Source organism: Numida meleagris, chromosome 4 (genome assembly GCF_002078875.1).
Source record: "Numida meleagris isolate 19003 breed g44 Domestic line chromosome 4, NumMel1.0, whole genome shotgun sequence".
Taxonomy (NCBI): domain Eukaryota; kingdom Metazoa; phylum Chordata; class Aves; order Galliformes; family Numididae; genus Numida; species Numida meleagris.
Window position 1 is genome coordinate 80,292,234 of NC_034412.1, and position 72,089 is coordinate 80,364,322.

Consider the following 72,089-nt stretch of genomic DNA (forward strand, 5'->3'; position numbering starts at 1 on the left):
TAGCTTCAGTGCAGTGAGTCAGAGCATTTCACAGTGTGATTTCAGTGTAGCATATCCTTCTGCAGCTTACATTTCCATGCTCTTTTAAAACAGTGTGTCTAACTTTACAAAAGATGCTTTATATATACAAACAATTCTGTAGTGTTGAAACTCTGTCTGGCTCCCAAGAAAGCAGTTTTTGTTAAATCAGACATTAGAAGGCCACCGCAGGTCCTAAACTATGTTGCAAAACATAAAATTATTGTCTTTCCAAAAGGTTTTTGTATACAAACAAGGAATGAGGTAAGAACATAAAAGCATTTGATTTCATTTCGAGGTTTTATAAGCAAATAAACTGCAACTCTGATCTAATAGCGTCCAAAGAACATGTCAGCATGCAGTTCTTTTTACTGATTAGGCACAAAGATCTTGGTTTTGCTTTTGTTTTTATAAGGTAAACTTTGCATTGTGAGCCTTACAGTGTAGCATTACACAAAGAACCAAGTTTACTTTGGGGCATTCTACTCCTAAAGAAATATTCTCGCATGTTTGGCAGCAGATAATTTTGTGACATCTGGGTAGCATTGTGTTGGTTACCGCTCAGGAAGTCAGTGCAGGCTGTTAAACAGTTACATTCACAAATAAGTAGATCCCATGTGGCTAAATGATGTTGACAGAGCATTGCAGATCATTTTTCATTTCTTCTTTTAAAATAGTTCCTTGTGGATCTCTTTTCTTTACAAATTTGATGTATTTCAATCCATGTGTTTGGAAGTTAGACAATCTGTGAAAATTAGGAATGAAGAAATTGAGAAGATGTGGAAAATGTAAATTGGTTTAGATTCACAACATTTATTAACTTTTGTAATTTACTTTTACTCCCAAGAATGAGCAATATGTTGTGTACAAGAAACATCAGTTATGGCAGGGAATGAGGGAGTTTTGGGGAGAAAAGTAGTTTTATCAGAATGAAAGTTCTGTGCAAATGCTGAAGAAAAGCAGAGATGATGCTGCATGGCAGAATTCATCTGTTCCAGCAAGTATATATGCTGTAGATGGAGCAGCAGCTGAATTGCTGTAGAAATTAATTTGCCCCACACAAAATAAGTTGAATAATTTACTAGAGTAAACATGCAGCGCCATGATGGGAAGCCATCTATTCAGTGTATATATAAGGAGAGAAAAATGAAAGTAATCTTGTAACTTGCTCCTTGCAAGCAGAGAGAGAGAAGACACAAAAAGATTTCATGGGCTGCGGGTATGACGGGATGGAGAAGCAGTGCGGAGAGAAGCCACTCTGCATGCCACATCTTGATGAGCAAATACTGATAATGCACTCGGTGCTTGCACCTGAAAATACAAAGGAGAAGTCTTTGACATTGGCCTTCATATTGATGCATGTTTCTTTCCCCTGGAGGAGGGAAGGAAAGGAATTGTAAAATTCCAGGTTGAGGGAGGTGATCCTCCCCCTCTACTATGTGCTGGTGAGGCCACATCTGGAGTACTGTGTCCAGTTCTGGGCTCTTCAGTTCAGGAAAGACAGGGAACTCTGAGATAGAGTCCAGTGGAGGGTGACAAAGATGGCTGAGGGCCTGGAGCATCTCTATTGAGAGGAAAGACTGAGAGATCTGAGACTGTTCAACTGGGAGAAGAGGAGGCTGAGGGGAGATCTTATCAATGCTTATATGTACCTAATGGGGGAAGAGTCAAGTGGATGGGGCCAGGCTCCTTTTAGTCGTGTGCTGTGACAGGACAAGGGGCAGTGGCCACAGACTGGAACACAGGAAGTTCATTATGAACATGAGAAAAATCTTTTTTACTTTGAGAGTGACAGAGCACTGGATCAGGGTGCCTAGAGAGGTTGTAGAGTTGCCTTCTCTGGAGATATTCAAAACTCACTTGGACACTTCCTTGTATAACTTGCTGTAGGGACCCTGCTTTAGCAGTGGGTTGGACTAGGGGATTTCCAGAGGTCCCTCCCAACCTTTGCGGTTCTGTGGTTCTGTTCCTGGGGCAGTGCAGCTGTGTATCCAGACACAGGACCTGTGATGATAGCACTTGAGTTCAGAGCTTCTATGGCTGCTATCAATATAAAGTGATTAGGTTTAATGATAAAGTAGTTAAAAATAATTTACAAAGGAAAAAAATGTATGTTTTGTTTTCCTTCACAGTAAAGTAATAAGATGTCCCAGGTCTCCAGCAGGTGAAACATGGCAGAGAGGAAGCGAACTCCTTGGCTATGTGATATGAAGGAGGCCTATACCTGCTGCCCTGACCAGAACAGGGTGCTGTATTCCCAGTGCAGCCACAGCATACCCATGTCAGCTTGCTGGGGAACAGCAGGTGTCTGTTTTGGTTAGCTGGAGCAGGGGAAGTGTGAGGAGGCCAGAGAGGCAGGGATGTTTTGGTTTTTATTGTGTTTTCTCCCACCTTCCTTCTGAGGAGGAGGAGGAAGAGTGTCATGGTGGTGCTGAGCTGCCCATTGGCGTTAAATCACTATAGGAGAGTTGCAGGTCTTTAGCAGTTAAGCAAGGCACTAGCCGAAATAGGCAAGATATGTTTAAGTAAAACCTTGTTGTTTCTTGGAGCACCTGGGAAATGTCAGCCTTGATACTAAATCTGAGTTTTTTTAATAAGTAAGATTTAATCAGAAGAAAGCTATTTAATCCTCCTTTATACGTGAGAAGGAAGCAAAGAGAGGTACAAATCCACCATTTGCTTTTCTGCTGTTTGCTTTTTCTCATCCACTTTTGTCTCTGGCTCCCCTTCGCTTTTGTTTAGAAGAGAAAAAACTCTTTTCATTTGGTCCCTATCAGAAGATGTTTGTGTCTTTAACACAACCTAGAATTTTTTCCGGTGAGACCAATTGAATCCATACTTGGTTTAGGAGACTTTCTGATGTCTTTTGCTAGAACCTCATGTCACATAGGTAAGCACATGTGCAGCTGTCCCCTATTCTCTCGAAACGTTATGCAAGTGCTGTATTGGGTTTGGCTTTGTGTGTAAAACATACCCAGTAAGAGGAGAAACTTCTGTGTTCCTGTAGAGCTTTTCAGGCAGGTGGATTTGGTGAAATTGATGACTTGAGGTGGATTGCCTTTTAGGCACTGTTAACCCATAGTCTGTGCAGTTGTTTGGACTCTGTTAGTAGCCTAAAGAAAGAGAGATGTGTCTGTGGGATGACTGGCCCTCAACCAGCAGTTGAATTTTAATGCACTTGTTTAAATACATCGCTTCTCGATGGGTGAGGGGAACGTAAATCTCATCTTTGTTGTGGATTAGCAAGTGGCTTGGTCAGAGTGAATGGCTGAACTGGGAAGTGCTGCAGCAGATGAGTGTGTTTACCCTAAGATGCACAACTGGTGTATTACAGATGAAGGCCAGACCTGCTGCATGCTGGCAGTGCTGGCAGGAACACTCTAAAGTCACAGAAAGGTCTTCATTAATGGCCACAGTCTGGTTTACTGACTTCATAGTGTTTCCTGCTATACCAAGTCTTTTGGAGCATGGACTTGCATATGGGCAGGTTAAGTAGTGTGTGGTAACTTGGCAAAAGGGATGCTGTGGTAGCCAGGCCCTCAAATGTTTTGAGTTCAGGAATGGAGCTGTGTACCATTCTCCTTCTGCTTGCTTTGCTATTGAAAGAGGAGCAGCCAGATTTTTCTGCTGCTGATGCCTATAAAATTTTGACTCGCAGAACTGCTTTTCTAACCACTGCTGGGAAATGAGGTCAGTGGGGTGGTTGATGGAGCAGCTGCTCCCTGTGCCTTGCCCAGCTGAGAAGATTATTCTGTTGTCAGTCAATTTGCCTTTCCTGCCCACCTGAAGTTCTTCTGCTGTCCTCACTTGGATCATCTGGTGAATTTGCAAAACCTTATACCTTGAATCCATCAGTGAACCAGACTTCCTCGTGCACATATAATTCATTGTGCTCTCATGAGAACAGTTCTGTGCTACCCAAAGCGTATGATTAGTCTGGTTTTGGAAGGCTGATTCAGCAGACATATCTCCTGTTGCAGTCTCAAGTGCAGCAAGTATTATGCATATCTGCCGTATCACATTCCATGGAGCTTGTGGGTGGTTTAGAAATAATGTAGGCTAAGCAGTTTTTGAGCACAGCTTGTTTCTATGAAGAAACTATAGCTTCTACGAAGTGCAGCTTTTTAATTTTTCTGTTCTTATGTTAGACTAAGGCTTAGAAGTGGGAAGCTTTGGTGAGAACTACTTTTTCCTTATATCTTGGGTGATGTGAGAGAACTCTGTTCATAGTGTTCAGGAATTTTTGGAAAATGTGTGAGTAGGAGATCATAAAGCTTCCTTTGTGGGAGCAGTAACAGCACAGGTTCCTTCATGTGGGACTCATGACAAGCACTGTCAGCATCAGGAAGGGTGCAGCTGACAAAGGTATGGCAGGGCTGTTCTGCAGCTTCCCTGCGATCTGAATGCATAGAGATGTAGTGCAGTTTTTTCCTGATCTTGAAAGCCCATTAGCTCTGTAGCTGCTGCATGCAAGGCGTCCTTTTGCAGGAGGACTGAAGGCATGGCATTGCCTGGATGGTGTTCCCAAAGATGAGGGCATGCTGTCAGTGCTCAGTTGGACACAGATCTCTCTGTTGTTTTGTTGTTAAATGCACTCGTTTGCATGGACTGCTTTTGCTCCCTGAGAGAATTGTGCTAAAGGACTCTGAAGAATTCCACACGTTACCTGTGTGTCCATCAGCCTTTCTGCTAAAAAAACACAGAACCTAGAGGTAGTGGAGAGGAGAATTGCAAGCTGCTTTATTTTATAACCCAGTTGGCTTGTATGCTTCTCTGTAACCGGCTGATGTGTTTTCTTTGAGAAAGAAAATATTCCACTGGTGTTTGACTTTTCCTGGTGCTGATCCTGACATTACCCCGACCCTGTTTCCTGACTGCATGCCTTTGGTGCTCTTAGGAAAAACCACTGAAATGATTCTAGTACACATCATTTTGTGTGAATCTGACATCTCTTTTTTTTTTTTTCCCCCAGGTATGACTGAGAAGAGGCTGTTCTTTTAGCACAGGGGATACAAATTCAGAGGAATGGAAATTGCAGTGACGTAAATGTGTTGATGGGCAGTTATTAGGAGCAGCAGGGCTAACTCTCAGGTAGAAGAACAGGTGATAAAACTGGTGTTAAAGAGCAAGAATATAGCCTCATAGGCTGAGAAAGGCAGAAGTTGCCTGGTTATAAGGGATAAGCATTGTAATCTGTCAGTAGGACATGTCACATGTAGGCACAGGACCGTGCACTCTGACCATGTGCCTTCATTGTAAAGTTAATTGCCTCCTTGAAGGCCAAAGGAGAATATGGTGGCAGAAGTGATTATTTTAGTGTAAGTAACAGAGGCACCTCTATAGGGTTATGAAGAGAATTATTTGATGCAGATGGCTGACCCACCAGAGCAGCAGTCAGCAAGACAGTCCAGGAAAGGCTGAAGCTTATGTCTGTTTGAAGGAGAGACAGAGAGACAGGTATTATGCAGCAGTCAAAACAGCTCAATGTATTCTTAGGCGTTAGAGGCAGAAGGAAAAAAAACAAAACAAGTCTTTGTAAACTAAACAAAGAAGTGCTTGGCAGTAGCATTATATCTGCATGGACATCAAGTCTTTGTAGTGGTGTTAGCAGTATAGCTACCCTGAGTACTTCTGAATATGTTCAGTCTTTTGTTTTTGCTTTCTGTTTTGCTGAGAAAAGATCTCAATTTCTTAAGCATCTTCTGCTTTGTAGAGGAAGTTCTTTCTGAGCCAAGCAAAGTGCCCTGGCTGAGCCTTACTGCTGTGTTTGGAGATGATGGCCATTTCCACGTGCTGATTAGTCAAAGCTGGGTGATGTGAAGTAGCCTAGCCCAAGTGCGTCAGTTATCCAGATGTCAGAGCCAGTCACTCAGGTTTGATGTGAAAATACAAGTCTTCAAGCACTAGGGCACTGTTAATACTCACAGCACATAAATCTTTTCCTGCATTGGCAGATAAATGAACTTGGTGACCTGCTGCTTCTCTTCCATCACTCTCACACACTGTCCGTGTTGAAGCCCTTGAGCATCACTGTTGTTGCCTCCTTCAGAGCCAGCTGGCCTCAGGGAAGGAATCTGTCTGTCAGTGACTGGGAGAGCTCTCCAAATGGCTGTGACTTGTGTGCTGGCTCCGAGAACTCCTCCTTCATGCTTTTATAGCCTGCAGAAATGGGCCTCTCTATTATCTGAATCCGTGATTGTTTGGAGATTGCTGGGCTCTGCCATGACCCAGGGATAATAGCCTTGTGCTTTATAGCATTCTGCTGCCCTTTAAATTTGAAGTGTAGTGAGAGCAAAGTGTGGCAGTTCTTGAAGCAGCATGGAAAAGGAAGCAGCGTCGGGCTTTGAAGGGATCTAAAGCAAGCAGGGTGCAGCCAGTTCCACTGCCCTGCTGCTGGCCCTTCGCAGCTGCTGCTTCCCGGTGCCTCGCTCTGAACTACCGCACTCTGCCCTGCTGCTGGGAAAGGGGGGGCATAACTGTGGAGTTAGAGCTGGCATCCTGACTGTGGGATGGGGCTGCGCGTGGCATGAGGCTGTCAGGCAGCAGGAGCACGCGTGCCATGGCATCCCTGCAGTGGGGTTAAGGTATGCTTCCAACTCACGAGTTATACGCTGAGTTACCACAGCACCAATCTTGCCCCTTTGCCCTGCTCGTCCCAGCCTACCAATAGCTTCTAGAACACTGCTACAGTGGAGGAAGAAGACTTGGAATCCTAGGTGTCATATTTGCTTCTTGGTACATACGCGGAGTTTTTAGATCCTGAATCATTTCTGATGATTTTCAGAGTTTTATCTGGAGTCTGACGTACTTAGAAAAGCTTTTGTTATCACTTAAACTGTATAATTCTAGGTAATGCAGAAAGCAGTTCTGGAGGCATCCTGTTCATTACCCAAATAGGATGCTGAGGAAAGTGAGAAGGTGCACTGATGGTATAGAGCCAGGTGGAATGCGATGTGCTTTGCTGCTTGCAGATCACAGAAGGCACGGTGTGAGTTTTTGAGTGTTTGTTCATGAAGACATAAGAGGCATGTAGCTGTGCTGAGTCATAGGAAGGTTTACGTGGCCTTGCATGCTGCTACCAGCAGTGGCCTTTGTTGTGGGGCCTGTGAGCTAGGTTCATTCTTACAGATGCTGCCCCAGTGTATTCCCCTGACATCCAACAGATTTCGGCACAAAGATTTTGTGAGCCAATGGTGGTGTTTTTCATCAGAATCCATTTCTTCAGAGTCAGCTTTGATGTGTGAATTAGCTAGATGCTTCTTAAGATATGCATTACAATTGTTTTTATTATACTTTGGTCAGTGTGAGATTTCTCCCATCAGCAGGTCCTCTGAGAATATGCTTCAGTGTCTAGTGAGCAACAAACAGCTGTCTAATATGCCACGATAGTATTACAGTGATATAAAGCGCCTTTGGATGTTAAGTTCCTATTCAAGGAAAACCACGAAGCCAGCCTACATCAGTATATGTGTAGTCTAGGACTGAGTCTTTGAATGGCTAATTCCTATGCACTGCACTCTGCATTACCCTGATATCTGGTGATTAAATAGTGTTCTTTAAAGTGGCACTAATACTGTGCATCTTCTGGCAGAAGTTCTTAAAATCTGCACCGACTGTAGTTGTTCTGTAAAAAGGTAAGTATGCCCCTTAGGAGAGCTAGAAGGGAAAGCAGCTTATCTGCACACACCTGAACCTGGAAGAGACAATTCACTGGAACTTAATTTGCTGCATGCTGGAAAGACTAATGATGATTCTGCATTACACTGGCAAAGAAATGAGGTGATGGCAAAAAAGCTCCTATTACAGTGCCTGGGTAGTAGAAATTTATGAGAAGCCTTTTCTGCTTTTGCAACCTGTGATGTCATTTCAAAGTCTTGCTGTAAGGATTTTAAGGGACAGGGCTGCAATGCTGTAATCTAAAGAATAAAGACACCTGCACTAAATCTGACAGTAACTGAGATTCTGGTCTTAACTGCTGCTAATGTACTGTTGGTGTAGAAGACTATTTTAATCTCATTCACAGTGTTTTCACTGTAAGAGGAGATAGAGTGGGGAAAAAGAAGGAAACAACCCTAGGAAAAGCAGCTGTTTCATATTTTGCCAACAAAGTGCTGACAGGGAGAAAAGAATAAAAATGACTTTTGTCATATCTCTTCTTTACTTTTTCTTCCAGCAGCTCTTCCTGTTCAGTGGGACATAACCATGATGTTGATCAATCAGCAGGTATTAACAGAGTTGATGGGGTTGTTATCTGGATTGCAAGTACTTGGAAGAGACTATCCATTTCTGTCAGTAAGGCACGTAAGGAAGTCCAAAGTTTTTTGTGGCCCGGTGTACTCTTTCAGCTGCTAACCATCAGCAAAGTTCACTGGTGAAAAGACTGTAAGAAATGGGAAACCCTTCCTGGTACTTCACCTGTATGTTCTGATTTCCAGCTATTTGGGAATTCCTTAGCCATAGGTTTTTAAATTAAATAGTACTACATGTTCTCTCTCTCCCCCCTAGCCCCACTTTGTCCAACTCATATTTTAAACCCATGAACACTTGACATAAACCTCATCTTCTTGCAGTGGGTGACATAGTTTGGCTACATTTTGTAGGAAAAATTTTAACTTTGGAGCCTTCTCTCCACTAATTTCATCTTATGATGTCTGTTGCTTTTAGGAGAATTGCTGGAAAATCATTCTGTATTTACTTTCTTCACTTGTGATTTTATAGACCTCCATGGCATTTTATCATAAACTGTCCAGAGACTTTGCCAGGCTGAAGATCCCTCATCTTTTCAGTCATTCTTACATGGCAACTGTTCCATGCTTTCCATCAAGCATGTTTTCCAGTTCTGCTCTCATTCTAGAGAGGAGGAAGCCATACCTGTACAGTGCTCTAGATACAGATGAAACTCTGATTTAAGTTGTAGCATAATGTTTTTCCATGTGTTTTTCTTAAAAATGTTGAAAATTGCATTTCCATATTTGACTAGTACTTAGCACTGAGCTTAGATTTCAGAAAGGTTTCTACTGTAATGCTGAAATTTATGCCTGGAGCTATGTCAGCTATTTCAGATCCCATCCATTCATGTCATGTAGAATTGTTTTAAGCAATTGTGCATTACTTGGTGTGTTAAGAATGGATTTCGTTTGTCGTTTGGTCATGATATTGTTAGTCATCTATAACTCCTGCCAGATAGTTCTTTTTTTTATTTACTTCAGTAACTTGGTGACATCAACAAAGATAGGACGTTCACTTCAAAGGAAGAGTCACTTCACCCTTTTCTTGGATCATTTGGTAATACATTCATTGGTCAGCAGCAGCTATGGATCTGGAGTAGGCCGCTGTAAGACTTCACTGCATCCTTTCTTTGGAGAAACTAACCTCTTATTTTTCTTCTACCTTTTCTTTTGTTCCATTAGGTCACTTCCAATCTTCACCCAGGGCAGTGTCAATGAAGGACTTTTGTTGAATTCAAGTAGACTTTATCACAATGATCTCTCATCCGTGCATGCTCAGTGATTTTTTTTCAGAGAGCTCTCATGTATCCAAAAGGCACAATTTCCTTCTACAAAAGCTGTGTTGATCTGTTTGCAAAAGGAGAGGTCATTCAATTGTTGTCGGTAAGGGGCATTTGAAAGCTGAAAATTCAGTGGTGATTAAAAACTAATCAAAACTTGGTTGTGAAACTGAATTTTTCACTCTGGTTACAGAGCTGTGGCTTTAGTAAACACACTGAATATTGGGGATATCAACTGACTTGACAATATTGAATTTCAAGTAATTTCAGATGGTTATTTTAAAATGGTTTGGTTTGTGATTTAGTGGAAGACATGCTTTGTGTGCGGACCTTATTTGAAAGCCAAATCTGAAATTCCAACACTAAGCTGTTTTCTAGTTATTCATCCTTCTATAGAAGTAGTGGCCACACCAGTTTACACTTTTATAACTTCCATATATGTGAGAGGATTTTTGCCAAGTGGCTGTATTGCCAAAAATGGCATTCTACTGAGGGAATAAAAAGTATTGATAAACAGCCTATCGTATGCTGTAGTAGATTTAAAAGGTTCTATCTTCTCTCATAATTTTATATCTGCAAAAAAACCTACATGATATTATCTTTCGAAATCTACATTCATTCAACAGATGTTAGACAAGTAGCGTTGTGTTTTTTCCATGTTGTCTTTGTTATTTTCGTTCTGCAGGAGTTGTTGTGAGAAATAAAATCTTTATTGAATCCCTGAATTTTCTTTTTCAAAAATCAGGTGTTACCTTCACCATTCTATTTTAAATTCTGACAATGTTCTAAAAAAACAAAACACAAACAGGACCTACAGGTAAATCATATCTACTTAAAAATGACTTCCAGTAGCCTGGCCCTGTGTGTTGAACTACTGACCGGGAGAACAGAGACCGCTGAGAACAGCATCCTTTAAGCTGTCTGTCCTCTGTGGATGGATCAGCTCAAGCTGGTATCAGTGGATGGCATACAACATAGTTTTTTAACTAGAAACTACAGTGTAAAAAAATTCCTATGCAAATGCATACAGTGATAGCAGAGCAGCAATCAACAGTCATGTCTTTCCCCACCAGGAGATGACTAATATTTAGGTTATTGCCAAGCTGTTAATACAAAATAAAAAGCAAGTTCATTCCTAGACACATCTTGTAGTCTCTGATGAGCTTTCTCATTAAATTAATTTTTTTTTTTATATAGAGGAAGCAGTTTTAATTATTTCTGTACCTAGAATCATGAGCAATACTGTCAGATTACTGTAACATTTGGAGTGGAGACATACTCAGCATCTCTGGTGTTCCAATGTATAGCATGTGGCTGGCCATGCTGTGTGCATCAGGGCTATGCTGGAGAATGGGTGGCTGGCTGGGTTGAGGAGTCATTATGCAAGCTAACTTGCTTCTGTGTCATTTTGTCAATAGAGGTGTTAAAAAAATCAGTAGTAAGCTATTTGGGAATTGGGGCTTTGCCAGACTAAAAGAATTAGCAGCTTCTTGAATACCAGTGATAGAAATTAGGTCATTGGAGGATTCAGCCATGTGCTCAGCAATAGATGGTAGATACAGTTGATGTAATGAGAGGGTTTAAGATGATTGTGGGGAAAATAAAGAGTGAGGAAGGCTATTGGAGTGCATATATTTTTTGCAAAAGTACAAGAGGAGTGAGTATATATCTTTTAAGGAAAGAATTGGCTGCTTGCTCTGTTTTGAGCGTAAGAACATTACTTGCTGCCTGAATTGTTCTCTTTTTTTATCTTCCTTGTTTTAGACAATGTGTTTGTCTGATAAATGATCTCTTTCTTTGGGTACATGTGAAATGCCCCATGGGCTTGCTCAGGGTTTGAAGAGGTGTAAGGTCCTGGCTAGTGAAGTTGCTTCTACCTTATAAAGAGAGCAGTATTATGTTCCAAATCGTACTGAACTTGCTATCTTGTTTTAAAAAAAATTAAATGGGAAAGTAATTGATTGTTCCTGAGAGATTCAGCTCACGGGAACAATCCAGAACAAGAAGAAATCATAATGTCTTTTAGTAGAAAAGGACAACATGGTAAGGTATACACGAGTTGTGGTTGGAACTATGGATGCTTTATGTCACGGTGAAGCTGCAACAGGAGATGGTTTTATGTTTGCAGGAGTTTTGAACAAGCTGTTATGTGCACTGAATTCTGTTTGTTAGCAGTCAAAAGCCTTTTTAACTGCCTTGTTACACACACTGGTTGTGTGGTCCAGCAGCTAAAGCGGTGACTCACTCAGATTTTGCTTGCATTTTTCACTATTGACCTGCTCTGCTTTTTGCTGTTGCAGTTTTCTCACCTTAGAACTATTATCATGCTCACCATTGTGAAGTCGTTTGTGATAGCTGGTGGAAAAAAAGACTAAAAAAGAGGAAAAAAAAAAGTTTTTAAACATTGCTGTGTTCTGAAGAAGGACTGATTGATGTAAAAAAACCTAGGAACAGACAAGGGAAATGTTAGAGAAGTTTTAGTGCAAATGTAGGTTGTGTATTTGTACATGTACTTTGCAGACTGTGCCATTCTCTTTGATTATGTTTGAATAGGTAATTCAGTAATTCTGGTGAAGAGGTAGTTAGAAATATCAGTATGAGCTTCAGAAACGTTCATGACCTGTAATCAGTTGCTGAGAAAGGGTCTGTCCTCATAAATTCATAGGCATGCAGAAGCCAGGCTTCTTTCCTTCCAGAAGAAAGGATGAACTTTACACAGCTTCACTGTCTTTCTTTCTTTCAAGAATACGTTTGGCCAGGTTTTAGAAGAACTCAGCTCCCACTTGGGCACCTAAATTAAATGGTTTGCTTTGCAGAAGTGCTCAGCATCCAGCAGCTTCTTTTATTTCCACATACGCACCCAAAAGGGAGATGAGCTGTTTTGACAGTGTGGCCTGTTATTTGTCAAGTTGTGATTAAGGCTCTGAGCATTCCAGGAGCACTTTATTAAAATACTCAGAGAGCAGACAACCTTATGGGGCCAGCTATAAAGCCGTATTGCTGGGCTAATAGAAATGAAATTCAGAAGTTGTGCAATTATATATTGTAAACAAAGAACTACAACCTGCCTTTTTTTCTTAGAAAATTCACCAAACAAGTGACAGGAAATTCTGGTCATTGCCTGCACAAGAAAGAAAACCTTGAGCATCCGCAGCAACAGCCATTAAGATGAGCAAAATTACCAGTCTGTATTGTGCAAGAGAAGAGTATAAATGGAAGGAGTATCCTTCAGAAGCAGGGCACAACATACATTTAAGGTCTTTGTCCTGTTCTTGGTGTCTTGAGTGGAAATCAGAGTTCTGTGGAATCCTGAATCACTCTGTAGCTCTTGCATGACATTATGGCTGGTAGTCTTTCTTGTTCTCTTTTTTCTTTAAGTCTTGAGAAGTCATTTATCCTTGTCACCTTGAGACACTGAAGAACTGCATGAACATCATTTGATTGCTGCTTCGTGCTCAAACTTAGTGTTTCTTGCTCTCCTCAGCATGTACAGGAGCCCTAGAGAGGAGCATTATGCTTGGTGTTGGCCTTCAGCAGTGAGGAGGCAGTGGCTGATGTCAGGACTGGGCTGCTGATGGGCCAGGAGAGCTGGTGATGGAACAGTAATGCTGCTTGGCACCTGTTGACGAGAGCATGTATTTTCTGAACAAGAAGAGCAGAGTGGGCTACAGGTACAGGAACCTGAAGCATTCTTTTTCCTTGTTGACTTGATGCTTGGCCTCTGTTCTTCACCATAGTGTTCTAAGTTTCAAAGTGAAAAGAGAGCTGTCTTTTTACAAAAATTATATTAGTTTATAGAAATGTACTGTTGTTTATTCTCAAAGGTGTGGGTCTTACAGCTGTGAACAGAAATACCAGATGCATGTTGCTGGCAGTGAACTTCTTTCTTGGCACTGAGGATGTTTGGATGTGGTGCCTGGAGGTGGAGAGCACCTGCTGCAGCTGGTGGGGTGTGTCCTCTTCCCCTTCACATCTTCTGTGATCATTGTGCTTGGAGCTAAGGGATGCTGGCTGCAGAGTTAACACTTATCCCCACTTTCTTAAAAGATCTTGTGATTTCTCTTTTTTATGGTGAATCTGCTGTCCCTTGATTTGTACAAGAGGTGAAGGTGTTAAGGGTCTAGCTGGCATCTTAAGGAAACTTTCTATATAGGTCCTACTATGTAAAAACCCATCAAAGTCTCTATTCTCTTCCCTTTCACTCTGTCTTTACAGTGCTACTGAGGCACAGCTGATGGCAATCTGTGGTAATTCTTCAGTTTTTAGAAACTAGCAACAGAATGGTTAAGAAGGCCAGCTATCACAATAAGCAGTTTTGCATGTGGAACTTATGCCCAAAGGTAAAGAAAAGAGCTGAGCCTTTGGTTTTTCTTTGCAAACCACTATGTGGGGTTAGAGAGTTTATGGAGAAGATGTAGAAATGGGTGCTGAGTCCTCTTGATAGGATGCATCTCCATTAAGTTACCGGCTGAGTAGTGAAATAGGAGGGAAAGGGTTTGTGAATTTCATTCTCCTGATGGGAAATGGGCAAAATTGCCATTTGCTGTTTAAATCAACCCCGTGCTTTCCAACTCCTGCAAACCTGTACTTTGACCAACTTACAGTAATTTACCTTTACCTTGCCTTAACTCAAAGTTTGTGCCACTGAGCTTTAGTAGTGATTTTAAAGTCATGGTAGCTGAGCTCCTCCCAGATATCACTGCTTGCCTGTTTTTGATGTGCCTCTTTTACTGGAGAGACCAGATGGTAGAATCATAGAGGTTAGAAGGGGCCTTTGGAGATGATGGCTTTGAAGTGCTCGCTGATGTGTCGTAGCTGGTGCATGGTTCTGGAGGCATTCCGCTTGCATCCATGTGCTGGTGGCACCGGGTGCATTTGTAGGATTTGCAGTTCAGAGTTAGCCTGGTTGTCTCTGCTCAGGTGAGGCTGTGCTAGGACACGACTTTAAGTCTGGCAGAGGCCGGGATTGACTCTGTATGCCTCAGGTTTCAATGTGGTGTTGAGATTAGTGTAATTTTTCCATTATTGTTTTCAGGAGATTCAGTCATGATCGGAGTTCATCCCTATACAGGCACTTCGGTGTTGTTCTGTTATCGTTACAGTCCGTGGAAAGACTCCCATCCTCACACTTCGGTAGAAATGGGTCGGGTTCTTAGCGAAATAAAGCAATCACAGCCTTTCTAAGAGGTTGCAGTTAGGGGTAGGAGCAGAGCTGGGGCAAACAGCAGTGAGGGCAGTGGGATTCTGCAGAGAGGCTAAACAGGTGTTCAGTAATGTGCTAAAGAGCGTGTCCCATGTGAGGATCTAGTGCCTCTCTTGAGGACGTGGGAAGGAAACGTGCCAGCATCTCTACAATGCGAGTTGTGTTAAAGTTATTCTCTTTCAGTTCAGTACTATTAACAACATATGTATTTTTAAGATCATTACAAAGCTGTGCGAGGGGATTAGCTTGGACAGGGAGAAACGAGGTACGCAAGCCAACTTTGTAACAGGTTGAACATTTGTGTGAAGGTTGCGTTACTAACGCCCTAGATATGGAAGTACTGTGAACATAATACCGTACTTAAACTACGGTATATAGTTTTAAGGTCACTACTGGGCCTTATCTGATACTGAATGCCTGAGGAAACTGCATTATTGCTACTAAGAGTTTTTCTTTTGCTTTTGGTTTCCCATTTTATTGAATAGCTGCTGACAGTGCCCTCCAGATTTCTCACAGTTGAGTTACAGTGATTGACAACGGTCAGTTTTATGGCTTTGATATATCTGTAAATGTTTTAGAAGAAAGCATGTATATCCACTGCACCATTGATTTGTACACTGCTAAAAAGTTGAAGCATAATAGGATACTTTGCCTTAAATAGCATCTTATGCTAGTGTTGGACTTCTTTTAAAGTGTCTTAAGATAGAAAGGGGACAGAATAATTTAACTTAGTTTTTAAAATTAATGTTATTTATGACAGTCAATGGTAGTCATATGAAATGTGCATAGTATGAAAAGCTCTATATGAAAATAAAGCTTTTTAAACCTAATTTTTATGTCTTACAGTTACATAACTTTCTTTCCCCTTAAATAGTACAAATTCCATTAATCAGATTCTGATTTTGAAGTTACACATCTCTACAATGTTAAAACTGCAAGCAATATCGTGTGTTGAAATTTGGCTGACTTATTATATATTCTAATTATCTGTGGCAATGTGAAAGGATTACTCACAAAACTGAGATAAGGGAAAAATGGAAGAACATAATGATTTGCTTCCAGATGTGATTTTTTTTTTTCTTCCCCTGAAGGTATAGGCATGAAATGAGAGATATTCAGCTGAATAGTGGATAAAAAGGTCTTAATATTAAAAACAAAATGTGACAGGAAATATACCTTGCAAGCATCGCCTCTTGGATACTCATCCTCAGTTTCATTTGCCACTCTGAATTAATATTTTAACTTCATAAGATGTGCAAGGGAGTTGTGTAGCAATTTTCATTGTCTTCATGTACTTCAGTGCTGCCGTATAAAAGGTATATTAACATTTATAACAGGCAGTTTTATCAAGAACTACTGTATAATATAAATCTGCATTAATTACTGCCCGTGTTTAAAGTGTGACAGTAAAATATCATAAATCTGTCCGTTTGCTCATATATCTGTTAAACACTTGGTTACTATGGCCAAGTTGTTTTGTGTGTGGGAGATAAAAAAACAAAACCGAAAACAACACAAAAAACAACCCAAGTCCAAACACGAATGCTCAGTTTTATTAAGTAAAGGACAGTGGGACACTTAAATGAAGGACAGCATATGAAATGGTTTGCTCCCACTACAAAAGAAAAGCAATTTCATGATGTTTGTCGGTGTGGTCCAGCTATTGTATAATAACCACAGCTACGTAATTATGATACATCTCTCATAATCTCTAAATCATATCATAATACATTTTTCTTCCACAAGAGAAACTAGATGTGTAGTGTTCTGTGGCTCATGATTTTGCCATCTTAAAGAGATGCTGAGTATTTGACTGATGTTTGAATTACCTATTTTTACACTTAAGTACATAATCCCAAGAAGGTTTAAATCAATGCGTTAATTGGTAAGTGATACTGTAATTATATGTATAATCATGGAAATTTTGAATCCAGATTATTTACTTGCTCTCGAGAAATTAATCTACAGAGGTCATATATTAGATTGCTTGTTTATTAAGTGGAACCCCTGTAGTTACAAAGTACTGATTGGCTATAAGCTGAATGAAGCATTCTTATAGCTGTATCCAGCAGGTGTCAACAGTTCAAATCTTTGAGTGCGTATTGATCCAGATTCAAACAGTTCATTAATCTAAGCACACATTATATAGATTTTTCAATGTAATTTTGAAAGAGTTGGAAAATTGTATTGAATGATGAGAGATGATACTCAAATTATGTTTTTATGGCGTATCTCCCTGGGATTTGTGAGCATACTCAGATGGGGTTGGGTGCTAAAATGAACAATATGCCTTGATTTTTATTTTCAGATGTACTTCTCTGGCTTGAGAATAGCTTCAGTTTGTGAAGTACTCTCGCAGGCCAAACCACCTGCTTTTCTAGCTTCAGGTTTGTTGGATATAACCCCTGCTTCCTATACATTTGCTTCCATGGAAGTTTTGTTGGTACCAATTAAGAATCCCAGAAACGTTGAGATATGTCTCATTTTATTTCTTCTCCTTGGTCTTGATTCTGAAATCCTTTGGAATCCTCTGGCAAGGCAGTTCAGCACAGCCTTGAACAGAATAGCTCTAATGACATAATCTGAACAGTTTGAACCTTTGATGTTAAGCATGTGCTTAGCTGCTTTGTTTTTTAGGGAAAAATGCCACGGAGCCTGGTAGGGAAGTAGTCCGAGGTGGTTGCTTGGGTTTTCCCCTCACTCACACTGGTGTACCTGAGAACAGAACTCAGCTGGCTGTTTGGGTCACTCATCAAAGAGTGTTGCAAATTTTGGTGAGATGTATGAATTCTGTGAGACAAATTCTGTTTCTCTTCTGCCATGAATTCTGTTAGTGCTCCATCAGTTGGTGCGTCTGTAAACTGTTAGTTCTGCAGGTCTGTGATCTTACTCTTCTCTGCTAGTTGCTAGTAGAGAAGCTGCTAGCTGAAGTAGAGAACAAAGAAAAGAAAACTAAAGATGCTCCTGCTGTTATTAATGAGACGAAGTGGGAAAGTTTGTTCAATTTTAAGGGAAAAATGCAATATAGAGAAACAGATCAGGGTTTTCAGGAGTTGTTATATTTTCCCCTTATTGTAATGATCAAGTTAAAGATAGACTTGAGTCTCGATGAACACTTTTGATTAGATTACTCTAATACTGAGTACCAGGCATTAAGATAGTAGTGCTTACTTTTAATCATTTACAAATAAGTTTTTCTTGATTTTCTTTCTCTGACCACTTGCCATTTTCAGATTTTTTTGCAGTGTTTGACAAATTGTGGTACCTCTTTGAGACATTTTCTAAAATATGAAATGAATTGCAAAGCTTCAAAGAAGATAACAGTTGTTGAATAGATGGTTGTAGATCTGATACAGCAAAGATACAGAATCTAACCCAAATATCTTGTCTCTTATGCTTCTTTTATCCCAAAAACATTATTTCCTAGTACTAACATCTAACAATATTTCTCAAGCTCTCTGATATCATGAAGTACAACTTGTGTTGTAGAGGTTGCATATTTAAAAAAAAAAAGCAAAATTGCAGTTGCTTTTATTGTAATGTATATAAATTTTTAGGAAGAGTTGACATGCCTGTCAGATGATGCTGATAGAATTTCATACGTCTGCAGTAGGACACAAAATTAACTACCAAAGAATCAGACATTGTCAGTCCTTTTTTATTCAATTACATGATAGCTTCAGTGCTCTGGGAAAGAAAAAATCAAAGTAGGATTTAAAACCATTCTCAAAATGGCAGGTTTTCATCTACAAATGTTAACGTATGCTAAACTTTAATTAAAAGGGCTGTGCATTATATCTTTTTAAATAGCCTTTTTAAATAAAGAGTAATTATGGTACAGATCCTACTGAAAAGTATGTTATTTAATAGAAAGATTTTATTTTAGTGCACAAGATTTGTGGTTTTCAGTAAGTTATTGTCACAGTCTTGTAATTTTGGAGAACCAGGTGTACGCACAACATCCTCAGCCTTCCATGAAGTCCAGGGCTGTAATTCAGTCAAAAAGACCACTGACATTTCCAACAGGAAACACAGATTGAACATTTCATAGAAATACAAAACACCAATGACCCTTTGTAATCTTTCTGGCTTTAAAGATATTGTATCCAGATCATCACTCCATTTTTGGAACATGTGTAAACTCTGCCCGCTTCAGACACCAGTTTTGGCATGCAGGCTGTCCTCGCTATGCCACCTGCGGTTTCTGCGGATACCTGCATGGAGGCAGTGGCTCCTTTATTTCTCAGAGACGAGCTGCGTGGGATGCCACAACAAAAGGTAGATGTTGGGTGCCCACCTGAGCTCTGCCTGCCTGTGGCTGGATGCAGCTGCTGAGCGAAGCGCCAGGTGTCACTGTTCCTCCACAGCCAACTGCTTGCTGGAGCATTTTTTGGGCTAGGAGTGCAAAGTAGCTGTAGGTGGCAAGGGTTTGTAAATTTCCCTTGTCTAGTGCCACTTTACATCATATAGTCATGAACTTTGGGACGAACAGCAGCCAGATGACTAAATGTTTTCTCGTGTTATTTGAACATCAAGCATATAATTCAGAAAGAGGCATCAGCAAGCCATTTATAGCTGGATTGGTGTGAGCCAACTGTGGCTATTTTTGAACTACTGAAACCTTAACACACAGGAAAGAAAGCAGTTTTCTAATCTCCATTTTCTGTATCAGCAAAGAGATGGCATTATTTTTAGCTGGCAACTGGATGAGCACTCTACTAGAACTCCATAGATGAAGACTGGTTAAGCAGTATGTTCTACAAGTTCTCCTTTCAGTCACTTACTAAAGCACTCTCTTTCTTTTTTTTTCTTTCTTATTAACTGAACATAGATTTTAGGGTTATTTAAGCTGAATCTAACAGCGAAATATTAGAGATGCAGCACTGGCAATATGCTTTTATGCATTTATTTGTACCAGAATGTATTTGTGAAGAAGTACCAGTAACAAAGTGGAATACAGATGTTGTCCATTAGCGCTGCACATATTAAATTAATGAGCTTAGAAATATCATCAATAACTTAGAAAATATGTCTTGATATGGTGACTTCTCCCTCTGAATAGTTAGAAAGTGCTTTTTCCTGATGGTTCCTTCCATCAGGAGAGGATTTGGACCAGGAGGAAGTTCTTTAATCTGGAAATGAGGTAGTAGCTGTTAAGATCCAGTGGATAATAGCTGAGGTTAGAAAACTATGTACACCATACTTTTGTATACAAATTTATCAGCAATTCTGGCTATTTCATCTTGTAGTGACTCCTGTGTCAGCTGACATGATTACATCATGACAAAATGTCTTTCCAAAAGGTGCTCTACGAGGAGCTTACAAGGTACAGACTTTGTGCAGGAATTACTAGTTGAATTTTTTGTTATACTATCTAATATGTGAGTCCTAAGACTCGAGTTGGTCTCACAAATCCACCTTCAGGTAATCTTACCAGATTTACTGATGTGTGACCTCTGTACTTTTACTGTGCTTCTGAGCAGAACATCTTGGATTATATCCTGGCAGGATGGAAAAGACTGAAATAATTGATCTAATGTGACTAAAATTTGCGACACATTTTTATAGCATGTCTTTAGAAGAGTATATATACTCTGTAAATAAAATCTGATTTCTTGTTTGTTGTCCCAGTGAGTTGTGTTCAAAAGCTGCTTCATTTACAAGAATATTTTTGTAACATTGAATTTAGCAAATGAAACCTGGGCTTGTTCTTTTTTAAACAATTCTTCCCAGTTAATAACATTATTAAGCAGACAGATCAATGCAACCCATTGTGGGCTTTTGTGGAGGTAACCGATTTTAACTTAGCAAGCAGTTTTGGTGATGACCTGAAAGTTGAAGGGAATTGAATTCACTTAGCTGGGTAGGCTTTTCAGAGCTCAGAGGAGCAAAAGGCAAGCTAAAACATTTCATCTCACAGACGGGACTGAATTGTCACAGGATGTATAATTGTAGTGTTACTCATGTGTAGTAGAAGTTCATTTTTAAGCAATGGGGATAAAGGTGACAAAACTTAGTTAATTAAAAGTACAGGTTATGCAGCTCAGCAGGCCTCCAGTTGACAGTTAATGGATTGCTACAGGGATCCTGTTGTACACTAGAGGGGGGCTGTTTTCCCCATTGGCATTTTTAGAAATAAAAGTACTAAGTTGTATCCAATTAAATTAGGCTGATAGGCCCTCTCTGAGCGTAGCATTTGTGTCTTACTATGTTACAAGAGAGACCACTTCGTTACAGCCTGTTGTGGGGTTGGGTAGGCTGTCCTCCATGCTGCTAATGCATCATGTTAGAAGCGGAAGAGATTCAATACGAAAACTCAGTTCTTCAGTGATGAGAACTCGAGGCTGTGTAGTGCTTGGGCTTCCATCAAGGAGCTGTAGAGAAACTTGATCAGTCATGCATAGTTTAAAATCAAAGGTGGTTGTGTTGTGGCTATTTGTGCCAGTTTCACAGCTAAATCCAGCTACTGCCCTGTGTGATAAGAGGATGTCTACTCTGTGAGCAGCATTAATAAAATCTTCCTTTGGTGGAGATCCATAAAATATCTGTAAGTGGAGCCAGCAAAAGTGGCCTCCCAGGCCTCTCCCATCATCGCCTCCTACCACAGCCAGGCATTTCGGTTGCTCCGTGGCCCTCTCAAAAGCATGCAAGTCCATCCCAGAATCTTTGATAAAAGGCAGATGGTGACTTTTTATCAGCAGCTTCCAAGATACTGTTATTTATTCAGTCATGTTTTATCTGAAAAGGGCTCCATCTGTATCCTTTTCACAGGACGTTACAATTTAGTGGACTGTTCTGGTCTCTCATCCCTCCATGGAGAACCATGGGTATTGGGTGATATTAGAAGGAAAGAATGAAGTTGATAAGAGTAAGCCTTGGACCTCAATTTTTGTCCCTAGCTTCCAAAAGCAGAGCACAGTGTTCTAAGCATGGGGAATAAAATTCTGCTGCTACTTAAGCATTGCAAGAGGGGCTAGGAGCCAGCGAGCTGTGAGATGATAATAATCCAGGGACCAACTTTACACAAACACTTGCATTTTATTTAACATTTATTTAAATAGTGAAACTCTTTGATTGTTAAATTAACATTAAAGTGGGCTGGAAACTGGTTTACAGTTTCTGGAAAGCAGCCACACATCATCAATGTCATAAATTATGTCCTTTTTTACCAAGATATTGGCTACCAGCTGAAAGGTTAGAAATAACTTATTTTATTTTCCAACGCAATTTGCAGTTTATCCACGGAGAGAAATGAGCAAAATGGATGCAGCTGTCTTTTAGATTAACCCCATAAAGTCACCAGGCTTGGAGCTCCCAGAGTAATTGAATGCATTCAACATTATCTCTACAGAACAGGAAATCCCAACTCTTTTTGGCACCTGAGAAGTAGTGGTAGAGACACGTGTGCCTGTATCAGCAGGGAGCCCAGGCTGTCATAATGATAAACTGCTGAAAGAAAGCAATGGAATAACTCCAGGGCATCAGTTCAGCAATGAAGTGATGCAAGCAAAGTCTGATGATGTAAGAGGCCAACTCTGCTAGGGAGTAGGGACGTGACTTTTTTTTAAAGCCTCTTTTACTGCTTGTGGGAAATAGCAAATCCTACTACTCTGGTTAAGATGTGCTATCCTATTTTAGTCTTTGGTGAAATTTCATCTTTTAAAGAAAGGGCATGTTCTTTTTTGGAAACTGTTATGTCTCACCCAAGTGCCAAAGATAATAATATCTGAAGAACTCCAAAGAATGGGAGAGGTTATGGCATTTTTTTCAATTTATTTTGTATTTAGCTTTTTCAGTGCAGTTTGTACATTTCTGCAATTCAGTTTGTCAGGGCAAACTGTAACATAGGAGAGTAAATCTTGAATTAATAGATCCAATGGCTTAGCATTCGTGTCAGGTTACCTAAAGTTATTTTAAAATGATATATAAAATGATTTTTAAAAACACTGAGCCCCCTAGGTTGTTTAATTTTCAAATCCATCACTCAAGCCGAGACGGTTTACAGTGCATGTGACATAGGAGAAGAAGGATTACTGTACGTGTGAAGCATGAGGACAAAGATTATTGAGGAAATACCAGAGTCAGACGTCACTTTGTATGTAGGAGGTAATATTTATTTACAGTATAATTTGCTTTGATATGACAGTGAGACTGGGTCCTACGTTAAGCACACAAGTTAAGTCTACAATATAATCTATGTGTTATAAAAGTATTTATTTTCTTTGTTACACAACTGCATCATTAGAAATCCAGTGTCATTTTATGTGCAGAACTGCAGTGGTTGCTTACGTCTTAAAATACTTTTCTATAGTATGTGCCTTTTTAATGTTCAAAGATTTGTGTTATGTATCCTTTCTTGGTGTCTTGCGATCTGGGAACAGAACTTATTGTGTAAAAACACCAAGTAGAAACTGAAACCTTGCAGTGAGTCCAGTTAGATGAATCGTTTTTTTTTTTCCTGAAGGTCATTCATTGCTATAGATTTTTAAGAGAACATACAAAAGTGTACAATAATTCCCAGAACAATTTTCCCTGCATGTTAATGGTATATTCCTTGCACTCAGGAAATCAGTGTTAGTGATGTAATGGGAGTTTCTACATCATACTGGTATGTCATTTGAACGAAGAGAGCGTCATGAGAGCTGGTGAGATTGATGCCCTCTCTAAGAATAGCACTGATTATAGAACAGATTTTCCCATGTACAGAGCCATTTTTAATTCACTGCCTACTGCAGCTGCCAGCCTGCAGAGATAATTCCTTCTAGCAGAATAGCTCTAGATTATTATAGGGAAATCAAATTTGCATAAAAGCATTTTATCTCTCCCCTTTTTTTCACGTCTAAGTTACCAAACATTCCCTGTCAGTTACTTTTTTTTCTGTGTAGGGAGAACTTTGTTAGAATTACATCTTAAGTAAATTTTGTTACGATCTTTCTGGCTATGTTTTATGTATTTTGGAATGAATGTTGAGCAACGATAAATAATTGTCAGGGAACAAGCAAGCTTAAAAAGAAATGAAAGGGAAAAGAAAATGAACCAGCTCTGAAAGAACTTTCATGCATACCTTGAGGGACACATTACTATCTCTATTCATATCTAGTTGGTCTCTGTACCTTGGCAGAGCTTGCCAGGATGGGTCTATATAGTGGTGTGATGTAGCCAACCACTGGTGAAAGTGTTGTGCAGATCTGAGTAGACATCATCCTTTACTGATGAGAAAACTGAGGCACTAGTAGACTTGCTTCAGGTTGCAAACAGATAGCAGAAGAGTCCATTAGTCTCCTGAATGGCAGGTGGTTGCGTGCATGGTCAGACTGTACTCCATGTCATTATGCCCTGTAGCACTCATTCAAACAGATTTTGAGGTTCAACAGTGAGGGTAAGTATGTTGGATCTTGGGATGATATTTTTAATATACTTCTGTACTTCTCCACAGAAATACTGTTAGCAGTGTTTTAAGGCAGAGAAAGAAATAGTCCACGCGTTTTGAATTCTGAGCTTGAAAATTTTGTTGTCTTTGCTTTAACCATATTCCTGGGTCTCTGAAGAACCATTTAAAAGTGTTTGTGAAATTGGTCTCCTCTGTTAAGATCTCTGTTATGATTTGCAGAATTCGGCAGCAATACTGCAGAATCTACATATTGAAAGGAAACACCAAGTTTCCTGAACTGAGGTGTCTTATGCCATTTGACACAGACTAGGGCAGGCTCCTTGGTATTTTAAGTCTCACTCATATAGAAAAAATCATTTACAAGTCATAGAGTCACAGAATGGTTTGGGCTGGAAAGGACCTTTAAGATCATCTAGTTCCAACACCCCTGCTACAGGCAGGGACACCTCCTACTGCACCATGTTGTTCAAAGCCCCATCCGGCCTGGCCTTCAACTCCTCTAGGGAGGGGGTATCCACAACCTCACTGGGCAATGTGTTCCAGTGTCTCATTACCTTCACAGTCGAGAATTTCTTCCTAATACCTAGTCTAAACCTACCCTCTCCCAGTTTAAAGCTATTTCCCCTTGTCCTGTCACTATGTGCCCTTCTGAAAAGTCCCTCCCCAGCTTTCCTGTAGGCCTCCTTCAGGTACTGGAAGGCTGCTGTAAGGTCCCCATGGAGCCTTCACTTCTCCAGGCTGAATAGCCCCAGCTCTCTCAGCCTGTCCCTGTAAGGGAGGTGCTTCCAGCCCTCTGATTATCTTCATGGCCCTTCTCTGGACCTGCTCCATCTTGTCTGATTTGCTTAGTGTGAGTCCAATCTTTAGAGCGAGTGGAGCCATCTGGAGCTTGAATTTGCCTGGCCTGGCCAAGTGGGACCTTCTGCTAGTTAAGGGCAGCGGATGTTCTGAGGGCTGTAGGGAAGTCCTATGTGCTCCTACAGTGTGTGCTCTGCTGTAGGTCCAGTAGTTCGGGCTGGACTGGCCAGGAATGAAATGAATATTTATGTTGGTAGTTATAAAATCATGAACTATTACACAGAAACAATTAATTAGAGACCTCTATGCCTCTTTTGGCTTCATTGATTTCAGTAGATGGGGCTTGTAGAGGTCTGTCTCAGCTACTCTCTGCACTATCAGCAGTAGAAATTATGGTTTCCCTTAACAGCATGCAGAGTTATATTTTTCCCAGGAACTGTGATAGCCTGCTTAAGTACTGTGCTCCCTCTGCTATCAGCTGCTAACGCAGAGTTTATGGTTGTAACAGGCAAAATGACTTTGGAGGATTGTGCTGTAACCTGATAGTTTTTCCCCTACCCTCAGCGTTATAACATGATTTGGTCTTGCCTGTGGACGGAAGTAAATCATATTTTACCTTCAGTGCTAAATTGTATTATGGCCCTGACCTTTACAGGTGAGACAAAACTGCATTATAATGTGGTTATAGGACTGCTGTGTTATACAGGGAAAACATGGTTATCTGAGGGTCCCATGGATGTGTCCTAAACCAGAGGGTAATTAGGAGTTTGAATAAACCAGGAATTCAGCCTTGCAGATGTGTCGAGCTAAATCAGAGCTTCCCTGCTGCAGCTGGGGAGCTACACAAGTCTGGTAAATAGACATTCAAACATAACGTAATAGTCACTGTGATCTAATGGAGTGGAGCAGGCCCTCAGCTGCTGTGTGTCGTCATGGCACTGAAGTGAAGCTATGACAACTAACGCTATGTGGGATCTTCCTGTCTTCCCCGGCTGGCCCTTCAGTGTATGCTGTTATTTTTTTCCAGAAAAATTATAAAAGGCAAGACAGTAGGCATTGTAAAATCTCACTAGATGAAAAACTGGAGGTAAACACATCCTGTGTTGTGCTGGCACATGGTTGTAGTATGTTAGTGGAAACTGCTGGTTTTGTGTGCTGTGGTTTCAGGCAGAAATGTGTGCCATGCAAACTGAGGCTGTGGGTAAAAGTCTGCTGCTGGTTTTCCCTGAAGGTCATAGCTGATCCTGGCATGCCTCTGACTGCCCTGTTATATGTGGATCCCATCAGAGAGGACAGCGACAGGTCCCTTCTGTGGATTCCATTAGTGACAGGTCCCTTGCAGAGACCTCAGCTGGCTCTCTGTTGTGCCACAGTGCAGGAACTGACTCCTGTGCTTCTCTGGGCAGCCTCAGAGAGGGGCCTGGGCCTGCAGCCAGGGGCAATCGCGTGACCATAGCGTGCGGCTCCAGACCCTGGTAATTCACAGCTAAGGATCGGTCAACTTCAGCATTCCTTGTACCTCCCATTGGAGGGTGAGTATCTGCGTTATGTAGTGTGGAGCTGTGTGAAGCGCTTTGCAGGACGTTGCGATGATTGCTTGCCCAATGTTTTCAACTTACTAAATGAAGTCTAAAATGAATTGGAATGCTCACAGCATCTTCAGGGGTGGGGGTTTAACAGCGTGCAGACCTTAAATTTCAGATACTAGTCTAATAAACTTTATGTCAAGTAATGCTCTTGCTTGGCCCTCTCCACTGTGACCGTCTCTTATTTCTGCTGTGTTGTACTTCCCCTTCATGGGAGCTGAGTGTTCAAGTGCATGAAGAGGTGGTTTTGCAGGCCCACAAAGAACATGTATTTCATTTTTAGTGTAGGCTGAAGATTGGACTGTGGTATCCTGTTCTGGCATTTTCCTTCGCAGCAAAGATGGGTGGAAGCATTTTGCTAATACCGAAGTTTAGTTTCTGGGGAACCTTGGTAGTATGTAAGAAGACAGCAGAATTCTTGGGCAGTGTTTTTTGCAGATATGAAAGAGGATACCTGAGGTTACAGAGGATCCAGCTCTGTAAATCCATGTAACTTATGATTTGCTACATTGAGTGATTTCTGTTGCTTCAACTTCTAAGTCATAGGAAATACTGGTATGTGTGTATATTTATTTACATTTGTTGTAACATTTGATGCCCAAAATACAAACTCATCTATCACTTAGAAACTATACTAGGCAGGCTACTGTATGATTGAAATGTGAAATACTGTCACGTTCTCAGAATGTGCTTCTTATGGACCAGCTAGCTCCCTCTTCATGCTGTCTTGCGTAGTAGAGCCTACAGCTGTGTGACTGCAATTTTGATATGATTTGAGCAGACATCAAAATTTATTATGTCAAAATTGTTTAACAAAAAATGCTTTAAGCAAGCATAATTATTTACTACTTTTCTGCAGACTATTAGCTTGCATATGATCATTAGCTGTAATTCAAAATAGCTTTTGATGAATTTTATTAAGAAAAGACTAAATTTCATTTGGGCTTTTACTGTCTTGTGAACATGACAATCTTGACAACTGTGTACCAATCATTATGTTCTTGCAACAATCTCATCAGAAGAGACTGATCAATGGAAGACATAATAAATTAAAGCTATAATAATGTTGCTTGTCAAGGTTTTACTTAGCAAATAAGACCTGGCTTGCAGTTTATCTACTATAATTCTGTTAGATTGGAATTATGCTTAGAGGTTTGTTTAGTTGACTTGTTTGCAGATTTTTTTTTAATAGATTAACTTTTAAACTGTTTGTTACTTGCTGTAAATAACAATGATTAGTTTGGTTCAGACGTAGGGTGAGAAAACCAGCAAACTGGAACAAGAACCCTGTCAGATGAGCAGCACCATTATCCTTTACAGTTTATGTTGGCAGTTAAATTAAAAGTTCTTCTGTTCCCCATTGAGAGTTCTTCTTCTCTGGGTTTTCAGGAGAGAGTTGGTGTGTTCTTAGCAGTTCACTTTTAAGCTTGCTATTATCAGCAGTTTACTGAAGCAGCTGTACAACACACAATGTTCTGCATAAGCATTTTGCAGGGGATGTTACAGAATCATCCAGAGCCACTCATGAGGAAGCTAACCTAAGGCTAAAATAAAAGAAGGACAGAAGTGTTTTTTTATTGATGATGCACTAACCCATTGGGTTTAGAGCAGTGTCTTTTGGTTGACTACTTGCTTTATCTGAAACCCAGATGACAAAATTCAGTGACCAAACATAATGGTAATCTAGCAGTGGCAAAGATGAATAAAGTGGGGTTTTTATACTTGAGCACTTCCGTTATCCTTGTTGGAGTTTTAGATAAGGAGCTTTGCACAATCTGAACAGGTGTCAATGTTGGGAGAAAGTATGTAGAATTAGAACAGCGGATGAGTGTTGTTGTTTTCTTTTTTTTTTTTGGAAAGGAGCCAACTTTTGTTGCAGGTGTAAGGTTTGGAAAATATAAACAAGAATCAGAGTCCATGCAACTGTATCATCAATTAAGTTGGTTTAATAGAATTTCAACTTGTTGCTAATAAAGCAAACATTTACTAATCTTATCTCTTGTAAGCAGGAAGGAAGTTAAAGTGCACAGTAATGCGCATTGCTGTCAGGAAAAGTGGTTTATAATATCATATTATATAATTTGCAGTGAAGCAAAACCAGCAAATGGCTACGTGGGAGCACTCTTTATCTTCTTGATTTAACTTCTTCCCCTCCCCTTCCCCTTAGCAGCTTTGTTGTTGTTGTTCATTTCCCTAGTTTTGTGCATCCTTAACATTTCCTGCTATAATCTGTTTGGGTATCAACGGCCTGACTGTGGAAAGATCTCGCTACTGGAGCACAGATGAGGTGAGGGATGAGTGGTGTGAAATCCTTCCCTCAGCTGTTTCCTTTGCTTTCTCCCTGGGTTTAGCCATTATGAGGAGTGATCAACAAAATGGGTTAATTGTACAGCAAAGAACACCCTGACATTGTAAAAGGCTGAAAAACGATGATCTGAGGAGAGAGGTTGGGCACTTACTGAAAAAATTATTTATTTGTCATTTTTTAAAAGGTGAATATTACCAATTGGTAATGAAACAAGCATGTATTTTCCCTATCCTATGTGGCTGATTTTTTTCCCTCCTTTTACACTCACATCTTTGTGTAACATGCTTAGTGCCAGCAATATGGGCAATGCTCTTTGCTTTCAAGTGTGGACTCAATCTTGACTAAATTTGAGTACTGAAGACCACGTTAGGATTCATAAATGAGTGAACTTCCTGGAGCTGTTTCATGCCTAGCATTTTGCAAGTCAGCATGCTGATACTGAAATACCTCACTTTGTGATAGCCAGGAGTGTGAGGGAGGCATTTGGAGCCACAATTGCTGCAGTGTCCCACCGCTGTTGTGTTGAAGAGAATGAATTACTGATTAATTCTGTAGTTCTGCATGCAGTACTGATTTCTGAAAACACTCCCCACCTCCTTTGTCTGGAAACGATCCCATAGTCTGCTGACATTTGAAAGAATATACAGCTTATCTGTTGTGAAGTCCACTGAAAAATAATTTACTATTCACGTGTTAAATATAGGGGCAGTTGGTCTTTTTATATTGCTGCAATAATTCTGTGAGGAAAATTTCAATGATGAAAATGAAAAAAAGTTAAAATAGTCATAATTTACTGCTTTAGTCTGCAGGGCAGCTGTTTTCTGCCTCTATCTGTATTCTAATAAGTCTTTTAAATGAAGAGATTTATGAGATTATTTTAATTTTGATGTCTTTTTAATGCTTCATGCATTTTAAATACAACCTTTTAATAGTTTTTGAGATTGAGGAATTTAATTTTATTTTATACTGCAGAAATAAATGTATTCTCAGGAGACTGCACCATTATTACAGCTTTTTTTTTTCTTTTAATTCAACATATCTGGCATATACTACTGTGGCACTAACTAGCAGTGCTACACTTAGCACTGAATGCAGAGCATCGTTAGAGTCTGAGAGGCTGTCTGGCTGCTGAAGGTGCCACTGCTGCAGCAGGAGTGGGGCCGGCCATGTGGCATGGGTGCCATGTGCTAGGCCACCCCTTGGTACGTATGTGATGGTGTTGTGGCGCGTGCCCTTCAGGCTGTCAGTTCTGTTCGTGCAGAGAAGGGGTGGGGGTCTGGCTTTGCTCTGTGCTCGTCCTGCACCTAGCTAGCCTCCTCCTGCTCTTTTCAGGTAACAGGGAAATGTGATTGCAGCACTTGGAGCTGTTATTGGTGTATTGACTTGCATGAATGCCCTTAAATAAGCTCTAACCACTGTTCTCTCATCCTCCTAAAATACTCCTCTTGAGATTTGGCAAGGTCTAAGCTGTTGGCAAGGTCCAATCAGTACATGAGGGATCACAGAACTCTCTGTACCTTAAGAGAACAACCTCCAAATCACACTTTCTACCTTACCTTTAGGCAAAGCTTGAAATGGTCTTAAAGAAGTGATTGGGATTGTCCCAAGCACTGTGAGAATCTCATCAGTTCTTAAAATAAGTTTTATTTGTCCAGACATTGCACGCATTGCCTTTTGGGGAGTTTTTCATATATTGATAGGTGGGAATTCAAACTGAGCCAAGAAATGAAGACTTTGTGACTCAAGGGAGCAGTTCAAAGGTTGGGCATGGATGTCTGCTGTGTCTTTATTAAGAAAGATACTGTAATATTGGTTCTTTCTAATGCTATAAGGCATACCAACAATTGTGCATCAGACCATGTGGGAATTCCTAACTAATGCAGGCGCTTTTTTAATGGATTTGATATTCACATGGATTTCAGTAGCCTCTCACCTGGATGAAAGAGTGCTTACTCTGTTAAGTGCTATCTACAATAGATGACTACAATTAAAGGACCATTAGGTATCTAAACAGGTAGAAATCATTTTAACAGAACTGGAATTTTTACCCGTATTTATTTGTAGCTCTTCTTCTGCTTTCTTTAATGGTATATTGTTCTCTCTGGTATAAGAAAGAATATTCAGCATAGTAACTTAATGAATGATACAAAACTGCTTTTTGCTGGTAACACAAAAATGGGAGACGTGGTGGTTATGCCAGAGGGTCATGCTACCATCCAGAGGGATCTCAGCAGGATCTTCTTGGTGGTGTGCAGTGCCAGGACAAGAGTCACTGGGCATAAACTGGAACACGAGAGGGTTTGTCTCACCATTAGGAAGCACTTCATTGCTCTGTGGGTGACTGAGCACTGGCATTAGTTGTGGAGTCTCCTCCTTGGAGATCTTCAGTAGCCACCTGGATATGGGCCTCGGCACCCTGCTTGAGCAGGAGTGTGGCCAGATGGTCCCAGAGGTCCCTGCCAACCTCAGCCCTTCTGTGAATGTTGACTGTGGCTGTGTAAGACAGCCGTTTCAAAGAAAATATTAATGGAATGACTTACATGGACTTAAATGAATGAAAATATTTTGACAGGAATCATGAACACGGGAACTGGAATGTAAAGCCAAGAAGATAGAGTAAAGCAAAGAAGGTGTTGTTCAAGGAGAGAATTGTCTGAGAACTTACAAGATCCATTGGGATTTAATAAATAAAGCAACTCCATCAAGTTCAAAAAGTGCCCTGAGCTAAAATTGGTTGAAAGCCCTCAGAGGAAGGGAGGAAAGGTCATATTCGTATTATTCCTTTGGCCTCTATTGAAAATTAATATTAGATAGACGCTTGGCCTGAAGTAATAGACAGGTCTTACTTGCCATTCTTAGGAATAGTTCAGTCAGTGTAAGATGGCTATTATGTTGTTAAGTCAATACTGTGCAGGGTTAGAAGAGTAAAGATCAGCAATGGGAATTCATATTTGGATGAGTAAAATGTATTTACTCTGTGGTCACGTTACAGGAACAGAAATTCTGCATGACAAGGTGCTAGCAGGTCCGGGATGACTGCTTTGTATGTGTCTGCCCTGTGACAGCCGTTATCTGGATCAATTAGTGAAAACAAATGCGCAAATAATTTCCGCATTGTTATCAGGAGATACAACTGCTAAGTCACTCAGTGAGCTGCACGTCCGTGTTTTGGTGCTAATTCCTCTGTTGTAGTATTTCAGGCTTCTGAGATTTCTATAATCTTAAAATATACGGCATAGAAAAAGTAATCTGTTAATTATCAGAGAAGGAAAAAATAGAAAGTGAGTGAAAGCAGGCGAAAGCCAGTATCTATCTTTCCAGCTGCTTGTACTTATTTTGAGCATTTCTGCCTTCATCTGCCTTGTGTTATTTAGGCTAAAGCAAAAGTATTTGCTGTGCATGCATGTGAGATTTCAACTACCACACTTTGGGTTTGTAATTAAGAAATTAATTAAAATACTATACAGTTTACTGCACAGTCTATCAAGAGAAGGGCAGTTTACAAGATTTTCCACGTGTGTGCTATAAATTCAGTGCTACAGATATACAGAATCATATTTACACTGACATTAAAAGTTCTCCTCCTCTTGCAGAGGAGTATCATGAAAAATTATTGTGAAGGGCTGGTTATAAAGTAATTGTCTCAGCAGAAATCTAACAGTAAGAGTGAAAATTTTAATACTGAAAGATGAACATGGATCCTGCAGTAAGAGTAGGAAAGAGTAAAGAGAGAGAAATAAAAACAAGAAAAAAAAGAACACCCCCTTCTTTTCCCCTCGCTCCTTTTCCTCTCCTCCAAACTTCTGAAATTGTATCAGTTTTCTGATGCTACTGATGAACTTTTGTCAGCCTTTTCTTGATGCCTGTTCCATAACAGTGTTTCAGGATTCACATGTACAAGTCTAAAAATTGTATTACCGAAACTAAATTTCAGGCAGTCTGATTTTGGATTATGTGATGCAACTACTGCAATTTCACTGTCTACAGAATTGAGATTGACTTTAACCAAAGCCACTAAAACGATGCACACTTTTTCAGGTTCTAAACTGAATCTGAATTCATTTTCAGTGAAATTGTGCTTTTCCTACTTTCGTGTGTTACCAGACAAGTAAAGGAAAAATTCTTGAAGTAATGCTGCTCATTAAAAAGTGCTTCATAATGCTTAAGAGGAAGTTTTGGAAGACAGTGTGCATACAAATACTGGCATGAAACTCTTTACTTCCCATCTTCCAAATGATGAAGGTAATAAAAGGTAGGGGAAAGATGATACATACAAAAAAGGAGTATATGATGCTGACATATGGATGGTATTAGCAAAACCTTTCTCCCAGTTCAGTGATGCGGCAAAGGCTGTAGAAGAAGGTAAAAAGGAAAATAGTATAGGTTGGGGAATTTAAAAGTAGGAAGTGTGGCAGATGAAATCCAGTATTTTCAAGAAAGCTGCATCAAAACTTCATCAGCAGTGATGAAGCTTTTGCAGATTTCTCAAGAAATGCTAAGTATGAATCACAGTAGCAGTATGTTTACTCTGGGCAGTGCCAGGCAGTACAGACTGTCTTGGAATGTGCACTGGAAAAAACTGATAGGTTGTTAGAGGAAGGGCACTGGTGTTAAACTGAAATCTGCTGTCTGTGTGCACACTGAGTTATTGATTCAAGTTGACGCTTTTTTTTTTTTTTTTTGCAATTATAGCAGTGTGCCCTGGGAGGCAGCTCTCTGCCTTCCCAGGGGTACCATAATGCAACCAAAAGCCCTTGTGACTCACAGAAAATGCCCCCTAGAATATTTGGTAATTGTGATACTGATGTTACTGTAGCATAAAATACCTTAAAAGGTCAGACAGGTTGCAACACACTAATGGGAGGTTGGCTACCTGCTATTTTACCTTATAAAGTAATCTTCCTTTGTTGAAGTGACAGAGATATCTAACGTGTAAGAGTAGAACTGTATGGTGTCCATATGCTAGGACATTCCAGGGGATGCAAGGACATAACTAGATGCTACAGCTGGTTGTTTTATTTGGTTGTTCTTTGTTTCTACTTGAGAATTGAACTTTTACTGTTCAGAGCCTATATACTCACTGCTGCAGCTCCCTTCCATGGACCATCATGATTTCTACTAAAATTAAGGGATTTTCTTTCTTTTTTAAATGTTGGGAGATGCAAACTGGCTCAGTATTTTCATTGGCCCTCCAAACCTGTGGAGTACTAAGGAGGGAGAGAGATTATCGTAGAATCATTAAGGTTGGAAAAGACCTCTAAGATCATCCAGTCCAAATGTCGACCCATCACCACCATGCCCACAAAATCATGGCCCTGATGGATGACACTTCTAACACTGCTGCTGATGCATGGGTCCTACTATAACAGTGCCTTGAGCAGTGAAGGCTGATTTATTTTCATGTATGATACAAGTAAGGCAGCAAAAAGTGCTTTGTGTTGTTATTACCTTGCAAAGCTCTAAATGGTTTAGCATCTGCCTACTTCAAGAAATTCCTTCTGTGTCTGTCATGTTGGTAGGTAGGATCTTCTGGTCACTTTGAAGGGAGGAAAGGCCCAAATGTGGTTTCTTTATTGTGGAATGCTTTTGCTTTCCAGCAGGGCTCTTTCTCTCTCAAGTAGTTTATTTAAGTGGCAAAGGTGAGAAAGTTTGGGGTTTCTTCCCTTTGCATCTCATACCATGAACACAGCTCAGAGACTCCCCTTTGAGTTGCCGTGAACTTTTTTGGATCTTCCATAAGGCTAAACTCCTCCCAGGCAAATTAAACTCCTTTCAAAATGATGAAATATAAATGAACATTTTGACTAGTGGAAGCTTGATAGCTATTTGTGAAACAGTTGAGGGGCCTTTGTTAAGTACGTTTTCTACTACGTGATGAGACTTGTTTCATGTACATTTAATAATGCAGTGAAGATGATGCTTGAAACACTGAAGTGCAGTGTGGAATTATTAGTCTTCTGCAGCAAGGTAAAGGCACTATGTGTTTGCCCCAGAGGATATGCAAGGTATAGAAAATGACATGAAATAAATAAAAAGTGGCAGATAACTGGTTTCTGGGTATTGCAGGGTGGATTTATTAATTGCTAATACAGCACCAACTCATGAATTACTCAGTCATTCCCATTGTTTCAATTTTACGACTTTGCTCTTAAATACAGATTCGTTAGGAAGGAATCAAATGTCACTGGGCAGTGAATTATGCAGAAACAAATTTATGCTTGTGAATGCTGATTTCCCATAATAAGTTATGACTTTAAAAGGACACTGTCAAGGTATTTGTCATAGTTTCATCATGACTTTCCTCTTCGCTGTTGTGTGTGATAACCCCTTGCGCTCTGGATAAGGACAGTTGTGGCGTACCTTTCTTCTCTCTTTTAGTTTGGCTGTGCGTGAATGAAGCTTGGTTATTGTAGTTTCTCATATCGTGTGTTTAAATGTTCTAATATTTAAGTAAAATAGCATCCAAATATTTTGCTTTTAAATGTGTTTTAGAACCAGCTACAAACATAGCCAGATATAACTCCCTCTGGTCACCTTAATGATACACTGTTTTTGGGAAAGGCTTTACCTTGGAAATTTTAGTGTGTCTGCTGGCTGCAAACATCTTCTGCTGTAATCCTGGAGCTGCCTGGGTCGTGTCGGGCCTGTCAGAACGAGTTTCACGCTCTGGTGTGCTCTGCTAAGTGAGCCCTGTACTGTGGGTTCTTACCTCGTGTTCCAGGTTTGATCGCTAACACATCGTTTGTAATGGTTTGAAACTTAAACTAATGAAAAAAAACAACGAAGAAACAGCTCGTAGCTCCGTGAACTGCCGTGTGTGAAAATGCCTTCCGCCACTTTGGTTTCATGTCACTGTTATTTTGCTGTGGTGGTAGTAAAATAAGAGTCCAAAATAAATTTTCTGGGTTAGCCTTGGCAGCTTGTTGGAACAGTGAATGGGTAACTCTGTGGGGCAGAGCTCAGTAAAACTGGGAGTTGGGCGCGCCTTCAAAATTCTGTATTAATATTTGTATTGTGTGTGGAAAACAGTGCTCTGTGCCTTGGCCAAGTGCTGTGGTGTAGGATTGTCATATGGATTTCCCTCCAAGTGCAATACCACATTGATTGTTTGGTATGCAATGTCATAAAATGCAGGATTTTCCTTTTGATTTAGCTTTTGATGCATTGACCAGGACCTTGAGTAATTAAAGAAATACCTACTTAATTCCTTCTGCATCTGTTTAATTTCTGGGCATGCTCAAATACCATTATTTACACTTTTAAAATGTTTATAGATATTTTACTGCCATTCCTAGTGTGTACTTTAGTCCTTGAATAGCTCAGTTTCATTTTCCCTTTGTATTTAGATCCCGATGCCAAAACAAGAGTGCTGGCTGCTGTGCTGCCACAGTCAGACCAGTAAGACTGCCTGTGCTGCTGGTGCCTACATATCTTCAGTCTTTGCAGCAAGATGTGCAAGGATCCCAGATCCTTGGTGCCGAGCTGGAATATGGATGACTGCTAGGAGCCCTGGTGAATTGATGGGCTGCCAGTTGTTGTCAGGAAACAGATACTAACGGCCATATTTGTAAAGGTGTGAGGCATCTAAGAATGCTTCTGGGCACCTTGCAGGAGTTGAAAGCAAGACCTTCTATATCCGATGGTACCTAAATAGATAGGGCCTGTCTGCAAGGCACTATCTGTGCATCTTTCATGGCCCCAGTCATGCTAGGGACATGACACGGAAGAGACTGGAGCTCTGTGGGGCTTACTTCTTAGTAGAGCTGGGTGGGCTTAATAAGCTTGAGTATTGAATTGAAGGATCATAGAGTGTCATGGGGTGGCCCAGTTTTGTGGGGAACATGAATAGCTTGGAGATTAATAGGAATGGTCATTGGAAAATACTTGCAGTAGGAATGGATAGTGCAAAATACAAGCTGGGCCAAGAATGGCTTGAGAGCAGCTGTGAGGAGAAGGATTTGGAGGTGCCGGTTGATGAAAGACTCAGCACGAGCTGTCAGTGTGTGCTTGCAGCCCAGGAGGCCAACTGTATCCTGGGTTGCATCAAGAGAAGCATGACCAGCAGGTTGAGGTAGGTGATTCTGCCCCTCTACTCTGCTCTTGTGAGACCACACGTGGAGTACCAGTTCTGGGGCTCCCAACACAAGAAGGACGTGGAGCTGTTGGAGCAGATGCAGAGGAGGGCCACAAAGATGATCAGAGGGCTGGAGTTCCTCCCTTACAGGGACAGGCTGAGAGAGCTGGGGCCATTCACCCTGGAGAATAGAAGGCTCTGGGAGGGACTTTATAATGGCCTTCCAGTACCTGAAGGAGGCCTACAGGAAAGCTGGGGAGGGACTTTTTAGAAGGGCATGTAAAGACAGGATGGGGGGAAATGGCTTTAAACTGTGAGAGGGTAGGTTTAGGCCAGATACCAGGAGGAAATTCTTTACTGTGAGGGTAGTGAGACAGTGGAACAGGTTGCCCAGTGAGGTTGTGGATGCCCCCTCCCTGTAAGCATTCAAGGCCAGGCTGGATGGGGCTCTGAGCAACCTGGTCCAGTGGGAGGTGTCCCTGCCTGTAGCAGGGGGTTGGAACTGGATGGTTTTAAAAGATTCCTTTAGTCCCAAACCATTCTGTGACTCTATGACTTGTAAATGATTTTTTCTATGAGTGAGACACAAAACACTAAGGAGGACCCATAACATAAGGAGTATTGCAAATGCACGACAAGGCTGTCTACCTTGTCTCACTCTTTCCTTTCCATGGGTCTTTCTCTGGGTAGTCGGAGTTAAGTCTCACTTGGCTTGCCACTGTTCTTGAGCAAGGCAAGCTATTTTTCTGCAGCTGTATATGGCATTTCTCCAAGATCATTTTGGGATGGGGAAATTCCATTTTCAGTTTGCAATTCTTTCTCCATGATCAACTGGAAAGTGAGTGAGAAAAGAAGAGCCCATGGAGAGTAACAGTAGCACAGTCCATGCAGAAGTAAAGTGGTGCTCTCTTTATTCTGGTGTGAATAAAGGTTTACAGGAGTGATGTTACAGAAACATGTGCCTTTTCAAGATTTGTTAAGTGCTTGTAACATTTTTAGTGTCGCACTTTGTGCCTAAGAACAAATTGCTTTCTGAAATGCCACCCAAGAAGACCTTTGTAGGGCAGCAGCCGGCTGTGGGAACAGGCACAGTAACCACTTGCAGGAGGGCCTTCCTCTGCCTAGTTGTCTTTGCTAGAATAGTCTGCTGGTCTCTGCACTGCACAATACTGAAGCTTATTAGGGACAGCTGAACTGTCCTGCCAACCTTAACCTTATTAAAACAGAAAAACAAAAAACAACAAACCTAAAAAGCCTTTTTATCCTGAACTTTAATCTTATTAAAAAACCAAATCAAACCCAAAACTTTAGACAAGTCAGTTTTTAAAAAAATCATTGTTATTCCTCACAGTGATTACATGAGGAACGCTGTTGGAGCATTTCATATCCCGTCAGCCCTTGGCACTGGAATAACAGTGGGGGGGTGAAGTATTAAAAACCATGTACTTGTAAAGACAGACACAGCTAGATTGTTACATGGAAAGATCATCTCAGTATTTGCTGTTGAATATATCTTTACATTAGTTCAGCTCATTTCTGAGACAACACACTGGAAGAAAACATAATGTGAATTAATTATTTGCGCATATGGCATACGCCTGATGTCAGCTAATGCTGTATTAAGGATAGACATGCTGGGCACACATTAAATAATAGAGTAAATATTTGTATCGTTTATGATAAACTAGTTTCTGCTGCAGATCTTCGTTCTTTGTGCCTCAGTAAACATCCCCATTGGGCTTATTTACTGTGATTCATACAGTGCAATATGTTAAGTGTTCTAAAAAGTGTGTGCTTAAATCTAAATTCTACTGCAAGGCCTCACTGCATTTTCAAAACAATTGTCTGTTTAACAGCACTTTAAAATAATACTAAAGTCATTATGGCACCTTATTTTTCTGTGGAATGTTTGATTAGCATTAATCATGAGGATTTATTTGTATCCGAAATGCTTCTATTGAAGTTCCATTGTAATCTAGGTGTAATGAAACATACATTATCTCAACGTGGTTCAAAATGTTTCTATGAAGTGATCATTTCAGAAAGAGCATTGACTCGGATGCCCTGAGTTGTGGAATGCCAGAAGAGGGAAGGATTGTCCTTCTAGGAACAAGCTAGGATCAGGGGACCCTCCATACGAAATGACAGACAAATCTTTACCTTAGTAAACATAAAAAAACATAAGATCTGGTCCTCCAGTTTTAAAAGGTGGAAGAAAACAAGAGCCGTTGCTGTTTGCTAGCTGGTGCAGTTAATCTGCATGTACCTGTGACTCCTGGCTCATGGCCAACCTGTTGTCTACCAGGACATCCAGGTCCTTCTCTGCAGAGCTCCTTTTCAACAGAACAGCCCTTAAGCTGTACTGATGCAGGCGGTAGTAATAAATCCATCTATATCGTTGATATAGATACACATTAAGAAGATAAATACTAAGAAGAACGACAAAAAGGCTTTAACGGAGGAGTAACACCATAATCCTGGCTGCAGACTTTGCAGTCCAGCCTTGTAAGCAGTGTGTCTCTTGAGAGAACACATGACAGAGCTGATGCTCTTAGCATCATTGCCATCCTCATAAGGCCCTAAGATCTCCCATGTCCTCTGAGTCACTGGAACCATTGGGCTTTCATACAGCTAACAGAAGTTCCATGAAAAGTAGTTAAGCTTTCACTTAGGAGGGAGGATGATGAGAGCTTAGGAATATTTGCTTCAAATTCAGTTTTGCTGCTGCGGGGCTGAATTCTGCATTCAGGAGCCGGTTAAAGCAGAGTGGAAAAGATGGACTGTTACTTGTTCCACCTTCTCAAGAGGTTTTGAGTCTGAGTTCAAGGTCCACAGCACATGTTTGGCAAGGCAGAGGTAGTTGTAAACCATGTTTATGCTCTCTGGGTTTGGAAAGAAATGATCTCTGCTGCAGTCTGTAGCTGATGGCTCGGCTCAACCTGTTGCTTTCAGAGGTGAAAGAAAGGAAGGAGGCAGCTCATACCAGGTGGTGGGAGTAGGGAGGGAATGATGACCTGGGTGCCAGAGAATGCCCTTAGTTTGGGATAAGCAAAGAGCTGTGACTCCTGGGCCGTGTAGGAAAAGCTCTCTCTGTTTTTATATGTGATCTCCAATGAGGTTGAATATTTTCCAGTTTTTTGATACTTAGCCGTGGATGGTATAAGCCTGTCAATTGTATTAGTTTTCATAGTTTATCCTTTATCTTGAAAATATATGTTTTTTTCCCACTGGTTTTGTTCAGAACTTTACTAAAAATCATAAGAAAGTTCAGAAACATGCATCATTAATTCAAGAATGTATTAAAAATTTGAGTAGGGTCTTGAAGTTCCGATAGGCAATTTTGTACCAGTCATGGTTTTATGATTTTTGGTTATTGGTATTCCACATCATAACATCATGTAGTGTACTGGGTGTTAAAGAGTTAATGCTCCAGTTCAGTGGATCATGGATAGTTCTGGGTACCTGGTCCTCAGAAGAACTACACTTCCCAGGGGACTTCGCTGCTCTGTTACCATTTCTGTTCAGAGGGAAAGATAAAACTATTCACATATCACGAGACGCTCTCTCTTCTCGTCCCGGCAGCATCTCCTCCCCAGCCATCTCACCATCAGTATTAGAGTAAGGCCTACCTTGATTTTGGACACTCATTCTCATTGTATTGAATTTATTAGCTTAAATTGTAATTATATTGTATTATATTGTGTTATTTTGCATTCTGATATCTTATTTAGTAAATTAGTTTGTTTCTCCTCAGATTGTTGCTGCTGTTTTGTTCTTAGGCCCATCTCCCTACCCTTCTTCCCTTTTCCCTTTCCCAGGGTGTGGGTCCGTGGGTCCCCCACCCCATTAGTCACAGAATCAGCCTGAACCAGCCTGTAAACCGTTGAGAGTACCTGGAGACATTAAATGGATCGCAGCGTATTTTTGTGACCTGGCTCAGCAGTGGTGTGGGTAGCCCCTGGTTCCCGTTCTGCTTCATAGCCAGCTAAGCCCTGCAGCCCTCGTTGCTTGTCATGCTCGCTCATCAGCTACATCATGTGGCCTATAGAACAGGCACCGAATCAGCGTGTGAAGGAATCCAGACTTTGTTATTTAGGGGAAAACAGAGATTAAAAAAAAAAAAAAAAAGATGTGTTTATTTATTTATTTTTAAGTGTCGTTTGGGACTGGTTTGTAATAAGATCCTGCTGCATTAGACAGTCTTTGCTTCGATTCTTGGCAGCGCTAGTTGGATTAGGAGTATCTACCATGCGACAGAAATCTGGAGATTGTGTGCCAGGTATTAAATAGTGGCATAAACCTAGTGGAAACTGAGGAGGCTCTTTCTAATAAATAGCTTGTTATTTCCCTCAGAATGCAGGAACACATTTTGATGATTGAGGACTGGATGTGTTTATGCATTTTCAGTTGAGATGAAATGATTTTGTGAGATAATTCTCTTAACACATCAGAAATATAGGCAATCAATTTGTATTAAAATACCACAAGTTAAGGTTCTTCTTAATGTTCTAAATTACCTGTGCTTGGCATATTTTCAACTTGTTCTTGAATTGCAGAAGTCCTTCTGGGTTACTCTTGATTGGTATGTCCTGATTTGTTAGTCCTGGTTGGTACACACAGCTCCCAAAGCACACATTTGTATCCACTGGGGGCAGTGATACAGGATGAGTTGTTACTCATTTTCACCTGGATTGCCAGGGATTAATAAGACCTGGTAATTTTTCTCCCTGCTGCAATCTAGGTTCTCTTTATGTGCACGTCTCAACTGTTACGCAGCAGTTCACATCACGGATAGCAGCCAGTTGTAGTGGCAGAAGCGAGGGTGCGCAGCTGAGATGTTGAGATGGCAGTTTTGTGACCCTGCTGGTCACTGATCTGGCCTCAGGGATGAATTAGAGTGATTGCAGGTCTTCTTTAACTGATACCGACTGCTCTGATGGGCTCAGATGGGTGCTTTCTGCCAACCCAGGCTGACTGCAGAATGCCCAGGCAGTGGCTGTGGTGCTTTTCACCTGGAACACAGCTGAGGGGTTAGGGGCACCTCGGGGTGTGCTCCAGGCACCTGCCCCAAAGCAGTGGGCCGGCAGACAGAATAGCAGGCTGTGCAGGGAGTGCGGTGGCTTTTCAGACCATCCAAAGTGTCTGCACCAAAGCAAGTCATTACAGGAAAAAGAAGTGTTTGTAGTTGATCCTGTGATTCTGTCACTTTAAGAACTGAGAGCAAGGTGGTAAATGTAACGCGTGGAGTAAAAAAGAATAGAAAGAAGAGGTAGAGGATCTCTGCCTGCAGAACAAATGTGTGTTTGGTAATGGCAGAGCACCTTGCATGAAGCAGTCACATGTGGGAGTATTTTAGGTTGAATTCTAAATTTTGGGAGAAAAGGAGAAATGTAATCTAAGTTTAGCAATTATGTACCATAGTTAATTAATCATATAATTAAGTAAAATGAGACCATATTTCTTGAAATGTGTCAGATAATTATGATACATTTTGGTAATTATGTGTAATAAAATTAATTAAACATATAATTCAAAGAATCAGGAAAATTATTTCTTGACATGATTTATCCCATCTGTAGGTCCGAAAGATCTGTTTTATTTTTCTTAGCTCAGCCATAACCTTATAATCCAATCTTTTCTGTTTTTGAAGACCTGGCAGATTTCCAATATTAGCTTTTTGTCTTCATGTTACTTCTTGGTTGGAATTTTTCTTTGGATTCTTTAATCTTTATAATACTGTTGGTCACCCGGTGTGAAATCTTCGGATCTCTCGTTAGACCATTGCTCAGAAAACAGATGCTACTGTTACATTGTGTGATTCTTGGTTCATTGCTGTGAAGTCCTGCAGAGTATTTGTAAAAGAAGATAAAGAAAAAGGAAATGAGGGAAGCAAATATTACCCAAGTGTAAGCCAGTGGGCTCAGAGCTCAGAGGTGTTTTAATGTGTTTTATTGGCATTTGCCTGAAGCGTCAAGCACACAAACACTCTCCCTTGGTGTGGAGGGCTAAACTGACCTCTATTCCAAATAGCAGCGTTTTTATAGTTAGTTCTCGTTTTCATTACTGCTGAGAGGAAATTCTGCTGCCACTGCAGATGATAACTATAAGAAGGGGAAGCAGTGTAAGGGAGCCCTATAAAATCATGCTTGTGATATTAATTTTCTCACCTCAGGCTTAATAATCATTTTATGGTCATTTTTGAAAAGTTTTTTAGCCATAATGTTTTATCTATCTTTATGGTCTCTTATGTTGTATTTAATCAGTGTAATTACCGAAGGATAATTAAATATAATGCTACTTAGTTCTTAGGATTTTAACACTATTACTATTAATGTAACTAAAACAACCTTGTAAATCATGGTGTCTACACAAAGCAAAATGTTGGTGCAGTATATTTGATATGCCATTAAAAAGGAAATGGTGCCTTTCTGTTGGTACAGCAGCACACATCCTAATTCCTTAGTTCATCTGCGATTGACGAGACTTTTTAGCAGCATAAAATCAAATCAAGTGAAAGGGGCTCATTCTTCTGCGATGCCTCAGATTTTTGAGGAACAAGCATAGGCCCCAATTTAGAAAATTATGTAGGCATATGATTAAATCCACTTTTCTTAAGTAGTGATTTTAAGTGCTTGCTTTTTTGTTATGAGTTAACCTGGCCAAATGGCCTTGCTTTTGTACAGGTTAGGTTTTGTACATCTTTCACATCTTTTGGAAAGTGAGGTTCTGGTCCAGTGTCAGCTGAGGTCAGCAGAAATGCAGTGGGCGTACTTTCTTCTGCAGTTACATTGCTGGTAAAAAGCATTGTACATAGGGCTTGTTCAGACTTGCAAAAAGCCATGCATCATTTTCCAGTCAAAAAAGCCCCAACTTACAGCCATTTGGGCCACCTCCAGCAACCTTCCAGAGCTGCCTGGCATGGAGGGAGCCTCCACCAGTGGCGTTGATGGGGCTCAGCTTTTCCACCTGCATTCTGGGGTGCATACTGCAGATTGACTAGTGAATGAGATGTAGATCTTCCCTACTGTATTCACCTTGCTGAAGAATCCATTTTACAAACTCTTTTCCATTTCATTTTCCCAAAGTAAGTGGGTTTTAAATTGGGGGGGAAATTGTGGAGCCTTTCTGTCACGCATGTGCTACCTTTGCCCATGTTTGTAGGGCCATGGTAAGAAATATGTGTTTGATTTTTTTTTTTTACTGATACCAATACCCAAATGAAGTATCTCAGTATCAGAGTATTTTAACATAGTTTTGAAAAGTATTGTAAAGCAATCAGTACCATAAGGCAGGGTGGGCAGGATGAAGATTTTGTACAACGTGTTGCATTAAATGCCTTTTGTCCTGCTTATCCTTGCCAGAATGGAGGAGCAGCACAGTTTGGAAGGGCTCAGCCACATCCTAAATGACTTTAAATGAGGTTAGCCTCTGCTGCTCTACCTTCACATCCAAGAAGGTTGCTTGCACCATCACTGTGCCCCCCTGGAACTGCTGAGGCTTCCTTCTTATTGCTGTTTCAGGGGGTAAGCTGGCCATCAGTAATCTTGGAAGAGGTGAACAAAGTCTGAAAGTGCACAGTAATATTCAAAGGCAGCTTTTAAGAAGTAAAGCAGCTGCTGAGAGCAGAAGTATCAACACATAATACTGGTACCCTTATATTACAGTGGTCATTTACTATTCATAGCATCAAGCACACATTCCTTTATTATGTTGGAGGCTGGAGTGAGATGTAAAAGCTGCATCCACCTTGTAACAGTGCTCTGCTCACAGGTACATTTCATTTGGTATCTCCATTTTTGTGGGATTAAGACAGAGTTTATGGAGTATATATTCAGAATGCCTTGCATTTAGATTCAGGGTTCCTTGGCTAGAAAGCCAAGCTGTTTTATTAAAAATAAAAAAAAAAATCATGAAACTGTTGGTTTTCCATACGTATGGCTGTGTCTGTGGTAGCTGCTGTGCTATGTGTGTAATTTAAGTATTGCTGCTTCTCTTCACATTTAAGTGAGGTGCGTGATGGCAGCTTCTCATGGATTACTATTCTTGAAATAAAATGTCATGTCACTTATGACTTAATTTGATGCTTAGGAAGACACTGGCACTGCACATTTTGTTGGTAGACTCATGAAGAAAGCACTGGATTTCTGTGTGGCGTTAGAGCTTTAATGAGTGGAAAGCCTGTCAGAGACCATATTTCACATTTATGATATAAATTCTTGTAATGTGCGTTTTTACAGAAGCTGCTCCAAAAGTTTTGCTTCCTATTTTATTATGTTTGTCCACAGCATCAGAGGCGGATGTTGGTGGAATAGCAGCAGCTTCCCACCAGTATTCCATTATGTTTTGTTGCTGTGTGATAGATGGCAGCAGAGGGGCAGGCTGACAAAATGGCGTCTGACGTGGATGTGTGGATGAAGCAAAGGTGTGTCACTGAATTCCTCCATGTGGAAAAAATGGTACCCACTGACATTCACTGATACTTGCTGAATGTTTATGGAGATCAAATAGTGGCTGTAAGCACAGTGAGGTGGTGGGAATTCCTAAATAAACAAACAAACAAAAATGCCAGCTAAGCTAATCAAAGAAGTGATTTTTAAAATACCAGATAAGTCTGGGATAGTTGAATTGTTACACCTTTGCTAAGTATTGTAATAAGGAAACTACTTTAATTATAAATAAAAGAACAGATAAGATAAATTTCTCCATACAGGTAAGAGTGTTCCAGCCTTGACTTTCAGCAGAACCCTGTAGCAGCTTTCCACCAGTGTGGCTCATGTTAGCAGTGTGCTTTGCTTTTTGTTGAGTGGATGACTGGAACATAAGAAAACTACAGCAATTTACAGAAAGGGTTTTAAGCACTGGAATAGGCTCCCCGGGGAGGTGGTTGAGTCACCATCCCTGAATGTGTTTAAAAACCGTGTGGATGCGGTGCTCAGGGACATGATTTAGTGGTGGGTTGTTAGAGTTAGGGTAGTATGGTTAGGTTGCGGTTGGACTTGATCTTGAAGGTCTTTTCCAACCTGAGCAATTCTATGATTCTATGATTCAATTCATTAATATGGGTCTGGGTTTTGGAAGCTGTTGGGTGGTGAAGTACATTAAAACCAATTAAGATCCAATGCAGTGTGGTAATTTCATTCTCCGGAGCTTTCGTGAGAACATGACTACCATTATGAGTTACCTGTGGCATTCCTATACTGGCATCTGAACTCTTGCAGCTACACTGAGTTTTTTTTTTTTTTTTTTTCTTTGCTTGTCTGTCTCTAATAGTGGTAGCTTCTCATCTGAGCAGAGTGTTAAATACATTTCAGAATACAAGCTTTGTGTTGTGTCTCTTTTCTGAAAAATCTCTTAATGGGAGAGCAAAGAAAGGTAACTCATAGTACTTGGTTCAGGAAAGGAAAGTAGCTGTCCTTGTAAGCCAGGGAGGCTTCTCTGGACAGCACTGTACAGCATCAACAAACGTGTATCTGGCATGGTCCCTCCCCACCCTGTGACTTCCAGTGCTTAAGGCAAATCTGTTTTCCAGGTGTATGTGTTCTCAGGTGCAGCGTAGACTTGGGATTTTATTCTTTCTGCTTATAATGAGCACTGGAAAAGACGTAGTTAATTTTCCTATGGGTTTCTTCAAACCAACGTGCCCTCTTAGCCCTTTTAAATCAGCTGTATTTATCTTCATCAGTCTTGCGGGCAAAAAGTTAGCTCCCCACCTTTTGTCCTAAAATTTTGCCTTTTTTCTTGTCCATTCATTCTGTAGATTTTTTTCTTTTTGCTTTTCATAAGGAGTTCACATGCCTTTCTAGCAGGACTTGATCACTGCTCAAAACACGTTGGTATAATGATCCAGACATTTCCTGTAAACATTACTTTCTTTGAGCTACTGAGTGGCATTTATTCTTGTTCCCCCCTCCAAAACATCTTTTCATGCACTTTAATACATGTGAGCTGTTGTCAAGTCTGACTCAGTGCCTGGTGATGACCGTGAAGACCTATCTGCTGCTCTGTAGTAGTCTCTCACCTGCTGTGCTGCCTGCTTGGTAGGTCTCCTGCTGCTTGCCACTCCAGAATTTCCTCCGTCTGGCTGAGGCACTAACATGTGGGCTGAAGATAATTCCTTGAATGACGTGGGTTTGTAATGAATGGCCTTGGTAGGTGAAAGGATTGTGATAGGTGGACATAGACTCATATAGAATCATAGAGTTGAAAGGCACCTTAAAGACCATCTAGTTCTAAGCCCCTGCCATGGACAGAGACACTTTCCACTAGATCAGATTTCCCAAAACCCCATCCAGTCTGGTTCTGAAAACCTCCAAGGATGGGGCATCCACAGCTTCTCTTGGCACCTTGTGCCAGTGCCTTGCTATCCTTTGAGTAAAAAAATTCTTCCAAACATCTAACCAAATCTCCTTTCATTTAGTTTAACATTGCTTCTCCTTGTCTTGTCCCTATCAGCCAGTGTAAAAAGTTGGTCTTCCTCTTTGTAGATTCCCTTTAAATGCTGAAAGGCTGCAATGAGTTCTCTCTGGAGCCTTCTCTTCTTCAGGCTGAACAAGCCCAACTCCTTCATCTGTCTCCATAGAAGAACTACTCCAGCCTTCTGGTCATTTTCCTGGTCCTCCTCTGGACCTATTCCGACAGCTCCATGTCTTTCTTGTGTTTGGGTCCCCAGCCCTGAATGCAGTGCTTCGAATGGTGCCTCTCGAGGGCAGAGCAAAGGGAGACAATTCCCTCCCTCCCCCTGCAGCCACCCCTTTGTTAATGCAGCCCAGGATACGGTTGACCTTCTGGGCTGCAACTGCACACTGCTGACTCATGTTCAGGTTTTTAGCCACCAGAACCCCCAAGTCCTTCTCCATGGGGCTGCTCTCAATGAGTTCTTCTCCCAGTTTGTACACAGATCTGGGATTGCTTTGACCCAAGCACAATACCTTGCACTTGACCTTATTGAATCTCATTAGGTTCACATGGGCCCATTTCTCAGGTCCTTTTGGATGTTGTCCCTTCCTTCCATTGTATCAGCTGCACCACTCTGCTTGGTGTTGTCTGCGAACTTGCTGAGGGTGCACTCAATCCCACCGTCTATGTCACTGATAAAGATGTTGAAGAGCACAGGTCCCCAGATGGACCCCTGGGGGCCCCGCTTGTCAGTAGCCTCCACCTGGACATAGAGCATTGACTACACAACCCTCTGGCTGCTACCATCCAATTAATACCTTATCCACTGAATAGTCCACTCTTCAAATCCATACCTCTCCAATTTATCAATTTATCAACATAATAAAACAGATTTTTTTTTTTTTCGGGAAGTGGGAGCATGCTTTTACTGTGCTGTCATTACTGGTCCATTTACCACTGGAGGAAGAAAGAAGTGGAGATTAGAAGCTGTTCTGGTAGATTAACCCTAGCTGGTTTCATGTGATCAGTCACTAAGACATTTTTGCATGAGCACCTTGGGCTGACAAATTCTGACCAGGTGGCTAAGAGCTTTCCTCCAGAAATATGTGAGCATCATGTAAAATCTACTGGTGAATTCTTTTTTTAGTTAATGGGAACTGACGTATTCTGCCATCAGCTGTAATTCAGGTGAATGATACCCTTTGTGACAGAAGAAATTAAGGTATGTTGTACAGCGCGTGGCCTCAGAACAAATTCGTGTTTTTCAACATCCTAAATTATGCAAGCAGTATATTTACAGTCACTTTTTTTTTAAGATAGATAAATTATGTCAGTATATATTTTTTTGAGATCTTTATGCTTTTGTTATCCAATGTTTCATACCTCACCAGCATCACATAGGGCCTCTTTTCATAGAGACAATTGGAAAGAAGTTCCAAGTTTCTCATTTGGTGTCTGATTTGGGAAACTCCTGCATACTCAGCAGTTTTGAATGTTAGGCATCTCAATAAGGCATTGGAAGTCTGTTTTTTAGACAACCATATTTTGGAAATCTTGCTTGTATTTTTTTTCCATAATAAAATGCGGTCAATTTAATCTGCTCTGCATAATTTCCTGTCATGATACCACCCCTTATGCATAAGTAATTAACTAAAATGTCTGAGGTAATTTGTATCTTCTGCTGCACAGAACAAATGTCATAATGACCACTACTCATGATTAGGGATGCAAGTCTGCAGAAGTTTTACTAGCTATGTATGTTGTTAGGGGTCCTAAACCAAGGTGCCAAAAATAGTTTGCTCATTTGCAGAGACAGCCCCAGGTGCAGAAGGCAGTGTCAGCAGGAGCTGTGCAGCCGTCCAGAGCCTCTGCCCAGGAGGTTCCATGAGAGCTGGTCACTGGAGTAGCGTGCTTAATGAAACCCTTTAGCAGTTCAGGCCCTGGTTTCTTTTGTTACTCCTCATCTGCCTGCAGACTGGGACAACCAGGATTTATTTGCTTGACAGGGGTGCTGGGGAGGGGAAGGAATGTATGTGAAGTGTTTTGAAACTATGATGCACAGTGGAGTAATGCTTCTATGAATAATATTTTCTGCTCCATTTTTCATGATAGCCAATTAATGTATCAAAAGAATATAACTTTCAGAATCATGTTGGTTGATATAAATGCACAGAATGTTTATCTTTAAGATGAAATGAAGAGAAGTAACTGATGAATATGGCAAAAATCATTTGGAAGAAATGGGTGTGAGTGTTCGTCTTCCAAAATTAATCAGTAGCTTCCTGAAGATGGAAGATTTGACTGTTTCAGGTTCACTTGCCATAACTAAGATATCAGCCAAGCTTCAATATCTAGAAGTGTTTTTAAATTAATTTTCTCCCGTGCTTTAAACTGGAGGAAAATCTATTTATTTGTGGCATTAGCAGTATGTGAAACTACCTCTGTATGTATCTGTACAAGACTTAACCGAATGTAGCAGGTGTACTTTCAGATGCTTCATGTATTTCTTCTTTTACTTTCTACTTGGGTAGGTGGACCTGAAGTAGCTCCAGGTCTGCAGACAACAGAATCTTCCAACTCTGAGCAAGCCTTTACAACTCATCAGTGTAAAAAAAAATTGTTAATGCTATTGTCAGCTCTGTATCTTCTAAAGCCAGTTTTAGAAAAGCAGTATGGAAATAAGTAATCTCAACTGAGCCCCTTGGCAGAGGTAACTGTGATATAAATTTGTTTTTCTCAGATGTAACTGGCAGAAATCTGGTTTATTTTTACGTGAGTACTACTTAGGAAAACTCACAAGATTGTTGATTAACCCCGTATGGTGTTTTTTGGTGGATTTTTTTTTTCTAGTACGGATACTGCCTTGATGACGTAGGAAAGCTTAGCCATGCAGTGGAATTTTATTATCCACCTACTTAGCCATTAAAAATTCCAGAAGAAGTAAAGAAGTGTTTAGTTACAAGTTTTCAAAACAAGGCATTTACATTTTTCAATACTGAGGTGATTTTTTGGTTTTGGTGTAGTTTTTTGGTAATTGATGAGAATTGAAGTGCAGTACTTTAGACCAAGCACATTTTTGAATTCTCAGTCTAAAGATTATGTTCTTTTCATTCATTTCATATGACCTTTTCATTCTCAGTATTGTTTGAATAATGTATCTGGTTAAACTGAAAAAAATTATTTCTGATGATGCTTTTTGTTACTGTTATTTTTTTGTTAACAAACTGAAATACCTGTTGTCTATCTCAGTTGTTTAAGTCTACTATACTTAGAGATTGTGGTATCTTTCTATTCTTTAACAGGGTAATAAATATACCTGAAATTTATCTTTCACGAACTGTAGAATCCTTTCAGATCAGTTTTGCTATTGAGTAAGGTGACAGGTGTGTAGCAGATACAATTTTTTTTTAAGTGTTATTCTCATGATCAGTATGCATAAATGTGTATGTGTATCTATAATCTTTGTGTGCTCATGTGTGTAATTTATTTATTCCAAAGTAGTTCCATGTGTACTGGGTTTTTTTAAGAACTTAAAACTTGAGATGTTCTGGGTTCAGTAATTTTAACATTATTTCTAGGTTGAAATTAGCTCTAGATTACCATTGGGAGAGGAATAGTATCACCCATTAAGAAATTTTTGCCAGGGGTTATACATACCAGAGGAGTCAAACATTTGAGGAATCACTGTGTTCATTATTGCAGAGTGATGCTTTGTACTGGGGGACAGACTCAAAAAGAACAGTAGGTTTAGAAGTCAATTTCAGGCCATTTTTTCAGTCCTGTCAGTTTCAAGTCTCTCTCCTTAAAACTTGTGATGATATCAGTTTGATTACGTTGGTTTCCATTTTTGTCTCATTCTTCGGTCTGTCTTGCTCTCACATTGTCACTGATGTTTCCATTCTACTGATTGTCAGTTGAGAATGTTCTTCTCCCCAGTAGGTATTCTTACACGTACTTTGAAATTTTATGTAATTGATGTCAACTCTTGGATCTCAAGGTAAATTCATTTGCAGAGTAAACTCTGTGGCCCTTGTGATTTTGTTGAGTATTTAGCTTCACTGAAAAACAGCAACACACAAAGAACCAATTTTTACATTTCATGTTGGTTGAGAAGGCATGCAGTGAATGAATTGCAGTGTAGTAGAATTTCACCTGCTAAGGTACCTGGGATGTTAACTCCAGAAATGAGAAATATCACCCATTGAAGAAAAGTCTTCCAGGAGAATTTGCTTTGTGGTTTTCCTAGTGACCAAAATTAGGCTGACAGGCTTGCATTCCCCAGGCTCTTTTGGCCTGTTCTATAGACAGGTGCAAGATTTGCCTTCCTGTAGTTGTTCGCTTGGCCTGAACTCCAACACAACAGGGTGACAGAGTGCCCTTACAAGGGTAGTGGTCAGCACTGTGAAACCCCTGCAGCACATCTGGTCCCATGGACTTCTGTGGCCTTGATCGTCATCTGCTCCTCAGACTGCCTCTCAACACTGAGACCTTTGGGACATGGTTGGTGAAGGCAGGGACAAAGAAGGCTTGGAATTCCTCAGCCTTACCTCTGTTCAGTGTCACTAAATCAGCTGTCCAGGTTGTGGACTTAATACACTAGAACAGACAAATGTTTCATAAAGCCTTACTTTGGACTTGGGTATCCCTGCTATTGTGTTCCCTGAAACCTAGGCAATTCATTTTAAAGGTTCTAATTAAAAGAACAGGCACTGTCATGTGAACAGAGGCCAAAGTCTGCCTGGCCTTGCATCCTGCTTCTGTTGTTGGGTATTTTGTGCTATTTAAGAGGAAGGAGGCTGACACAGACAGCTGTGGAATAAGCTGTCTGCAATGAAACTTTCTATTTCAGCTGCTTTCATTAGGGACTGTCTTCTCTGGTAAAGTAGGAGGATTTTTATCCTTGATGTCCTTTAGACTATTTTTTGATGTCCTACTTGACAGAGGTAATGTATTCAAGGGGAGTATATGCCATTAATTTACAGTGATGGCAATATAAATGGCAGTATATTAATATTTTTCATACTCTGTATTCCCTTTTCAATACATCGTAACATCCTGTTCACTTTTTTGACCCCTCTTGTGTATTGAGTGAACATCTTCATTGAAGTGCCCATGATGAATCTTGCATCTTTTTTTCCTGAGAGGTTATAACTAATTCAGAATCCATCAGTATGTACAAGTGGCTTTAAATTTGTTCCTTCTAGTGTACCCTACTCTGCACTTTTTTCACAGTGAATTTCATCTGCTGTCAGGTTGTCCAATTACCTAGTTTTTTTAAAGGTCCTTCTGGAGTTCCTCACAATCCTTTGTAGTCTTGTCTACCCTAAATAGTTCTCTGTAGTCAGCGAATTTCACGTTCTTATTACTTACAGCGTGTCAGCTTTCAGTTATTAGTAAATATGAATAACTGTGCCACTCAGAGTATTGATCCTCTGGACATGCTTTTTTTCTACACTAGTTGTTTTGTGCTCCTTGTTCCTAATTCCAATCCTTTAGTTAGTTTTTTAGTTCCTAGCAAGAATGTACCTATAAAATGCATGTGCCACACTGAACATTCACAAGAACTAATGTTGAGGTATGGCGGCTGGCCTCCAAGGTGTCCTCTGTATTCAGGGAAGTGAGGTAGCCTTGAAACAGGAGTGTAATACTAGGTTTTCTGAGTTCCCAAGGAAGCCTTCACTACTTATTCCCTGCCCCAGAATATTAGGCCTTTGTGACTGTATTTCCAAGTTTTCTAAGTAAATTCATACCAAGAAACTTCTGGAAATTCTGTATAATGTTCCTTCACTCCATTTTCTTCACTCACATTGTTATGGACAGGTTCTTTGAGCATTCCAAATGGGACAGAACAGCATTTTTCCTAAGGAATTAGTGAGGAATTCTGTCACACTGCAGTATGTGTTTTGTGTAAGTAGTAATCAACACAACCTCTGAAGACTAAAAATGGTGTGCCTCTAACTACATGGATTCTGCACAACTTCTCACCTTCATCTCTGAGGTTGGAAACACAACCGTACATTTGTATTAGTAGCACAGTTCTCTTGATCCTTGCTTCTTTCAGTACTTGGATTGGTGTTTTACAGCCCACCTTTGGGGCTGGAAACTGCTAAGTGTAAGATGCTACTTAGGAAACATTTATCATGAAGGCTTGACAAGAAAAGGTTCTGTATGTGAAGGGTTTATGTTGGTTCAAGGTTGTACTGAAAAGGTAATTGGAAGAGAAATCTGTTGAGAGTAACAAACTGCATCAAGAACAGGAAATGCCATTAGCTGGAAGAGTGGAGGTGGGGGGAGGATTTTGAAGGGGAGCGGTATCGTGTGTACTTGTTCTTTTCTGGCCTCCCTGGAGTTTGAGTGAAGAAGACGCAGGTGAGGACAGGTAAGATTGACCCTGGGCCTGATCCAATATAGATAATATGAACCCTGGCTCTGAACCGATATGGCCATGCTTATATTCTCAGAAATGATACAGCATAAAGTTTGTTTTTATAGTTGTATACAGAACGTACAATATTAGAACATTCGAAATAGGATGTTTTTCTTCTTGACTGTCAAATACCGTCTCTTTGCCCTGAGAAGGTAATATAAAGACAGGAGTACTATAAATGGGGTCAGATTCGCAAACGTGTTTGAAGCTGAGGAAGGTTGGTGGTTCTGAAAGGAGTTGAATGTATCAATTTTCGCTATTTTTAACCATCCTACCTCTGACAGCACCAGGCAGATGTAAAGTTGCCTATTCCAAGTATTACTAATCATGATGGACAGTGATTCTAAGAAAGGTTTTAGATTTCAGACATGGTGCTTTGTTTAACTCAACTACTAAAACTCAGGTGGCATATTAGGCCACCTCAGCTCCTACTATTGGCTGTGCTTTTGGAATCTCTTACTTGTATGGTGTTTTGACTGTTTGGGGGACTTTCTTTGACCTCATAATTTCTTTTTAATACTTTAAATTATGAAGTTTTATTTTTGTCTACGATTTTTCATGCTGTGTCTTTCTTTTGTTCTGCATCAGTGCAGGCATCACTCAAGCCAAGAGGTGAGTGATGAAAGGTGCACATGAAACAGGATTGTTATTTCCAAAAGCTAATACAAAGATTTACAAAAGATTCTCAGAAATAGATCCCAATTTCAGATTTTTTCATTTTCTGTCATTACCCTGGTGGTCCCCTGAATGAGAAGATACTGTGGGATCCACCAAACAGTATCCTGTATTTCTGAAGTGTCTCACACAGCCTGTATGTATTTTGGTTCACATCTGAGGTGAGAGTGGAGCCTTTTCTTTCTGAAAAGATTCCTTACTACTTGCCTTAATCTCTCAAAATATAATCACCCCAATAAAATGCATGGCTTTTAACATGGCTGTTACATCCTGATGAACTCCAGTTGCTGATGTTTCTGTGCATTTCTGATCGTCTGGTAGAATCAAGCAGGGAAGCTGATGTTCCATAGTTCAGTTAGGCGGTGTGAATCTTCAGTTCAAAAAGCAGCAATGTATTGGCAGAATAACTCAACTCCTTTCCCTGCCCCCTTTTCCTAACTGTCGGTGCTATACAATGGTATTTATTAGGTCAGATGATGTACTTTGCTCCAAAACATTCATATGGCGAAAAATGAACAATTGTGATTAAAATTGATTTTTTCCCTTTGGGAAGTTAGAATCAAAAATGGTTACCTGCTCATTTATGAAACAGATTTATTCTGTTGACATGGAGGCTTGTTTGAAATGTAATTGAATTTCTGTTACCTAATGGAAAGTGACAGTTAACAGTATTTATTTTCCATTTGTGTCTCAGTAGATAACATAACACAATTTTGATTTGTAGTTAGCTTTGGAATCTGAGATTGTTCTATCTCTGTAATTGAAAAGATGGGAGCGTGATGGCCTAATACAATCCTCTTTTTGTTTTTTCTTTTTTTATTTTCTTTTTTTTTTCTTACACCAGTAAAGGCAACATTAGTAAAGTAAATAGCATCTATTCTGGCTAAATGCTTGCACTGAGATGTTATTTTTGCATCCTGCCTTTCTCATTAGAAGCTGACACATCATGATCTGGATTGATAATTCTTCCATTTAGACACTCTGTGCCAACTAATTTCTATGAGCAATGCCTCCCTTTCATTGCCCACCTCAAAATAACTTTTTTTCTTTTTAACCTTGCAGATAGAACAGCTTTCCTAGTCATGAAAATACAATTACATTTTGCTTGCAATCTTTTTTTCACAATGTATTTACACAATGTGCATTTTTCTCTTAAGAAAAAACATCACTTCATCACTGTTAACATTAAAAACAAAAGATAACAACTCTCTTCTTACAGTTGCGTGCCTTATGCTCCAATTCCCCTGTCACTTCTTAGAATTCTGCCTTAAGTCCCATGCTAGAGAGGAAATAACCTTTTTTGGAGATGCAATTGTCTGTTCTTCCATTTGTCACAAGGAAACCTTAGCTATCCTGTCTAAAGCCTGTTTAATTATTTGCATGGTAACTAATTGCATCTGTGGAAAATTGTTTAGTGCTTCTGTTAACACTTCAAGTGAGTGGTAATACAGTAGCATGCAAATGTTGTGGAGCAGCTTCTTTTCTCTCTTAATTTCTTCAGAAGGACAATCAACCAAAATAAAGAGTTCTACCTTAGAAGGTATAAATATACTCCAGAACAAGATCGTTTTCATCACAGTACAGCTTCCATTCACCAGATGTGCATTCGGAATGGCCCAGGGACAGGACACTAACTACGGATACTGGTTTACTAGCTTCTGGCAACACTTTAGCCGTCACTGATTTAAAAAAGAAATTTTTTTAAACTGGTAGTTGTGCACTGCCCCATTACAGCATTTGGGAGAGAGTTTATTCAGAACGTATTTCTGATATTTTTGGTTCATGAAGTCAAGCTTTTTGTAGTGTATCAGATATCACAATTTTTAATTATTCAACCACTATTTTTTTTCTTTGTGCTGATAAATGAATTAAGAAGTCATATTCTTAAGATCTACCTTGATTCTGAAGTTGATTTGGGAATAGAAAATAGGAACGTGGTACTGTAGTTACTGAAATGGAGGATGAAAGGCTTTTTTATACGTAGCATGCTAGCATGAAGCAGGATCGCTGGGATTATTTTAACACATTATGTGTGCATGTAAAACACAGAAAATTGATACAGATTTTTGAAAATCCAGAACTAGTTCCTGAAACATACACAAGCAGTATGGTTTATAGCATCTGCCTTTAGGTTTTTAGGTTTTAATTCAAACCAAAATCTGTGTAGTTTCAAACTGCATTTCATTAAAATCACAGTGACTTCTGATGAGCTTCGTAGAAGTTGAATTTATCTCTACAATAAATAGATGAAATCATAAATAAAAACAATAGCAATACATAAGATCCTCTAAATTGACAAAAATTCAAACTAATATGAACAAGAGAAAGATCTGGTTGAATATGAACAAAAATAATTAGAATATGAAGCACGAAAAGTGTCATCTTTTTAAAGTTGCTGTGAGCTTTGTGGCGACATTCACATCCTTGTCCATCTTTGTCCCTTGGCTGCCCTAAAGTATTCATGGTTTGAGAGTTCCTATAATTTAAGACCTGCTAATGAAGAACTATTTCATGCACCATTTTTAATTGTACTACTAGATGTGTAAATATGCAATTTCAAGTGATGGATATCCAAGCCTATAATGACAAAATTTTTCAATACATTTTAATCAGATCTGGAGTGGAGATTTCAATGGGAATTGTCATGCATATTCTCTACATATGCAAAAATACATGCATGCATACGGAGTTGCTTGTGTATACATACGTGCATATAAACAGACATAGAAAATGTGCATATAAACATGAATAGAAAATGTGCCTCTGTGTGTGCGCATGTATACATCAGGAAGTTTGCTGCAACCTAAGTTACCAGCTGTGGATGATAACCAATTCCTGAACGCATGTATTTTCAGTGGCTGCCATATGGGTGAGAGAGCTCTTTCAGGAGCAGAAAAGCTTACTGTTTTGTGCTGTAAACATTGAAGTTGATGAAAAAGATTGTTTGTAAACTTAGGAAGTTTAGATGACTCCTACTTAAAAAAAAAAAAAAAAGGAAGAAATTAAAAAAAAAACCAACAAAAACCCAAAACAACAACTCCCTAGAACTATATATATTCAGCAGTCTCTGGCAGACCAGAAGACCATATTTCTTGTTCTTTTTTAGCCCAAAATTATGACCGTGTACTTACTGACCTTTATTGTAATCTCCTACATGCCCTATTCTGGTTATTTGTTCTGGGAGAGGATTCCTAGTAATTTCATTAATAGTTTGAGCATAAAACAATGTAAGTACTACTTACAGCTTTTCATGGAATATGCAATCTTTTGTTGAAAAGGTGGCATTTGAGTAGACTTCATGTGGCAAACCACAGATATGAAATATACAGCAGTAGTCTGTGTGAGAAGAAAATGGAAGGTATATGCTATTTCATCAGTTGCTTACATTTATTTGTTACATTCCTGCTGGAAGTGCATTGGAAATTGTGTAAGACATTGCTTTTAGTCATAAATATATGCTTCAAAATAGTCAGCTGCATTGCAGAAATGAAAAGATGCAGTAGATGTAACTAGATCTGTGGAAAGTCTTCCAAAAGGGAGAAAATGAAGAGATGAAATTATTTCATTTTGAGCTGAGATTAATGTCAGAAGCCATAGGAAATAGCAATACAAAAAAAGCTTGGTGAGGTTCCTTGTTCACCTTTTTTCATCATGTAGAAATGGCGAGGTGAGGGAAGCATCCTATTAAAATGAACTTATTTATCTAGGTATTTATCTGTCACTGTATATTTTATGTGTCAGTGAGTTAGTGTTTTTATTTTTATCTTGCAATTGGCAGGAGGAAAGTGTAATTATTCCCATTTTAAATGTTGTAAGTGGGGCAATGAGATGTGCAGAACATCTGAAATAGAAGTCTTTCTTGAATCCACGTGCTTAATATGTTTTTATTCTCAAATCTAATCATTTCAAGTAAGTATATTAAATAAGAAGTTCTAAAGGTTGCCCATGTCATGCGTATAGTTTGTACCATGAGCAATGAACACTTGGGCCCCAGTTTCAGTGAAGATTATAAATACTGCTTCACTGAAAGGAGGATTTGTGCTGTACCCAGGCATCTCAGGGGAGCACCTGAAGGTGGGTGTGTAGCAGTGAAAACTTGTTAGGCTGTTGTGTAGATCTTAGTATCTTCTGCCTTTTGCCAACACATACTATAAATGCTGAAAACAGTGCAGTTACGTACCAGAATGAGCCTTTTAGGTGAATAATAATAATTCAGTTCATTTTTGGATAAAAATGATACTTGATGAATATCAGTGCGTTGTGACAAAAAGTGATGAGAAGAAACTTTCATCTCTAGTGACACTATTTTGTTATGTTTTGTTATGGAGTGGCTCCTTGTAGGCATTTTCCAGCTTCTTGTCAAGCACCTGGCATTGGCCAAGTAAAGAGAGAGGCTGTGTGCTTCCTTGCATCATCAGTGAAATGTTTTGCTGTAAAGTCCTGGAGTCCTGAAAATCACATCTGGGATTAACATACATTTCAGATTTTTTTGTGTTAAAGTATTATTTACCATAAGCTTAATGTTAGCTATATGAGACACAGCATGTAGTTTACTGGCCCAGATATTGGTAAATTGCTTTACCAATAAAACAGGGACAGGGACTGAGTATGAAAATTTCTATATTTGAAAAAGCATACATTTATTAACAGTGAAATTTGGCAGAAGTCTGTATTTGTTTGAATGAAGAAAAGTTTTATACTGACGGGTTTAGTTGTGTGTATCAAGACTTGGTGTTAAGAAATGGTCAATATTCATTCTTTAGATCCTATTTCTCCCAAATTTTTACAATTTATGGAGATGATTGTGCTTGTTCTGTCAGCAAATGCAGCAGTGAATAATATATATTCTGTGTGTAGGTAGACTTGAACAGATTGCAGAAGAATGGTAAGACCTACAAGTAAGATCTACCTTCAAATTAAAGTTGTTAGTATTTTTGCCTATGAAGGGATTTATGAATTGACCAAAATAACAGATATATTAAAAATTGTAATAGTTACCACTTCAAAGAGTAAATTGTAATTTATTCAAATTTGAGCCAGAAACATTTTGTGCTTTCAGAACCCATATTAAAAACCAAACCAGTCACACACACAAAAAACAAAACCACCACCAACAAAAAAACAACCAACAAACAAAACACCGCCAAAAAAACCCAACAAACTAAAGCAAGACAGTGGAATACGTGTTGGTTTAGTTGCATAAAAGTAGTTTGGGGATTACCTTTTAATTTTGACTTTCTCTATTCGAGTATGTGTTCCCATATGTGTAGTAGTGCACAGAGTACAGTTTTAAATATATGACTGCAGAAACTTTGTCCCACATTGTAATATAGTGCTGTTACTTTTATGTGAAGTAGTGGCAGCATTTAAAATTGGTATATTTGTTTAGAATTTTTTAATTAAAGCTCAACACCACAGAGCTTTGTTAAGGCAGAAGCAGGAGTCTTTTCTGTAGCCAAATGATGCAGAAAAGTTAAGTTTTTCTAAAACAGGAATGGTTCAGTAAAGCTCAGGTGTTCTACTACATAGAAAAGGCTGATAATGTAGTGATCAAACGGTATCAGCACGTTTAAACCAGTAAGTGCTGACTTGCATTTTTTGGATAGTAGTCTGTTGTGTGTGATTTGACCATGAGATTTTTCTCCCTGACAGTGGTAGAGATAACCAAATACAAAAGAATCCCTCCTCCAGAAACAAACAAAAAAAATCACCAACTCCTCTCCCCCCCCCAATCCCCAAGATCATCTAGAATTCTTAAGCACAACATTTCTCCTTCTGCAAAGATTCACATTTCCTTTGGGAAAGAAAAATGCTTATTTTCTTACTTTAAGCAAACTGGATTTGCTCGTTTGTATGTCTGTTCCCAAAATGAGCCGTTCTGAGGTGTGCTGGAATGAGACATATTTCTAAACTAGGTTAAGGTTAGTTAGGGTTCTGGTTCTAGGTTAGTTAGTTAGGTTTCTGACTAAACTAGGTTAAGCTTTCAGTATTCATGAAGGAAAACTTTGGAAAATGTTCAGTGACAGCACCCAAATTAAGCTTAGTGTGAAAAGTTTAAAGGACACATTTTATGTGCACAAGGGTACTGGTGGCTCACATGCTGGGCTTTATTATGGCTTCACAAATCAGTGCCATTTGAGTGGAACTTGCAGTTTTTCTTTTGTTTTGAACTTAGATGGAGAAAGAAAGGGTAAATTGTGTAGGAATTGGACTATTTCCTATTCAGATGGTCTTGATCTTGTGAGATATGTTGCACCTGCCGATCCCATTGATCTTATAGGTGACACAGAAGCTTCATGAAACTTTTAAGCAGTGGAGAAGATAGGCTGTATTCATGCAGTTATCTACACTGAAGTGATCTTTTGGGTGCTTGCTACCTTTTGAAATCAGGTCATGTCTTTGTACTTCTATATAAGGATTTTAAAAGGACCTTGGCTCCATGACTGGGTGAGGTCAGAGCCAAAATCTTCTATTAGTTTCTCAGCGGCTTTGAGAATCCTTTTTTTTTTTTCTTCATCATTTACTTTCCTCAGTGTCTGCTGAGCTCCACCAATGGCAGCTGAACCATTGCAGGACAAAGATGTAAGGATCTGCCCATCGCTTGTATGGCAGGGCCTGCCAGTTCTGATATTCCCTTGCTTTTCCATTTCACTTTTCATATTTGTGCGTACAGCAATCTTACTTGTCACTGCATGTTCATTAAAAAAAACAAAAAAAAAAACTCAACGTGCTGCTTAAATTGCCCTCTGTCAGGATCTAATTCTCAAATACTAAAAAATAATCATTCCAGAGACTGTTGTGTAGGTAGGACAATTATATGAATGGCAGTGCTGTTAATACAGTGGATGGATATAGATTGATAAAAATCTTCTGATTCCCGTACATTTCTCCTACCTCTTTTGAAAGACTGCGTCATTTTTTCTTTGGCTAACTGCTTTGAACTCCGCCTGAATACCAGTATGTAGATGAATAACATAAACGAACATCTTTTGCTTGCAGTCAGCATTTGAAATTCCACAAGTGAGAGTAGGCTTTTGAAAATAAAGCCGTGCCACAGGATCGGCGCAGCTGTGCAATACGGACATCCTGTGTGCACGAGCAGGTCGGTGTCTGTGCGTGCACATCTGCTATTTGCTTGCATAAATTAGGCTTGCTCAGTTGCGTATGTCTGACTTGGAAAATCTGCCCTGTAGTTATTAGTGGATGTCACATATGTTTCTGGCGCATTATGAAGGTCTAGGGAAAGATTTCTGCCCCTCAAGACAGAAATGCAAACACACACGCTCTTGAGATTTGTGTCCACCAAGGAGTGCTTTCATACCCAAGTGTTCGCCATTTGGAGAGGGAAGGAAGTTGAGAGCAGGTGTGACAAATCAGGTAGATTTTGGCACCCTTTACCACAGACACGAGAAACAGATGGCATAGGTCGGTGCTTATTGAACATACGGCATGAACACGCTAGTTACCAAGCTAGGACCTCAGCTGCTCTAGCCGAGGCTTTCTGTGTGCCATTTAGCTGTGAATACTTACTGCTTATATAGAATATTGCATCCTTTCTTCACTTCACCTTCTTCTTAAATTCCCTTTTTCCTTTGGTTATCTTTTTTTTTTTTTTTTTCATTTTACATTGCTTTGTTTGCTGCATTCTCCTTTATTTTGCTCCTCATCTGACTGGACGCTGAATTTTTGACTGTAAGGATGGTGGGGCCAATTTGCTAACAGCAAGGAGTGTGCCACAGATTTGTGTTCATGCCTCCTTCTAAGACAAAGGGAGAAAAAACCCAGAGGAATAAAAAGCATAATAAGCATACCCACTTGTATTTGGAGCTTAGATGAAAGTGTAGTGCAGTACAACAGATGGAATCATAAATGTTTCCCTTAAAATGATAAAACCTTCTATATTTTCAGCCATTGGTGGAGGAGGTAAGGAGTGAAAACAGCCATAAAAACAGCAGAAAAGAAAGAAGCAATTTAGCTGTGAGGTATTAGACTCATTGCACTGAGTTTTTTTGAAAGTTCACATCAGAGGTGATAAGGTTTTGGGACAATCCTTGTGCTTTGGTGGGAGCTTCTTGGCCCTCTGCACTCCTTCCTGTGGATGATGCTGACTGGTTAGAGTCAACCTCAGCATAAGTGTGACAGAAAACAATGAGGTAAAGTTTGGGCTTGGTTATTACTGTTGATTTCTCTGACAATATGTTGAAATAATGCTGCGATTGGCATCTTTGTGTAAGGGGTTGGGCAAGATGTTCTCTGTAGGTCCCCACGTTTCTGCAGTCTTTAAATATTTGAAAGAGACGAGAGAGTGGCCTCAGGCCATAGCGTAGTGCTTTGTGGGACGCATTTGGCCCTTGGGCCATAATCACCTGTTTGTTTTTACTTGAAAGAAAAACCCTAGCAAATCTGGCTATTAAAGAATGTCTTTAAAGCAAATGTGAAATAGCTGAGAAGGAGTTGGTAAGGCTGTGACAGTTTTGTGTTGCTTGAGGTCTTCACTCACGCTCCTCCAAATCTTGTAGCGTTTCTGTGGGGAAGGGCTGGTGCGGGTGCTGGAGCTGAGCTCGATGCAGCTGTGCACAGGACTGCACACCTACTCACGTGCGGCCCTTTGCTCTGTGGAGGTCTGCCTTGCATGTGCTGCTTTATTCTTCCTACTGCTAGAATGGCCCTATGTACTGTGCACATATGCTGGAGACCTGATTTATAATTAAGAGCAGCTGGCCATGCTGCTGTCCAAAATAATTTCCCCTAGTGAAGGATCAATGACGAAGAATGCAAGCGGGTTTTAGTATTTTGTTGTAAGAAAGAAAGAAGAGCCTTCATGCCTCAAATCATTGGGTGAGGTTTCCTGTCTGCCTGAAAGGAACTGAGAGCCGGGAACCTCCTCCATTTTATGATTCCCTCCTCATGAAATACTGTACTGTGCTGTACTAGTGGTGAAAGTAACAAGTTACAATTGTCTGAAGGACATTTATGGGGGTTCCGTGTGCAGCTTATTTAACTTCTGCTGGTGACTGTTTCTGCCTTGGTAGTCCTAAGAAATGGACGCAACAGAAGGTACTAAAAAATCAAACCAAACAACATGCTCACTCTATCACCACAAACCTTTGTCCCCAGTTTTCCCAGGGCACTTCTCTAGCACATCTACTAACTTAATAACGTGAGGGCTGTTTTTGTTGTGCTCTTGGAAGAAGATTACGGCTGGTCTGGTCTGATGGGGCTAACTGGACTCAAATGGAATGTGTGTATCGTGTTATTTTTTAATAGGTATAATAGAAGGTAATTTCAAAGTATTATTATTTTTTCCTCTAATCTGTATTTTTACTATAAGTAAAGCAGATAAAATAGGGTGATGTCTCAGAACATTTTCGGGCAGCGTGCTCAGAATGGCTTCTGTTGCAGTGCTATACCCTGGGGCACAACGGGAGCACAGAGCTCTGTTGCACTGCTAGCTGTATTTAGACAAACTTTTTTTTTGCTGCCTTCCCTTCTCTCAAGCAGAGCAGAGGACAGGAGGAGGATAAGATGGGCAGAGCCCAGCCCTGCAGCGGAAGCATCCTTCTCTGGTGTAATTAGTGGAGAAGGGTAGTGCTGGTGGCTGCTGCGCTTCTTTGTCCCCTTACCCACATCTCTGCTGAGTGATTACTGTGACTCTGCAGACCTTGCTTTTTGACCTCCTCTTTCCATTTTTAGCTCACATAAAATCAGCCATGAGGAATGCAGGCAGAGGGTGCTCCTGCTGCTGTGGAGCTGCTTTCCTCTGGCTTTGCCAGAGAAGGGCAGTGGAACTGGTGAAGGGTCTGGAGCACAAGCCTTACGGGAAGCAGCTGAGGGAACTGGGATTGTTTAGTATGGAGAAGAGGAGGCTCAGGGGAGACCTTATAGTTCTTTACAACTCTCTGAAAGGAGGTTGTAGTGAGGTGGGACTTGTCCTCCCAGGTAACAGTGATAGGATGAGAGGTAATGGCTGCAAGTTGTGCCAGGGGAAGTTCAGGTTGGATATTAAAAAAAATTTCTTCACAGAGAGTGTTGTGAGGCATTGGAACAGGTTGCCTGAGGAAGCAATGGAGTCATTGTCCTAGGAAGTTTTCAAGAAACATATAGACGTGGCACTGAGGGAGTTAAGTTTTTTAGTGGGCATAGTGGTGAGGGGTTGACGGTTGGACTAGATGATCTTAGTGGTCTTTTCCAACCTTTATGATGCTATGATTCTGTGATTTGCGGAGGCAGAGACACTTGGGTCTGCAGGAGGAAGTGAGGGGACAGCGAAAGGGGAAGTTCTGGTGGAGGCTTTGGCTTCCTGAAGGAACCTGGTGATGGAGTTGACTTTTAAAGGAACCCATAGAGACATATTCATTGGGAAGGGGAGGGAGCATCTCACTAATCAGGGATTAGGATGTGAAGTTTCTATTTCTGTATATTCTTTTCTGGAGAAGGTGGATGGGGAGTATCTAATTGTCATCTACTTGTCTTGGACAGCAGCCTTTGCTTGCTCTTCTGAGAGTTTTTACTGTTGCTAGTGAGGTGTGATGTTTAAACTCAAATACGCCTGTCAGACTGTGCCCTCAAGCATGGTGGCACTGTCAGGAGTAGCAGAGATGCCCAGCTTCTGCCTTTGTGGCTTGCACTTCCAAGCAGGTGGGGTTTTACCTACTTCTTAACTCTCTATACCTAAATCCTCACCAAAACAAATTGACTGAACTTGGTAATTACATTTTCACAGCAGTCTCAATACAGCTTTGCACTTCCAATTAGCTGGGTATCTCAGTGAAGGCATTTGACTATTCACAGGGTTAAAAAATATATATTTGTGTTTTTATTGCTATTTATGTGACTTCTGGCAGTCACCAGAGTGTTTTGGTCAGTGGCTGTCTCTGGTCTGCTGAATGCCAGGTGCAGGCTGAAAGCTTGGACTGCGACCCAATTCAAGTCAGGCACTAAGGTTATGCATTTGCTGTAAGATGATTTATGCAGACCTCCACGGTGGGTATTAAGTTGGCTAAAAAATGGATGCTGTCCTTTTTCTGGGCATTCAGCTCTGCCATATAAATATGCTGTTCAGGTCTGCAAAGTTTTTATAAAATGCTGTTGCTGCCAGGCTAACTAACAGGGCTTATCCAGCAGTGACACTTCAATAGCGAAATGTTTTGTGAATCATTTTAGCCTGTTTGTTTTTGTCTCCTGCTGTGATCCTAGACATTTTTATAAAACTGTGTTCTAAAAAACAATAAGAGGTATGCTTACATGGAAGGACTCAGAGTGGGCAAATTAAGAGGTAAATTCTCTAGTCACAGACATAGTCAATTTTCATTAATTTGAAAGTTAAGATGCTTGTATGACTGTACTTATATTGAAAGCACATGTTTGTAAATAGTGCTATAAAGCTCAGTTGTTCAATCCCGGAAAAAAGAAGTTATTAAAGGTGATTGATGAGGAAGTAGCTGTTTGTCAGATACCTGACAAGTTACATGTTCCTGTAGTGTGCACCTAATAGCATTAATCAAAGAAGCATTTTGAGTTTGCAGATCTGATGTAAAATACTGAATTTGTCAATAATTGAATTATGAAACAAGCATTCCAATTATTAAGGCACTGAAGCTTTTGTTCATGTGATGGACAGGCAACAGTTCTTGCTTGTACCTGTCCCTAGCAATTACTATTATGCGTTCTTGAAGTTCCTCTTTATTTTTCCCATTTTCATAACAACTGCATTATGATTTGGCGTATCTTTTCCAGATATTTTGCTTGAATAAATAAGTAGGATATTAAATTCAGCTAGGGTATTAGATTATAAATTAGTTCTGTAACAGGCGTCATAATGTTATTTAGATTTTCAGTTTACACAGACCTTGTAGCAACTCCCCAGAGCTATGCTACAGAATTAGAGGAAGATGTGAGCTGATGTAAGAAAATTGGTTTTGGTAATATGCTGATGTCAGTAGAGTTTTGCTGTGTGGAAAGATATTTAAATTAATGTTTTTACTTACTCCGTTGTACAAACTAAAGATTGTTAATGATTTCAAATTACTGATTTGTTGGCGTTTGGACTGTGCATACATGGCCATAAATGTCTTTTCCCTAGTAAGGCAATATTTATATTGTGAGTTTGTGTATGGATTTTATTTTTTAAAAAGTGGAGTAGCATATCCCAAACTTTCCTGTAATATATAAGCATTTCATTTCATGTCAGTGGAATGAAAAAAATCTGAGAGCATTTATAGAATAAAAACCCCAGCCTGGCTAACAGGTACCAAACACTCTGCATTGAAGAAGAAAGAGCAGACTTGCAGTGCTGGTCCTGAATAATTGTATCATGATTAGCAAGCACGGTGACACCGTGTTGGTGAGGGAGATGTGAAAACATGCACATTTATAAGTACATTTATTAGTCAGATGGATGGTAATGGTAACCTGAAGAGCGAGCTTCCAAGTAAAAAGATTTATAGCTGCTTACATAGGTATTCTGTAAATATTGGAATCCATACCCACTGTGATGTTTTATATATTCAGCGAAGAGCAAAGGTGAAAAATTACTGTGAAAGGAAGTAGATGTCCTCCTGAGCCATTTTCTGAGATGATGGACAGGAACATTGGTAGGAGTCTTAATTAAGACCAAACCAAACAGAAACCACCCCAGTTGCTTTTATTAATGAGGAGGACCAGAGCTAGGGAACAGATTATCTCCTTCTCCAGAGAAAATTGGCAGATGGAGAAAATGTGTGTGCAGGTATCAGCAAGATTGCCTTGAAACCCCCTCTGCTGCCTGCCACTGAGGGGCTACTGCGGAGCTTCGATCAGGGCCGCCAAGCAGCCATTCCATAGCCAGGCCTCGTCTGGTGTGTGCAGCTTGGGCCCCTGCTCCCTTTTCCTTCTGTGTCCTCTGGGCCCTGCCGCAGAGCATCAGTGCAAGTCAGTGTCGAGTGGAAGGTTGCTTGAGTAATAGAGAATAATGGTAATGTCATTGATTCCTGCTCTCTTCCCCAGGAGGAGGAGGTGGTAATGGGGCTATGCATTTTTTTTTTTTTTCAAGCTGTTGCTGTGCGCATGCCTCCCAGAGCCTTGGGAACTACCTGCCCACCTCACTGTGTCCTCAAACGAGGTGTGTGGTGCCAAGTAACAGCATTGGTCAATACTAGGAATAATTCTGAGGTAATTCTGGGGTAGGAATGAGAGTAGGCTCAGGCATGAGAGATTCCTGGCTAGGTCCTTCACATTTTGTCCACCCACTGCCCAGTAATATGGATGTCCCCTCTTGGGGCTCTTGCAGGTGGTGCTCCATGCGGGCCTGTTCCTGCATCTCTTCCCTCGCATTTGTGCCTGATGTTCTGCACCAGGAAGCGGTCTCCCTCTCCTCTGTTTGACCAGCATTATTTTACAGATGAATGTGAATGCTTAGTTCCTGCTTAGGTATGGAAGATCTGGTCTTTCTTTACTTTTGGTACCCGCTAAAATCTACTCTCCTCACATACGCAAATAGTGAGGTTAATGGGTGCTGTCAGACAGGTGACCTTTAATGACTGAGTCACTTATTTAAGTGCTTTACTCGGAATACAGTAGCTCATGATAAGGTGTTTTTTTTTGTTTTGTTTTTGTTTTTTTTTTTTTTGTTTTTTTGGTTTTTTTTTAAGTCATCTTAGTGTTGCACATCTGTGGATAATGTAGACATGCTTATACCTAGTGGCTCTGTGCCTGTTCATGAGCCAGGGCATGCTTTTATATGCAAAACATGTCCGTAGCCCATATTCCTTGTCACATCATGGACATGCTATGTACATCCACTGTTTGGAATGCGATTTGTCATCTAAATGTAGCTGGTGTTAGAGTCTGAGTGTCTCGTTACTGTGAAACATTTTGCTGCTTTTAAAACAACTTGAACAAAGAGAGCACTTCATATTGCACTTTGATGTGTGTCTTTATTGAAAAAGCTCCTCTCCATTGCTGAGGCACTGAAGCATTTGCATTAAGTGATACAGGAGATGCCATAGCAATTTCATGAGAATTACCCTTTGCAATGAATGTTAGATTAAACACCTAAGTAAAATCCCTTGAAAGTGGCCAGAAGATAAATTAGAGCAGAGCTCTACGTAGGTAGAATTAAATTATGTACCTTCTTTTAAAGATTGTTTTTAATTGATTTGGTGCATACTCTTTAGTTAGGTAATAATGAGTGTTGTACCTTTGGCTGTATGATCATTCATGTGAGTTAGATTTACAGCACTAAGAAACTCCCTTTATCAAAGAAAACAATTTCATAAAGGGGCTGTCCCCTCTCACTGCTCTGTTGCTGATAATGTGTCTGGACTGTTTTCTGATTAGAGCTCCACTGTTATACTAATATTGAAGATGTTCTTTAGCAGATAAATGTAGGATTATCGCATTATTTTAGCAACCTAATTTGTTCCTTGCTTGCGCACTACAGCAACTTTCATGTCTTAAACCCCTCCTCCCCGTTAGGGCTTTTGCAGCACTGCGGAACTGAAGCTGGGTGGGAAATGAGCGCTAAAGGAGAAGAGGACCAAGGTACAGCATAAAAACATGTGGAGAAAGGAGTTTCAAGTAACTGAAAATTTTACCAGCCCAGAAAATCTTTGTGGTTTTCTTCTGCAGAAGCCTAAATTTGAACGGTGATTCCCAGTGTAGCTGATGGGAATTACAGATCTCCAGCCAGTACCCGACAGTACTGGACAAAAATGTCATGATTTGAAGGTGGTGTTAGGTGTTGTTTTTATGGGGGCCAAACTTTTGTTTCCTTCCAGTTCTTGCTTGTTAACATTTTACCAAACCGTACATCTAAAGTGAAATCTAAGATAAGAATTTCCAAAGAACTGTCCTAAAGGTAGCACTGGCAAGAAGATGTCTTTGAGATTGCTGTGGCTCATAACTGTTTACAAAGCTTCTGAGCTGTATGGGTGATGGCCAATCCAGCAGATGGAAAAGGAAAGGATTCCTCTTTCTTTGGGGAAATCTAAATGTTTTGTTTTCAGAGCTCTCCTTGGGTAGCGTGGAACCTCTCCTCAGATCTCCATTTGGGCACAATAGGGATGCATTTCTTGTCTTCAATCACTCTTTGATTGGAAAAAAAAAAAAAAAAGGAAAAAAAAAAGAAAGAAAAGCCCTAAAGGTACACAAGAATTTTTTTTACAGGTAGTTGTTTCTTAACGTCTAAAAACAGAAATCTAAATGAAAAAAAGTTCAGCCTAACAATTAGATAGCTAATGTTTTCATAATTTTAATTATCACACATTGCAATTATTTCTAATTCATTTCAGTATACGAATCACTATTTTCTATATAGCATGTTGTTAATGTTTACTACTATAATTACTAATTTGCAGTATAAGGCAGCAATTTTATAGTTATTCAGTTATGTATAATTACTATGTCAAATAGGAGACAGCAATTAACACTGAAATGTATTAGAAATGATTGTACTAAAATCTCTCGAAGAATATTTGACATATAATTGTCATATAGTAGGAGATGGGCTGCATTCTCCTACCTTTTTCCCTCACCAGGCTTTTGTATGGTGCATTTACTTGAGATCCCAAAGGATTTAATCCTGATGAAATTCCCATTTCACCATCATATTGACAGAAAAGTCAGAGCTAGAACTAACGAGCAGAATCCAGTGAGTTTTCTGTATTGTGTAGGGCTTTAGGGGCCTTGTTCTAGACTGGCATTTTAGCCAGTACTTTAGTGGCAGCTTAGGAGGGAGATGTTTGTGTTCTGCTGCCCACAGATGTGTGGGATCCCAAGCCAAAAGGTGGAAGTTTTGAGCTACAACTCTTGACAGTGGCTCAACAGGAAGGTGCTGAGCTTGGGCTCTGCCACTGGCAGCCCCAGGTGCTCCACAGTCCTGGTGTGATGGCTGAGGTCATAGTGAAGATAAGGGCACCAGAGGTCCTTTTGGTGACCCAGCACGCTTCAGTTAGAGCATCCAAGACACAAAGTGTCGTGCACTGCATCTTCCAAGTGGTAGCGGTACAGTCGGGTGAAGATTTCAGCACAAGGTGGGAGAGCTGAGGTCTGGGTTTCCTCCAGGCAGGAAGGAGTCAGAGCTGCACCTCCATCTCCTGGGAACATATCCCAGTGCAGGCTGTAGTCAAGAGGTTCCTTAACTTCAGTGCTAAAACTGGGCTGCTGTGCTGCAAGAGCCAGGAGAGGGCAGGAACTGGAGGGGTTGGGACCCTTCTGCGAACGTATAAGAGAAGATTTTCCCTTGAAGAGGGAAAATCCAGTTTCACATCTAAATTAGCTCTGTCACTTAGGCAAACTGTTACTTTGTGTCAAAATAGTTCTCTGTGACAATTCATTTTTTTCCTTTTTTTTCTTTTTCTTTTTTTTTCCTGGGATTTAAAATCCAGGCAGCTCTAAGCCCCGCTAAACAAAATTCATGGCTGTACATCTTAATAAAGCAAAGAAGAGCACAGCATGTCAAACAAATTCACCTCCTTCCTCGGTTTGACTGTAAGGCTGATATAACTGCACACAGCGGTGGGAGATTCAAATAGGGCCCTCAGTGTGTTAACATAGCATATTGACTTATATCAGTCCTTTTGCCGGGTGTAAAATTGATCCCCTTAGAAAAGTTAAATATCACCTATGTTTGTAGATTGCTAGACAGCTATTAAGATAATGCTTTTATAAATACAGATGGTGCCCTTATCAAAATTACATGGCAGTAAATAGATGCCAGTAGAAATAATATGACACTTTGATTAGCTAATAAAATGAAGCACAAATAGAATGGGGATGCTAAGTTGCTCTGACAGTTTTCATACCATCTTATTTACTGCTTATTTAGCTTTGATATGTTTCTATTACAGTTCTTGCTTCTTAAGCAATTCCTTTGAACTCTTAATTTTTAAACAGTAATGTATGTTTCATTGTTGTGGTTGGAAAATCCTTGTTGTCAATAAGCCCTTCATCATGATGGTAAATATCATCATTCTTTTAAAAGTAAGTTGATAAGCCAAATTGTATGCTTCAAGTTGTGGGAATAGAAGTGGCAAAGTGTGCCAATTAATATATTACATGAATATTATTGATTACAGAGTAAATTATTGCTGGGAATTTGGCAAGCAGTGGGTTCACTGTTGTGGCGGCTCTTTATGCCATGAGAGATGTGAAGAAAGTCTTCTCCTCGCATCAGTACATAAATGACAACAAGAAAATTATACCAGAGGATTTTTACACTTCTGGGAGGGGCTAAACACTTAGGGCAAAATTCTCAGCTGTTTAAAGCTGTGTAAATCCATAAGGTTCAGGAGCATCGAGACATAGCTTGTCAGTTATAAATCTGCTGGTAACAGATATGAGGGAACCGCTGACTGATGTTCCATCCATCAGAAGGATGCCTTCATGGATTCAGTAGTTGCTGGGATTGTAAATGGCAGGAATAATCAAGAAGAATGGGCATCAGGTGAGAAGCATTCAAACGGAGTATGTGACTTTAACCTGGTCTCACCAGAATAATGCTAACTAGTATTTCAACTTCTTAGCATGCAGAGAGGCTTGACTTAGAAACTTAAAACCTGCCACAGGTTTAGAAACATCTTGGAAACATTTGATTGCCCCTGCTTTCTCAGTGAGTATAAAGTTCAGTTTTGGTCATTTCCTGTGACCTGTCTCCAGTAACAACTCTGCAGTCCAGCAGTGTTCCTGTAAATGTAAGCTAAATTTCCTCTTCTGCACAGAGAAAGAAGG